General features: G+C 39.5%; 2 protein-coding genes across 3 annotated transcripts; one reads left to right on the forward strand and one right to left on the reverse strand.

Moving 5' to 3' along the window:
• Positions 1-3,069: 3,069 nt before the first annotated feature.
• Positions 3,070-19,753, reverse strand: mthfr (methylenetetrahydrofolate reductase (NAD(P)H)). Of its 2 annotated transcripts, none has more exons than XM_042492076.1 (12): positions 19,260-19,753; positions 16,802-17,063; positions 15,480-15,718; positions 13,470-13,580; positions 12,536-12,729; positions 11,146-11,396; positions 9,909-10,043; positions 9,509-9,689; positions 6,848-7,030; positions 6,669-6,770; positions 6,464-6,583; positions 3,070-4,274 (listed from the first exon to the last, which is right to left on the reverse strand). In XM_042492076.1, exons 2-12 carry the CDS (start codon positions 17,047-17,049, stop codon positions 4,053-4,055), a joined length of 1,986 nt encoding a protein of 661 aa, XP_042348010.1. In that variant the 5' UTR covers positions 17,050-17,063; positions 19,260-19,753; the 3' UTR covers positions 3,070-4,052. The 2 variants fall into 2 exon arrangements, with proteins under 2 accessions (XP_042348010.1, XP_042348011.1); XM_042492077.1 differs by lacking the exon at positions 19,260-19,753 and adding an exon at positions 18,918-19,002.
• A 587-nt stretch (positions 19,754-20,340) lies between these two features.
• clcn6 (chloride channel 6) lies at positions 20,341-49,479 on the forward strand. The gene is made up of 23 exons (XM_042492075.1): positions 20,341-20,428; positions 21,918-21,977; positions 22,120-22,185; positions 23,504-23,569; positions 23,664-23,730; positions 27,188-27,294; positions 28,212-28,338; positions 29,410-29,477; positions 29,971-30,029; positions 30,146-30,278; positions 31,421-31,534; positions 33,338-33,504; positions 33,668-33,779; positions 35,481-35,610; positions 36,143-36,296; positions 37,886-38,042; positions 38,241-38,347; positions 38,850-39,036; positions 40,226-40,386; positions 43,356-43,512; positions 43,746-43,853; positions 43,989-44,114; positions 45,311-49,479. The coding sequence occupies exons 1-23, from the start codon at positions 20,354-20,356 to the stop codon at positions 45,389-45,391; spliced, it is 2,589 nt and encodes an 862-aa protein (XP_042348009.1). The 5' UTR covers positions 20,341-20,353; the 3' UTR covers positions 45,392-49,479.
• The last annotated feature ends 17,390 nt before the right edge of the window (positions 49,480-66,869 follow it).

Consider the following 66,869-nt stretch of genomic DNA (forward strand, 5'->3'; position numbering starts at 1 on the left):
TAATAATGACTACAACAATAGTAATAGAAATATGATTATTAATGAAGTAGTAATCGGTTCATTCTTGAGTCCAAGTGAATCTTTTTGCTTAATTTGAAGTAATTCCCTTAGGCGTTAAGGTATCGCATTCACGAGAATGAAACGCACAGACAACTGGAAGACATACTGCTGCCCGGCGCTGACTGTCACTTGTGTGAAGGCATAAAAAATGTGTATTTAAAGCTCAGTACTCCTAAAATGGAGCTTCCAGATAAAATAATGCAAAATGTAATCTGTGTATGAGAGAGATGATGTTGAGGTGTTTTGTGTCTCAGCTCAAACATAAGCTGAAGGACCAGGGGCAGAGTGAGAACATCAAACTGAGCTGGAGGAAGCAGTTAGATGGAAAAATCTTCCCCAAGAAAGAGAAGAACACAAAGAAGACCAAAAAGGACGAGTCCTCATGTTATGGGTCAGAATACAGCTGCAATAATTAGCTGATTAATCAATTAGTCACAGCTATTTTGATAATCAATCTATCCTCCAAGCTGGTTCCACCTCCTCAGACAGGAAAATCAAATGATTTTATTTGTCATATATATTTATTTGTCACATAAATGGTGACCATGAGGGTCAAAACAACATTTCAGAAAACACTGCAACATTTCCAAAAACAAAAAAACATTTCAGAAAACACTACATTTCCCAAAACAAAACAAAACAAAACAAAACAAACAAAAAATAAAATTTCAGAAACACTTTTTTCATGACTGAGTTGAAGGACATTCCAATGAAAAAGACATCTTAAAAAAAGATGAGCTTCAATTTTTTTAAGAATCTTTAAAATCTGTTTTCATGATGACAGTGTCTTTATTTAAGAGTTATATTGCATCCAAAATAATATGTTGTCTCCCTGCCATGTAATGTGGCAGAATATTTTCAAATGACTCTTACAGAAAATAATATTCAATATTTCATAATATTTATTTTACTGCTGTCACTTTATTAGGGAGACAAACCTAAAACAATTTCCCTAAAATTATAAATGTGATTTTTATGTGACTGTTACATCCTCCACACAAATATTTTCTGGATCCAGCTTCTAAAATACATTTTTTTTGTCATTCATGATCATAAACTTCATATCTTTGGGCTTTAGACTGTTGGTTGATATAAACACTACATTTTATTTATATATTTTCTGACATTGTATAGAATAGATAAGTTTATATTCAATAGCAGCCCATTCTCAATTCCAAGTCGTACAAGACCGACGCTTTGTCAATGATTTCTGAATCAGACACCAACACAAAACGGTACCTTTCGCAGTGGTACGCCACAGATGGCATTTAGTCTGAAGTGCTGCCAGGAACAACATAACATCATCAATGACTTTCACCCGTGAGCCTGCTGTTCAGTTCCCTTGTGAATGTTGATAATGTTGATATGATGTTTTTCTAACCCTAACCTAGAGCTTTTGTTGTGCATGGAAATAAACGTAAATACAACTTTTTACCAACGCAAGTGTTCTGAAATGTTTGTATGCATCTAATGAGCAGAAACTGTACATTTTGTGTAAAAATTGAAATGTATTTTGAAAAGACACAATACATGTAACAAGTGTTATTTGACACAGCATCCTGCAGTGTCAACAACAGACGTGAAAGTCCTCTGACAAAACGGCGATATTTTACAAGTTGACATGAGAATGCATTGAAAATAAATTTCATTCAATTTGATTTTATTTTAAAATAATTTTACAGGCATGGTTCAATGTTGTTATTTAACATATCCTGCAAGTTTTGGAATGATAAAAAAACAATTTTTGATTTATAGTCTGATTTGTGTTATGCAATGACCATTGTTGTATTTATTGTACCTAATAGTGGTCAATTCAAATGAAACTTTCAGGGTGTGTTTTAGGTACTTTTGAAATATCCGATAAGTTAATATTATGTGTATTATGTTTAAAAAAAAAAAAAGAAAAGATGTCAACAAGATTTTGATAACTTTTGATAAGCTCAGTAATGATCCACAGAAAAAGTGGTATGAAACAGAAGGAGATGTTAAAAATGTGTTTTTCATAAAATTCAAAATGGTTTTATGGCCATTGACCCATTAAAAATAATTTTACACAAATGATTGAACATTACTATTCAAGATGTACTGCAAGTTTTGTAATGATTAGAACAACTACTTCTGATTTATAGCTGATTTTTGATGTGCCATGCATACTTTTTGCATGTTTAGTGCCACCTAGGAGCTACAAGAGGTGTTATTGCATCACATAACTCTCAAAAGCTGAGCAGATCATCTGGGAGTTTTGAATCCACAATTCCTCTGTGAAATCTCTGTGGACTATCACCTCCCAGAAATCCCTCATACATGGCCACTCCCACGTGTAACGGGCTTGCCTTTCCACTATCGCGCGCGAAACCCGCCACGTGGCCTTGCAGGGGGTTACAATTTTAAAAAATAATTTTAGACAAAATAAAACAATATTTACAACAAAAAACACTTGTGATACCTCTGTGGCTATTACATAGATGTTTTTTACTAAGGGGATAAAGGTGATAAACACAGTATCAGGTATGTCTTGTTTGATCTCTATAGTTACAAATTCCAGAGCATACGCTGTACATACATGACATTTAAAAGGAACCAGCAGCAGCTATTTCCAGAGGCAAAGCAGGCTGGGTTTCCTTGCTTTAGTACCACCTTTTCATCTGGGATTTAGGTCTCTGTGACACAGGTGACTGTTGTCTGTCTGATGTCGGTGATCTGGTCTACAGGGTCAAGGTAAGGCTCCCAGTGTGTATCTTATCTGTAACAGCTCACCCCATGTCTCTGTGAGTGATGATTTGTTGAGAGTTACTCAATTAGTGGAAACTCCCTGCTGTGTCACCTGGTGGGGGCAGGGTCCTGTACTTTCCTATGGCCTAGCCTTTGACTCATACTTATGTAGTGTGCTGGTTCTTTTCTCTAAATACCCTCCAATAAAATCACTATATCTCACTTTGATTAGCAACACATACCCGTGCTAGATGCTCCTGTATGTAAGTTAGTAACACACACTCACTGAGACGTACAGTACTGAAAAACTATTTAATGCTTCAGAAAGGAGGCAGAACAAATAAATATGATGTACATTTAAAACATGTTAAGGCATCCGGTTGATGGTGTAACAGTTATTTGTGGTTTGATACACGCCTGATGGGCTAACTCAGTGGTTCTCAACCAGAGGTCTGGGGACCCCAGGGATCATTGAGGGAGTTCCAGGGGGTCCCCAGAAATATGGGGAATCGTTTATTTTCATCATTCATTCACTTATTGACGAGTCTGATGTGAGTAAGAGTAAGAGTGTCTATTCTGATCATAGGTTGTATTTATAAGATTATCTCCTCCAACTGGCATTTGTAGAAACGTGGTTTTAATCATATTTAACTACCAAAATCTTTTCAGATGTGTGTTAACGAAGGGTGCCTGAACATGGAAAAGGTTGAGAACCGCTGACATAGCATCATCACATGATCATCTTCACTCAAACACATCTCACATCTCTGTACTGTTTTCACCCATAACATCATTAAAAAGCATTACAAATTTGACTTTAAATATAGCTGCTGAAGGATTGTCTTCCATGAAAATAACATTTAGTGAAAAGCACTTAAAAAAAAGTCCATTGCATGTTCACAATTCATTGTTTTTCAAGTTTTTTTTTCTCATTTGAGTGAGATCTGTAAGGAAGCTTTTAAAAAAGGTGAATGGGTCAAGCCCAAATTTTATGAGCACATGTGTAATAGATCAGCTGGGAGTGCTGCAGAGGATGAAGATACTGATCATGGAGCTAAAAAATATAATAGTCACTGTTCTGTGTTTAGCTGAGACAACGTGCTTTCATTTTCCATTCACTCAAATGTTAAAAACATTTATAAAGACTCTTTAAAAACACTGTCAAGTACACTCTGTACTCTCGAATATGCTCTGTATTGGAAGTAGCAGCATCTTAGACAATGCATGAAATATCAACAGTTCCATAGTGTTCTTTCTCTACCTAAAAAAAAGATTGGATTTTATTCAGACACTGCTCCATCGGTGAATGGCTCTGGGGGTGCGTCAAGCAGCTCAAACATGTCATCAATGACCTGCCACAGACAGTTCTCCAGAGGAAAGTCATTGTCCACCAGATTTACCAGGAAATAGTTGTCATGGATATACTTGATGATCATCCGCGAGGGAGACTCATCCTCATAGAGCTTGGCCCATTGCTCGATCCACAGGGCAAAGGCCTCATCCTGAGGAAAACATGAGCACAGGTTTGATGAAGGGAACATCTCATGGGCCAGTCAGAGGAGAGTGACTAACCCTTAAGACTGCTGTTAAACACTAGGTTGCCTCTCTCAAACATTTATTGATATTGGAATTTGCATTTGTTTGGAGCTGGACAGGAGTTTTGTTGGAATATGTATAAAAACACCAGTTATTCAGAGCTCCACACTCCCAGTGCAGAACATACTCTGGGCACAGCAACAACTGTCTTTATTCAAGTTTCTAACCCGAATTTGACCCATCATGATGTTTATTTTCACCCAATACCCATTTTTACTGACTAGAGCTTGAACGCATCATAATTAATCTCAATGCATCCTTCGTCAGCAGTTAGTTGCGGCCACCGGCTACGAACAGCTTGCAGGCGGTACATTAAGGCGAAGTTAGAAAAAGTGGAATTATTGTGTTAGTCCAACAAAAACTGGACTTTAAAAAATACATGTAAACATGTTCGACTGAAATTGTAGCAAGTCAAATATCTCGAAGTTGGACTAACACAACTAGATAATGCAGCTGGGGGTTGATTTACTCTTTTAGGTGTATGCAACAGTCGGACCTGAACTGGACTAGGTGTTCTTGCACATGCTTCATAACAGGGTTGCAACTACTGATTATTTTGATAATTGCTTAATCAGTCGAATAGTTTTTCTATTAATTGATGAATCAGATTTTTAAAAAATATAAATAATTATGAAGTAAGCATTTTTTTCCCCATTACTTTGTTAAAAAACAGATTATCATTGACAAAAGTGCCAATAGTGCAGTGCATAAACAGGCAGTTGCTTGAACATCCCTGAGCTGCCAAAATAATATTAAATTAGAAATAATAAATGACTACAAAATCAAACATGAACAATTCAAAAACTAAATGTTGATGGCTTTTACAACATACCATTATGTTTCCTCATTTTAAAACTGAACATACGTGTTTTTTTTATGATTATTTTTGGGGCATTTTAATGCCTTTATTTGATAAGACAGTGCAATTGAAAGAGGAAGAGATAGAGTGGGTGACATGCAGCAAAGGGCCGAGGATGGAATTGAACCTGCGACTGCTGCGGAGAGGACAAAGCCTCTGTACATGGAGTGTCCGCTCTACCCACTGAGCCACCAGTCACCCAATACGTCGTTTTACGTCGAGACTTAGCCTGCCATTAAGCTCTCCTCCTCCTCACTTTCGCTTTCGTTTTAGACGTGGCATCATAACCGTCGTGCTCGCGTGCCGTGACGTGACGTGTCACTTTCGCATATTTTGCAGCTAACACACTTCCTTGTTTTGCATTACGTGAATAGCTGCCAAACTTTTAAAGTTTTCGTATGAAACGTTCTCTCTGCCTCCGCCATGCCTCTTCTAAACACTGGCTTCTCCCGCCTGCATGTGCCGTAAACAGTCCTGCGACACAGTTGGTGACGTAGTAATCATGTGAAACAACAAATTGATAATTTTATTCATTGCCAACACATTTTCTAATCGATTTGATCGATTCTTTGTTGCAGCCCTACTTCATTCGACCCGGAAATCTAACAGCATAAATTCATAAAAGAAAGCCAGAAAAACAAAAGAAGAAGCAGAAGGGAAGAAAAGACAAGACGAAGGTAAAAAGTAAAGGGCAGAGTCCGCACAAATGTACAGCACTGAAAAGTGTTGTTGTTTTCACCTTCTGTCATGCAACCCGTTTGCTGCTTGCTACCTTGTTTGTGACCAAATAGGTCAACCGGAAGAAGGTCTAATTGCAACTAGCTGAAGGGGACATGTCTATACCTGCTGTGGTGGAGTCGGACATAATTCCATCAATAAATGGATTCTCCCCTGGTGCTGCCTAATTGAGCCTAATTGAGTTATAACCATAGCTCCACTTAACTGTGTATGGAAACATACTGACTGACTCTCCCCCTGCTGATGCCAACACGGGTTTGTTTTTCACAGTGTAGTAGTGTTAACTGACTACTTCTTCCTGAAGTCATCCTGGGGAAGACCTCTGTTCATCAACATGTGTTTACTACTGACCCCAGGACCATGTGCATCCCTAATAAATAGATATAACAATAGCAACAAAGTTCTGTTTCTAAAATCACTAACAGGCGTAACAAGCAACCAACACGAGACTGAACATTCTTGAATCCCTTCACGTCAGCAGGACAACCTCTGTCTTACCTTCCAGTACAGGAAGCTGTCTGGGTCCACTACAGTCGGCTGAACGATCTCCCTGCCAGGAAAGATCCCCCACGTCACAGCATTGGGCTGCATGTCAGGGGCGTTGGTCAGGTTACGGCCCTGCACACAAAATATTCATTTGGACACATGGTTAACACACTCACACATAAACAAGGAATGACAGCTGCTCTCTGTTCAAACTTACATGCACGTTAACAATGTGGTAGTTGACACGAGGCTCATACTTCTTCAGTACTTTGAGGAGAGCGTTCACATTTTCACTGGAGGTGAAGAACTCCAGATAGGCCTGTTGGATTTCAAACAAGAGGGTAAGGCCAGCATGTCAACATATATATGTAACAAACTGGACAAAAGTGTCTGTACCTTCTGAAAGACGTAGCCTCCTGCAGGTCCCCAGCCTGCTATAGGGTCTGTGGAGGGTTTGCCGTTGATGTTAGGCTGTGAGTTGATGGTGAGGACTCCTCGTCTGTTTACCTTCTCCAGCTCGTCCTTCAGCAGGTTGGTCTCCGGGGCCAGAGGGTCATCATTCCACGGCAAACAAATCACCTGGCACCAGAGGAAACCTTAGTCCAGAATCAACTTAGTATATTGTCTAATATCTGATGACATTAAATGCTACACACATGGGGCATTCAACATTTTGGGAAACAGGCTTATTTACTTTCTGAGAGCGAGATGTTCAGAGGGATATCACTCTCTTGTCTGTGTGTTCACTACACAGGTGAAGTCACAGTGTAGTTAGCCTAGCTTAACATAAAGACTGAAAGCAGGAGGAGACAACTGGGAACTGTCAGAGAGAATAAGGGGAGGTGGGATATGCTTCTACAAAATATAGTTTGGTGTAAAGAAATCAGTCTTGAGGAATTCATGCAGCTGACACTTAACCCTCATGTCCACTGCACAAAAAAATCTGCTAACATATGGCTTTTTAATGCAATGACAATGCGTGCAAACAGCATTCACACCCAGGTCAAATGACTCTGCAGTAGACACAGGTTTTTATTGCCTCCGACTATGATCGGCTTTGATGGGAACACAACACTCTGGTGAATGTGCTGATTTCTGCTCCTTAACCGGTGAGATGCAATAACGTGCTGTTACTAATTACCCCGTCTCCCCTTAAGCAGCGCTAAAACATTGTTCCATATTAGTCTGCACCGAGTTTGAAAGGGGGACTTAATAAGTAAGAGATAAATAAAGAGACAAAACCACTGAAAAGTTTTCAACGACCTCTGTTCCTGCTACTGTTTACATGTTCTACTGCCCGTTTGTGATGTTGCACACATGGACACACAAACAAGACAACTCGCACACACACACAGGCCAGCTGACAAGAGGCCAACTTGCTCTCCAGCTGTAAGTTCAGTGGCAGTGGGAATACAGCCAATCGCTCTCATTTAGCGGGTTTAGCCCTGTTTAAAAAAAGGTGGGAAAGGGGTTTTATAGAGCATTTCCACTGACTGTAAACAGTCTCACCGCAGGACCTTTCCTTGTTTATTCTGGTCATTGTTTACATCTGGCCTCAGGCCTGCATTAATAAGCTGTTTGAAACCTGGCTGACCTGATTACTAATGCGCGGCACAAACATCATCACTTCCTGCTCACTGCTCTTGAGGACATAGCCAACCTCAGCCACCACCTGCTACAATACAAGTCAAGTCAAGTCAATTTTATTTATAAAACCCATTATCACAAAACAAGGTTTGCCTCAGAGGGCTTTACAGCATATGACATACCTCAGCCTTAGACCCTCACATCACCCTCACTCCCAAAAAAGAACCCCTGTAACGGGGAAAAAAAGGAAAAAACCTCAGGAAGGGCGGCAGAGGATGATGAGGGATCCCTCTTCCAGGACGGAGATGTGCAATAGATGTCATAAATAATTACAATTATGACAAAAAGGACAGAGAAAGAGGTAGGGGAAGAGAGAGGGAGAAAGGGGGAGAGATGCACAGCAATAATGGAAACAAACGCATGTTATATTACATTAATGATAGGTGTAAAAATACTAAATGCACTCTATGGTAATATTGCTTGGTGTTTATATGAGTCCCATGTGTCTATTGATAGTGGAGGCGTGGCTCTTAATAATAGCAGTAACAAAACAGTAATAAAGGCATAACATGTCAATCACAATCATTTACCGTCTGTTATATGTGAGCTGATCTTGTCTTTGCTCGGAGGGTAAAGAGCTCCCGAACCTCATTGTTTTCCCAGTTTGCGGACATTTACAGCCACCGTTCTTCATCTTTGAATTAGCCACTACGCTAACAGCTGCTTTTTAAATCTCCATCAGTGGATCCCACACATAAACACATTGTAAAAATGTCACGCTCACGCTGCCCAAGATCACGGCTTTCTGGCTTTATGTTTTACACAGATCTTACTTCGGGGCTGTTACTACCTCTGTTCCCGCCTCAGAGGCGAAACCACTCTGCCCCCCCTTTTGATGATTGGGCAATTTATACAGAAAGGTGAGGGGGCATAATAGCGTGACATTCCTGCCTTGAACAGGCAGTGTGTGGCTTGTGAGGAGATGGACCTGTAAAGCTGCAGTTACTGCCTGTTCTGAATGTGATGACTGCAGTGTTTTTCAATCTGCTACAACAGATCTGGATGAACTCACCAACACTGTGACACCTCACATCTTTATTGTAAAGACATGTGCGCCGATAAAATCATTCTGCACACACAGCAAGAGTAAACCCTTAAAGCAAAATTCAGGCAGCTTCGCCAGGCCATCTGAGAGGTCTGAAAAACAAATTTTCAGCCAATGGCCCACTGCAGAGACGCCTGCAGGACATCACCTACCCCCACACTGTGGACAACCAGCAATTGTCAGCCTGTCAGAGCCTGTTGTTTCGAAAGAGCAACGGCCAATAGGGGAACAGCAACGCCCACATCATCAGTCACAACAGCAAGTGGGGAATCAGCAAAGCTCACAAAGGAAACAGGGGAACAACAGTCAACAGACACAGAGGCCACCAATAAAAAAAAAAGTACTCATCATTTAATGGTTTCTACCTTGTGTCCACTGCGGTTTGGTTGGCCTGTGATGTAGCAGGTAAAGACCTCGTAGACACTCTCTTCATTCAGCAGCTCCTCACCCCACATCTGCAGCAGTTTATCTTTGGATGACTTGCTCTTCAAGTAGAAAAGGTAGTAGTCGTTTAACTCGCCAAAAGCTGGGGATGATGAGTTTCCCCTGAAGACATTAACAACAAGGCAACTTAAAGTCATCTGGCAGAAGGTTTTCATCATTCTTCAACTTCAGCACTTATTCACAAAACACTCTTAATCGCCCTTTACTCTTAAAAAAAAGGGAGTAAATTATTGACATCAATCTAACATACCTAATAAAATGCAAACACAAGGACACTGACAGTGAAGTTTTGTCATTCAAAATCTTTTGAGCGAATCGTACCATCTGCCGTTGGGGAACTCATCCCAGTCCTGGGTTCTGTAGATGTAACTCTTGGGCCTGGATGCCCAGAAGATGGGTCGAACATCTTCAACCTTCCGTTTAGGATGAGCACTCACTGCCCAGGGAAGAGGACGCCTGGCAGCAGAAACAAGCTCTGAGACTCTGGACCATTTTGAAGTGACAATGCCTTGCAACCATAGAGCAGGGGCCTGTTCCTCTAAACAAAAATCTGCCCAGATTCTCTCTGCATATTTGCTTTCAGAAATCCAAAATTACTCACCAGTCTAACTGTGAGCCAGTGCATGTAAATGAATGGTAATGCTAGCTTTAACTCTTAAACTTAAACTTCAGAAATGTTTTTCAGATGCACTGTAATCTCTCATAGCTTCCTGTAGAGAAGAGATACAGTTCAGTCTGCTAAACTGCTACGGCCAGTTTAGGGTATCTATTACCACCAAGACTGAGGACAAATCTCCTCAAATCTCCTGTCATTTAGAGGATGGAACTTTTAACCAAACCATTTAAAGAAATACCAAACCCACTTTCAAAGAAAACATTAAAAGATGACTTAATGCAATTAACAGTATGATCAAAGAGTACATGAAATAAAATGATGCAATTTATGAAATCTTGCTAGTGGATTTTGTTTGAAGTGTCTCACATTTAATATGGGATTCTTTTTTTTTCCTCCCTTTTTATGTATCTATTTGAATTGATATTTGAATTTATATCATGAAGCGGGTTTGTAACGAAGAGCAAATCATAGCCAATCAAGAGCCATCATGTCAAAGTTTGCACTACTAGATTTGTATTCTCTTTTAAAGAAAAACCTTTAATAATACTTGATCAGAACATGTAACCCTTACCCTTAATGTTGTTTGTGCTGCTGATGTAAACTGTGGAACTACGAACATGTGTTTTCAATCATCCAGCTGCTGTAGAGGTCAGGTTTTACAACCAGAGCAGGACACTGACTGGACTGTAAACATTAACTATATTACCAGTCTAACAGATTGCCATGCTGAGTCTCCCTGCTGTTTTGTAGTGACATTAATCTGCTGTGTTGTACTGGTAGTATTTTGCCCACACTTGGGTCCTGCAGGACTTTTCCTGCTTTTTACGTTTTTTTTCAGCCAATAGAAGTAATTCTTTGCAACTTTTTCCCTAAAACTCCACAATTCCTCTGACCTCTGCTCAGAGCCCGGATAAGCTGTGTGCAGGCAGAGTGCTGACTGACCTGGGGTCCTCTATCCACAGGCCCAGCTGTCGAAGCACCTCCATGGTGGCAACCTCTCGGTTCAGTGTGTAGAAGTGGAGGCCTGGTACTTTGCCAGTGTCCAGCAGCACGCGGCACATCTCCACCGCCTGCTGGATTCCGTAGTTACGGATAGCAGCATCATTGTCTTTGATGGGCTCGATGACTTGGGTGATCTCCTCTGGCACCTCCAGCTTTGACAGCTTGACCAGCTGACGTAGAGACTGGTAACCCTGGAGTCGAACAGGTTAAAGTCCAGACATATCAAAGTCAAAGGTCTGTTTGAAATGATCTGATAATACTAACACATTTTCAACACCACATTTCTTTAAGGGTAGGGTGTGGATAAGGATTTGACCTCACTCCATCTTCAGTCTCTGGAATCTTTAAGGAGACATAAGCAAGACTTTTTCTACCATTTGTGATGAGCAGCATGTCTGGATCAACCTAAACCTAACTCTGACCTTTAAGGGATAGTTCATCCCCAAATTAAAACACACATTTTTCCTTTTAACTGTTATTTATCGAGTTAGAATGTTTTGGTGTGAGTTGCCGATTGTTGGAGATTTCGCAACTGACTAATTTCTGGAGTCCCTGAACCCACAGCTACTGACTAGATACAGGACTCCAAAACATTACATGTTAGCATCTCAGCATTTCACTGCCTAGATAGGGACGGAAGACAAAAACAAGAGAAAGGAGAGCTGCAAGATGACTTGGTTGGCAATGTTTTCTTCTACCTCCCCAGCAGTGGGAGAGATGTGCGAAACATGCAGCTGAGAGCGGTAATCATCATCTGCATGCTGCATCGCCATGTGCAAAAGACACACTGAGGGGCACAGCATGAGATGACAGATAAAGATGGAAGAGAAGAAGGAGAAGTGGTGCGAGGAAAAATACCAGCCCTTAGCTTGTAATACAGGTTTTAATATTAAAAAAAATTTATTGTATAATATATAAAATGTAATATAATATAGGCCTATTTTTACAGTACAGATGTGTTTTTTTGTTAATTCAGGTTGAAGGCCTAAAACAGAACAAAACAGTGTACAGTATGAATTTAAATTGTACTTTCTAATAATGATAAGCAACATTTAAGTGCATTCCTTATTTACACAAGAAGTTGGAGGCAGGTGTAGATTTTGTTAGTATCTATGAAAAGATTGGAGCTACCAACATATTTATGCCGACATATGTAATTTTTCCTTTGCGAACAGTTTCCACACAAATTAGTTCTGCTCATGTTTCATAAATAAGACCCAGTGGACATCATTTTCTCAGAGTCTCCCACTATGAACCCATTAGCACTCAACCTGTGCCTCCTTTATGATAGTGGCTGCAGTACTGGTGCTCCTGGAGCAGCAGGAGTTACCTGAATGGGGAAGATTCCGGGTAGTATGGGGCACGTGATCCCAATTGCCCTGCAGTCATCCAGGAACTTAAGGAACGTGTCTGCCCTGAAGAACAGCTGGGTGATGACGAAGTCTGCTCCAGCATCCACCTTCTCCTTTAGGTGTCGGAGATCCTCTTCATAGCTCTCTGCCTCAGGGTGGCCTGTGGGGTAGCCTGAACATACACACATACTGAATTCAAACTGTAAATGTAAGAAACAACAGTTTGTCAAGTTGGGTAATTTCTGTTAATCATGTTTGCACATTGCTTGGGGTGTCCCCCAGGGGTCAGTGTTGGGCCCAAAATTGTTAATTTTGTATATAAATGATTAATGCAAAGTATCAGCTGTACTGAAGTTAATATTGTTTGCTGATGATAAAAATAATTTCTTTTCTGGGGAGAATTCAGAACAACTATTGGAGGATATCACCAAAGAAATTAGCTAATTAAAAGTATGGTTTCATAGAAACAAATCATCATTAAACTTATACAAAACAAAAATAATGTTATTTGATAACTGTGAAATGAATACAAGTACAGATACAGACTAAAAAGTCGAGATGCATTTCAGTACAAAACAAAGCAAAGCAGGATCTGGATTGGAAATCACTCAGCACTCTCGACTCTTCAATAGTTTTACCATTTTTAAATTACTGGGCCAAGGTTTGGGAACAATGAGTTCCCTAAAAGAGTTCTTTACATTCACTTTCTAAAAAAAGAGCAAAAAGCAATACAAATCCTTCACAATGTCAGATATCTGGATCTCACTAACCCATTATTCTCACTGTCAAAACTGTCTGCTTGCTTGTCTTGATCATTTCTCTATTTTCTTTTTTTCCATGTTAAAAATAAATCAAATCAAAATAGAGTTTCACTTAAACTGCCTTCAGCTGATATGAAGGCTGAAAACATACCAGCGACGCAGAGGTCAAAGTAGTCATCAAACTCGGATCGAATGTGTTTAACAAGGTCGGTGGCGTAGTTGAAGCCTCCCTCCTCTTCCTCCCAGTCTGCTCCCACTGGGTCTGTGGAGATATCACAACATCATACCTTAGCTGGCAGCCGTAAGTAATGAGCTTCTCCAAGGTTTATTCTATTGCCTCATTTTCACTGCACGATTCATTTTTACTCGACTCACTTTTGGTACCAGATCTTTTTTCTTTATTTCCTTTTCCACTATGAACAGTACCCCGTAAATGTATTAGCAACTATTAGCTGATCACTATAGCTATGGTGCATGTAAATACTGTGACATCATCTTCAAACCAAACCAAACAGGTAAGCATCTGCACTTCACTATTGTATAGGGTTGTGTAAGGAATGTACAGCGTCGTTTTGCAGGCTGACATTATGTAAAATCAAGGTAAAGTAAATAAAAAAATTGCGGTCATTGTAGATGGTAGCTTGGTGATTTAAAAAAGGCAGGTTTATGCAGAATGTCGTTTGTTGCACTTGTGACAATTTTCTTTGGCCAATCAATGGTCTGCTGTGTTTTAACTCTACCTTCTTCAAGAAGCAACTAAGCTCACTTTGACTGTGGTAGCACCTAAAAAGCACCAGGTACCAGGTACTATCTGCAACTTCTGCGAATGAAAAATTAAAAAAAAAAAAGAAAGAAAAAAAAGTGGAACTGTACTGTAGTAAAAAAAAAGAGGAATAATTTGCCACTCCAATGAGGAGTCTTCACCATATCTGAAACTAACAATGTTAAACGGTTCAGCAGGATTGGTATACTGACAGCCTGATCCATTTCCGGTAGGGGTGGGTGTTGTATCGAATATGCTTGACGTATCGCAGGTTGTTCCATGTGCAATGTATAAAATGACTATCTTGTCAACAGAGTATAAATTGTCACGTTGTTTTCATGAGCCACCATTGATTGAGTTCTCTTGCCCTCTGTTACAGCTCTCGCCTCTCTCTCTCTCTCTCTCTCTCTCTCTCTCTCTCACACACTCACACACACACACACACACACACACACACACACACACACACACACACACACACACACACACACACACACACACACACACACACACACACACACACACCAGGGCTTTGCTTTTAGTCACATTTTGCGACCATGGAGCACCACCATGACTTACATAGACTATTAATATCTGAAGTGAAGAGCTGTTAGTTTGTTTCCAGCTTACAGAGAATAAATCATGTTTAATGGCACTGCAGTAACAGTCTAATTTCATGAGTGGTAGTGGCAGTACTGTGAGCAGGTGAGGCTTTGTGTTTTTCTGTCTTCAGAGCTCTGATCGTTACTATTCATTCACACTTTGCGATCACTGCGCACCAGTGTGACTTGGAATTCTTTGCAATCTACGAGGTGGAGAGCTGTTAGTTTGTTTTCAGCTTGCAGTGGATGAATCCTCCATTTAACTTTCTGCTAATGCTAACATCCAACTGTTGACCAGAAGCTTCAAGTCCACAGCAGACAAGCCAAGTCCTTCAAAATAAAAGCACCATGGGTCCCGCTCCATTTTATTTAATTATATCAACATTTTATTAAAGTTTATTACAGTTCATTATTTTAAAGCCACATCGGCCAGCCCTAATTTCCGGTACTTTGTTTGGTTATGTGATCTGCCAACAATGGTCCATTTAACACCGCTAAAACACTGGAGGCGTGAGTAAACCTGAAAAGTGTGAATAAGAAATCAAACAGCAGCCTGCTTTTTAACAGCAGGATTCTAATACAAACACTCCAGGCAAGGCTTGTGTAACTCTCCTCTTTGCTGAGAACAGCTGGCAGAAGATGGTCAGCTATTTTCTTGTGAAAGGAAACTTGAAAAGCTATGCCGCTAAGAATTCTCTTTTCATTTATAAAACTTCCAAGCACTGTGACCCACAAAGGACTACACGGTGCAACTACTTCTGTAATTTAGAATGCAAACAGACATCATGTGTCCTACCTCCTCTCAGTGCCATGATGTTCTTGAGGCCCAGGCGCTTTGCTTTGGCCAGGTGGCCTGTGATCTTCTCTTTGGTCTGGTTGCAGCAGGTCAGGTGGAGGATGCTCTCCAGGCCACAGTAGTTAACAGCTGTGCTGGCTATCATCATGGAGGAGGTTTCTTTGTCTGAGCCCGGGTCCCCGGCTGGGTGCCATGTAATGTCGATAAATAGAGGCCCTCCGGAGCCCATACGGTCAAATCTGAAGAAAATGGAGAGAAAAATAAGAACACTTATAATAATGTTTCAAAGACCAGCTGTTGTTTGAGTCTTGAGTTGTTAGCGATGATGCTATGTTGGTTAACTACAAGAGGGATCTTTGTACTTTCTATGACCCTCTTTTCAGATTCAAATGGGCCACTATGAGCAACAGAAAAGCAAAGCAAGCCGTGTGACGTTTCGCTGGGAGTATTATGAAAAGCCTCTTGGAGCTACATTTTTTAAACTAGGCGAGCAGAAGATGTGGCGTTTTTGTTAAGACCTAATTATTGTTTAAACAGCCTTTTCACAAAATTTTGACCATGTTCTTATGTCCAGCTTTTGTATGGGCTTTATTGATTCTGTGCAAATCATGTTTCCTTTAAGAAGATGCACAAAAACATTATTTTACAGAGGTATAAGAATAAGGAAAGACTTTGAAGACAGTCATGTCTGTCTATGACACAGTATGACATCCATGTGGTACGTACAACTTGAATTACTGTTACTAAACTGTATATTGTGTGCAGGTGCATACATGTATGTATGTAAGCATGTTATGTTTTAATATACATGAATATGCATGTATGTGTAAACATGTATGTATGTGTAAATTCAGTGGGACATATATATGTAAGTGTTTGTATATATTTTAGAAATGAAGATCACAAATTATTTAACTGATTAGCTGAGAAGGGGTAGAAAATAATAAGTTAATACTTCCTCCTACAACATTTTGAACATGTAAGTCACAATTTCTTGTTCCTTATTTGAATGTAATTATTGAATTTTTTTGTGTAGGTTAACGTCCATTTTTGTTATTGCCATTTTGTTGCATTTTTATCTTTTTCTGTTTGTTTGTTTTGTTTTACATGTTCGAAATATCCTTTTATTCATTCATTCATGTCTGCAATAGTCCGGTGACCTGTCCAGGGTGTACCCCGCCTTTCCCCAATGCCAGTTGGGATAGGCTCCATTCCCCCCACGACCCTTACAAGTACAACCGGTTACAGACAATGAATGAATGAATTCGAAATATCGTAATATCAATCTATAATATCACGTTCAAGAGACTGATTTGACATGCCTTGAGATGAGGTTGACAGCTCCACTGGCTGTGCGGGGAGGAAAGAATTCCAGGGAGAACCAGCGGTCTCCGGACTCCATCCTTCTCCGCATCTTGTCCCGCAGCCTGTCTGACCGGTCTGCATCCAGCACTGGTGTGGAGCACCGCGAGCTCTCCTTTGAGCTCTCCCCGCCACTGTTGCTGGCCCCGCTGGAGTCGCTCTTGCATGACTGCCAGCTACCGTCCCCTCTCTGAACCTGGTTCACCATGATGGCTAATTATACTGAGGAGGAAAGAATACACACAATACACCATTCTGACTCTGTTCCTGCAATAATATGAGATCTGGAGTTATGACATTACTTACAGTATGGTAAAAACCCCATTTAACCCTTTAAACCAGAGCAAATTGACTTGATTTCTTTAAAAAAGCCTGGGAAGAAGGCAATGAGTGATGAAAGAAGAAATTAACCCCCAAAACAGAAAGAAATTACAGGTTTCCCACATGTTTTCATGAGATAAATATTAAAACTATTTCATGACTTTAAGTCCAGACAATATTTTTGTCTTTTCCCACTTAGCCACTATTTTTCAAACATCAGATTCAAATTCTATTCAAACATAATTTCAGCTAGCTGGCGTACATGGAGGAACAGGCAGAAAGTGGGGAAAAAAAAAAAAAAAAAACGTAGGTAATGGTAAACAAAACGTCACACGCTGATGCATATTAGTTATTATACGTCAACAGCTACAGAAAATAAATCTGACATATGTTACATTTCATTGAAGGCCATCTATGGAAGATAGCTGTAACAATTTCACTAAACACACACAAAAAAAGTCATGACTTTTCCAAAACTTTCAATATTATTATTATTGGGGTTTTTTTTTTTTTTTTTTTTTTTTTTGGTTTTTTTTTTTTTTTTTTTTTTACAAATTTCATGACTTTCCATGCTTTGGAAATGTTACTGGGAAATTCCATGGCTTTTCCAAATTTTCCATGACCATGGGAGCCCTGAAATTACTATCAGTGACATCTTTGAAATCACATCTTAAAACCCATTTTTTTACAGACTTTTATGTGATGTCCCCTTTATTTTATTCATTTATCATGTCTCTTCCTCTACTTGTTTTGCTGCTCTTACTCTATTATTCCATTCCTTATCCTTCTGATGTCCTGCTCTTACCAGCTTTTCATGGTTTTATTCATTAACTTGTTTATCTCTCTCTTATTCTTTGTTTTATTCCCACTTTTGGGATGTCGTCGTCTTATATTATTTCTTATATATTATTTTATTGTCTTTTATTACATTTATTTTTATATTTTCTAAAACTTTACTCATTTTGTACTTTAACTTCCTTTTGAGATCTGTCTGTTTTATCACTTTCATTTGCTTTATTCTTGCTGCTCTTTTATGTTTGCATTTTGTTCTGGCCTTTCTGTTTGACTTTTCTAGACCTTTCTCTGTTTGGCATGTTTGTTGATGATATTTTATTATTCTCTGAGTTCCTGCCTTTGCTTAGTCTGTTAAAAACTTTGTTAACATCTGTTTTAAAAGGTGCTATATAAATAAAGTTTTATTATTATTATTATTACTATTAGTAGTAGTAGTAGTAAAAAGTATGAAAATTAAGTAAGTAAGAGAATTATCTGAACATTAGTTTAAAAAACAAAACAAAGGAAGTGATTCGGAAAGTGCATGAAAAATTATAATACTTCCATAACATAATTTAAAAATGTAATTGTGATAAGCTATAAACATAGTTTTTTCCTAGCTTTTTTCTTTTTTACCCCAGACATTTTTCCCTACCTTTTTAAAAATATTTTCATAAATCTAATATATTCTTGGAGCTCGTGGAACATTTTTACCAAGTTGCTTATTTCCTTTTTTCCTCATGTTTTTGAAGAAGAGGGTTCAAGTGTTTAAATGAAAGAAAAAGAAAAGTGATGCCGCTCCAGGTTTCAAAGGGTGTGTAAGTGTGTCATATTTTGTTGACTCTTTCGACTACGTACATCATCATAGAGAAGAAATAAAGTTAACTGTCTACAGAAATTCTCAATGCTTTATGGAGTAAAAGTTCTGCCTGGAGGTCCATGCAGAAAGCCCATGATGAGGGCCACCACACCGTATCCTACCTTCTTCCGTCGTAACGAGGATCTGTCACAGACGTTAGTAATAACGAAGCGTCCCTGACACAGCAACACGAGCCGCTGGTTTTATACTCTGCTATACGTTCACTCCTGCACACGCAGGTAACAGCGTGTTGTAAGCAAACATCTCTCAGAGCAGTGTGCTAGCATTAGCTCTGCTGGCAGCTAACGTTAGCTCCGTGCCCCAGCAGCGATGCTAGCTCTTTGGTTATAAGCTCCTTTAAAACACCGAGACAAACACCGCACTGTCTCACACCGAGCTCCGAGCTAGCCCCGGTTACGGTCGGTTTGAGCGGGTAAACAAAGCACAAACATAATTTCTCCCACCTCTCCCTCTTCTCCCAGCCGGTGGTTTCTCTGCTACCGGTGTTGTGTCGAAGTCTGTGCCCTCTGAATCCCATTCAGGACAGGGCAGCTGCTCTACCACAGCGTGAAACCCCCACGGTCACACTCAGGGCTCCCGGGCTCCCTAGTAATCAGCGCAGTGTGACGTTTACGGGACGGTGCTGCTTGCCGTTAAACCTGCCGTTTCTCCGTTACTACACGTCTGATGAAAACAGCGGGCGACGTTTGTTTACCACGTGTTTGGGCTCATGGAGACCTTGCATAGACGGGTTAATATATTTTTATATACCTAGCTCTAAAATGTCAACACTTGACTCGTGGCTATGACACACTGGGGTTAGTTTCGAATTCTCTCAAGATAACACATACGTAGGCTAATTAATACATTTCTTAAATAACTCCATCGTGCACTATAACGTGCTTGTTGATATTGTTAAATTTAGTTGAAATGGATACGCAGTTTTGTCAACCATATAGATTATAATGAAATGACAATTTAACATTTGAAAGTGGACTTTTCTTTGATAAAAAAGAAAAGTTTTCACGGGTTTCCCCACGGGCACCAAATGTAGCATGAACTACCGCTGTATTCAGTGGAATCACTATTGCGCAATAATATATGCAATACGCAGTATTTCATATATTTGTGTCAGTAGTTTAGGAGGCTAGAAGGCGTTTATTAACCATCTAAAAACCATGGTTTGATTTCTTTCAGAAATATGGACAGTAAAAGGTTTCAAAGGGTTAAAGAATAGTTGCATGTGCGTAAATTACAGGCACTTTTGATCATTTGGAACAACGATCCGCTTTTGGCGTCACGTGAGCTTGTAGGGAGCCGCTGATGCTGCGTTAAATGTCCTGGGAAATATAATATTCCAAACACAGCGACTGTGTTATGAAGATATATTTTAAAATGTAATTTTACAACACTGCTACAGCGTTTTAAAAATTTTTTTCCGATGTACTACTCTCTAAATATGTTGTTCAGGTTCTTCCAGTGATGTTGATCTTTTAGACTTTTCAAATCTTGACAGATTTACTATTGGCCCTGAAGGCAGCATGACACAACAACGAAGATGGCGTGTTGTGGAAACTGTTTTTGTTGCCAGTGTTGCTGCAGAGAAGGAGAGACACGGACACCCGAGGAACTGGTGAGGATAGACAGAACTATAAGTCAGCGCAGGGATCTTTGGATTATTATGTGATGAGATATTTTCCCTGATGATTCCTGCTGAGGTTTGCTCAGTGCCACAGTCAAGCTGCTCGCTCCACCCTGCTGATCACTCACTGTGATCTGCTGTTTGTTACATTCTGCAAATTAGTGACAATAACCTTATATTTATTCACTGTGCATTAACTGACACCAGAAACAGGCAGTAATCCTCCTTACAGGGGCCTCAGGGGACCGGCTTTGCTATTCTCACTGTGCTCATGAAGAGAAAATCCCTGGACCAAACTTGGCCAAAGTCCAATTCAAAAATCTTGCAAATAAGAGCTTCTTTTCTTTTTAACAAAATTACTTAACCTTCTTAACACCATTCAGGCGGTTAATGGCTGATCAGAATCCCTGCTTCAGTTCGGCATGAATGTATTTACATCATCAACTTCTGTGTTTCATTACCCCTTTATACAAGAAGTTATCCTCCATTCAGCTCATTTTAGGCTTTGTGAAATGTAAGTGCTGCTGTGGAGATTATCAATTTACTTAAATTAACTGAAGACCAAATCATGTCTTCAAGCTACATGAGCTCATGCTCTTTGTCAGGTGTTTGCAAAATAAGTCAACTTTAACGCTTTAGAACCTGGATCGACATCACTTATGTTGTGCTGCGTTCAGACGCTGTCACAAGCATTTAAACCATAGACCGTATGATTTAAACCCATGGAACCTGAGAAAATTGGTTTGATATTTTTTGGGAAAAAGGCAACGAGCTTTGCAAGAAAGAAGAAAAGAAAAAGGGAAAGAAATGCCTAAAAATCCTATAATTACATACTTAAAATCATGAGAAAAAAATTAAAATATATATTTTTTAATTTTATATTATATTATTACGGGGGCCCTTCTGTGTGGAGTCTGCATGTTCTCCCTGTGTCTGCGTGGGTTCTCTCCGGGGTCTCCAGCTTCCTCCCACAGTCCAAAGACATGCAGCTCAGGTTGACTGGTGACTCTAAATTGCCCTTAGGTGTGACTGTGTGTTGTCTGTCTATATGGGTCGGCCCTGCGATATACTGGTGACCTGTCCAGGGTGTACCCCGCCTTCCGCCCGATGACAGCCGGGATTGGCTCCAGCCCCCCCCACGACCCTTGCGAGGAAAAGGGGGTTACGGACAATAAATGAATGAATGAATATTATATTGTTAATATATTATTATATTTCATATTTATTTTTATTTTATATTTTTTGGGCCATTTGTTGTTACATTGCTCATTGACTTCTTACCATGTTTTCTGAATGAAATCAGAACGATTTGCAGCTGAATTCCCAAAAGAGTCCATGTTGTGCATTAGTTTGCATTCAGCTATGGATTTGTAGTTTGTTGCTGGCTTCTGCTCTTAAACTGTTTAAACTGTCCTGCTGTGCTGGATGTGCTGTGTAGTAACTACGTTGTATTTATAGTATCCCTCTTTTTTCCTTGAAGACAATCCTCGGGGAAATCCGAGATGAAGAAGATGAGATTTTACCCAGGAAAGACTACGAGGTGAGTTTCTTGTGGAAAAGTATCATTCAGAGAAAAAATGTTGATGGATTCATGCTGCCTCTGGTGCAGATAAGTGTCAGTAGATGTGTGTCTCTGGTCTGACCAGGTAATAGTTACACTGTATTTGTTTTGGCTTGAACAGAGCTTGGATTATGACCGCTGCATTAGTGAGCCCTATGTGGAGGTTCTGGAGGGGATGGACAACAAGGTGAGACAGAGTGTCTGTTGTTGAGTCATTGCTTGTGTGTGTACAGAGCATGCAGATGGGATTTGATTTGGGTGTCTTCCCCTTGTCAAAACTCCAACAGGAGGAATCTTAAGTAGCATGCTGAAAAAAAGTGGAAGATGCATGTCTGTTCCTTTGTGCTGTATTTGATTGCGGGTCTGCACAAGGCCTCTGATAATAATAGTGATGGTAAACGTGGCCTCATGGAGCTTTTTGGCCATCTCTCTATTCATGCTGGAAAAGATTTGAAGCTGTGGAGCTTCTAATATACCAAAGACAGTGACATCTGGTGGCCTGCCAAATGTAAAACAGTCCTTCAGGACAGGCCTTGTTTTTCATAATTTTATTCTCATTCACCAATATGTGTACAATAAAAGGTCTGTCAAGCATGTGCTTTTGATCAGAAAACTGACTTTTACTATCTGATCTGTGGGCAACATCAGTTTCTGTTAGTGTCATCATAATGCTGGAAATTGTAACTTCAAGATAATACCTTCAAAAATATCAATATTTGATATTGTTTTCAATACCACCAGAAAAATTGACATTGAAGGCATACAATTTTATTTTTTATTTTTTTTAAAGAGATAAATAAAGCAAGAGTATCACATGGCAACAGCAACTTTTTTTTCCTTCCTTAGTTGTGGGAAAAGCAGAATGACTATGACATTAACAACCAATGTCCTGTAACAATATATCTATACCCTCGAAAACAGTTTTAAGTGAGTGCTAATGAGTGCTGTTCTGAATGATGAACTAACCTAAATGGCTCAAGTAAAGTAACTTCCATTCAGTGTTACGGAAACTAAATTCATTTTGTTGGGCCCAAATCCAAAACATAAAGTTTAGTAAATGTTTATATAGATGATGTGAAAGAACCACTTAAACACAATGTCTTACAGTCGTGAAAACTATCATGAAAACTACTCAGGTAGTATGCTTACTTTAGTATGTTTCAGAAATATGGAATAATTTATGTTCCAAAAATATACAGAAAATAAACAGTATAAAAATATACAAAATTTATACATAATGCACTCTCTTCAGTCTCTGTGGAAACAATCATATCATATAGATGATGCTGAGAGCATATGAATGACATGCTGTCAGTGGGTGTAGACAAACATAAAATTAAATATTTCGACCAAAATCACCTCAGTGCTTTGACGAAATGTTTGAGAAATAAGAGTCATAGATTCAAATCCACGATGCAAACAGTATATATCTATTTTTAATTCGTAATTTGATATATATTTTGTCATTTTTGTTTTTTAGAAATCTTTTTTTCTCTTGTCAATAGAAAGCCAAAAAGCATGAAGCAGTGCGGTGGATAATGATGTTCGCTATCGGAGTCACAGTGGGTCTGGTAGGTGCATCTGGGATATTGCGGTTTTCTTTGCTGTGTTTGATTCCAACATGTTGCAGATGAGCAGAGAGTGTTGCCTTCATGTCTCTTTCAGGTGGGCCTGTTTGTGGATTTCTTTGTGCGCCTCTTCACCAAAATCAAATTTACCCTGGTTGGTGATTGTATCCTTCAGCATGCCTCTGCGAAATTTGAAACAGCTCAATTTCCTCACACATCAGTGTTCAGAGATCAACTTAAGCTTTTCTGTAAATGAATGCTCAAAGCACAGTCTGTTATGTTTCTGACAGTGTTAGGGGCTAATGTTAGGGAGCCCACTGCTGTAAAATTGTTAAAGAATAATGTTAGAATTAGAGAAAATAAGTCATAATAATACAAACATACAACTACAGTAATTCTCTGGGGAAAAGTCAGAATAATCCCTAAGAATGAATCATGATTTAACAAAAACTCTTAACAATTTGAAAAATACACATAACGTTACAACATAAGTGTAGTAATATTTCAAGAAAGTTGTGTAAAATTAGTACAACCTCTCCTCATAAAATGTGTTTTTATGACTTTTCCTTTTCCTTAAGGGTCTACTGTGTAGGATTTCGTGGCATCTAGTGGTGACATTGCAGAACTGAAACTTCCATATGCTAAGTGTGTAGGAGAACTACTGTGGCCAACACAAAGACATGAATGGACTTATCTAGAGCCAGTGTTTGGTTTGTCCATCCTGGGATACTGTAGAAACAACAAGGCAAACTCTGTGAAAGAGGACCACTCAAGCCCCCACGAAGTGCACCAGTCGGTAACTTGATGCACACTGGCCTAGAAAAACTTTTCCCCATTGACATACATCAAGAAAGAGTAATATGTAAATCGGTAAATAATTTTTTGTGAGCGTCAAAACCCCCGCGAAACGACTTCTATCACTATCTAGATTTTAACCATTCGGGTTGATAACATTTGGAAAGTCTAAAAAAGCTGCAAGATTAAATTTTTTAGACTGCCATTGAAGCTAGTGAGGTGCTAGTAGACTGGGTATTTTACACAAATCTAAACCCAGAAAAAACGCTTTTTCTGCCTGAACGAGGCCCTGCCCCCATGGCTGTATGCAGACTTCTCTCTAATACATTCATGGGACCAGGTCCCCAGGAAAGAAGCCGCTCAGACTTGCAGCGAATTTTTCCCAGTGGCCACTTGTAGTATTGCAGCAAAAAAAAAAAAATCCATGAAGCATTTTCCACAAAGACCACCATCATGAGACATCAGTAAAACTGTTGTCAGGACTCCTGCACCTGCAAACAAGGTCAATTATTACCCTTTGTATTTTTAATTTTTTGAGCCAAGGTGGTTTTATATTTGTAAAACTCTTCTAGAGCAGAGAAAAGTGATTTAAAAATTGTTGATGTCATCATAATGTGAAGTTTGTGAGCTGAGCGGGATCCTCAAAAATGACTTTGATCCTTTCAGCCTGATAACATTTAGAAAGTCCAGAGGAACTGCATGCCTAAATCACTTTATCCCAATTCAACTTAGTGGAGAGCTGACCCAGAAATTAGCCGCTCTGCTTGCGCAAGATTGTTGTCTGTATCCCTCTACTGGGTCACTGATGCAGAAGATCCAGTTAATTTTAAATTAAATTTTAGTTTTTAATTTTATACCTGTGTAGCAGTTATTAATAACTACGTCAGAATTTGGATTTTGCACCTGTCAAAGTAAAAGGGGCACCATTCTCCGTTTAAGAAAAAAAAAATTATAATAGTTTTGAAACATGTCATCACTTTAATCAATCTCATAATCTGTACCCTTTATCCTGTATACATTGATCTTGTTTCTCTCATGAAATAATATCCACAGACAATGACTTGGCGATAAATTAAATATTTTATTTAGGCTAATAAAATGATGAGTATATAGAGGAAGTAGTATGACATATAAAGAACAGTGAACACATGAAAGGGAACCTAAGTGATGTATGTTCAGGTGATGTAAATGATTATTTATGGATGATAATGGGTGGAAATTCGTGACTGTCTAAAGCGTGGATGCGCACTGAACAGTAAATTAGACTTTAAAATTCGGCATTAAAGCTTCGCTATACGACATCAACTCTGATCACTAGAAGATGTTATTCTGCCTACTTTTGCCGACCTGATTAGACTTCTCCGGGGAGGTCCAGGTCGTTGCTTCACTCCAGGGGAGAGCTGCGGCGCGTCTTCCAGATGAGGTGACCTGCTGAAAGGCGGCGGCGGCCGGGCAGGTGGAGTCGGTGTACGGCGGTCTTTAACTGGCCTCGGTGTCCGCCTCGGCGAACCGGTAAAAGTCTTTAAACAAAGTCTTTAAGGGCAGGCAACGGATGCTGATAGTTTGTGCAGCAGGTGTTGCTTCTATATCTGTGGCAGAGTTGATGGCGAATCGCAGAGTGTCCTTCTCAATTAAAACTTGCAGAAATAATCAAAAGTAGTCCCATTGGTCTAACAAAGTCACTTTGAATTATTCATTTTGAGTTTACTTAAAACGAAATGCAAGAGTGTCTTTACAGACCAAAAACTGGTATAAAGAAAAGTGTCAAAGAGATTTAAAAAGAAAATGGCTGTTGTGTCTCCAGTCCTCTTTACCAAACTTCAGTCCTTATGTCAAAGACAGGTGACAAACGATTGTTCTTGTAGGTCCGAATGACCTCAGGAGTTCATTTGGATTTCATAACACCCTGGTGTGAACTGGAAGAGACCCTACGAAACTGTTCTCTTTCATGGCACCTTGAGCAGGAAAGTGTCAAAAGCTGACACTTTTTGTGGCTTTAAAGCAGAACCTGTTTGCAGATGTTAACTGGGGATTCAACAAAGTTAATTTAGAACCCTCTGTTAACTCCTCTGGGTTCATAAAACAGTTTCTCTTGACGTGTCCCCCATTTGTACAGGAAAAGTTGAGCTCTGGAGTTCCCTAGAGGGAAAATGTAAAAACCACGCCAAGGCAGTCCGCTTCACCCATGAAGTTTAACTATTTGGCGTCATGCCCCACAGAGCAACTTCCATAGAAATGAAAGAGGCCTTGCCACCAACACTGTATCCGATTCTTTTTATACATCCATGGATTATGCACTAATGAATACATAGTTCTGAATATTATTTTTAATTTCTGCCAGTACATACACCCACTAAACCCTACACACTGGACCCTTAAGACTTAATTCTCATAACATTATCTCGATTAACATTTTTTTCAGCTCTATTCTTGAAACTCTCCTCTTTTTTCCCCCTCTCAGTAACTCTGTACATCTTTACTAGACAGTTAGATATAAACTGTCTACAACTGAACTTGCTTCTCTCTATCTTGTGGTCTGAATTCTTTCAGCACTTTTGTAATGTGCAGAATGTGAAGTTTTTGTACAGTTGTATGCACAGTAGTACCTGGTGGGACATGGAGGGGCAGCTATCATTCTCCATTCACTACAGTGGGTTCTGACTGAAAGCCACTAGAAAGCTGTGCGATTAAAGCAGTGTATAGCAGTGAAAGGTACGCTTTCATTGCGTGTGAATGCTGTTGTGTTGCTACAGTGACAGAAGTCCCTAAAGAGAAAGGGTTGTCCTCAGAGTTGGTGGTTATTCTGCTTGAGCCTAACACGTCCAGCTGTAGAGAAGTGCAGTGACAAAGGCTGTCTGTCTCTGTCTCTGCTGGAGCTCCTGGCTTTCAACATGACCTTCATCTTCATCGCCAGCGTGCTCATCCTCATTGAGGTAAGATTGCTGAGATACAATAGGTTTTCAAATCCCAATTTGAGCTCTTTACTAAAAGTGTTTAAAATCTGTGACTGGGACCTGAACCTGGTAATCACTGTTCCCTCCTTTAATGCTGAAAAAACTCAAGTAAGAAGGACTCCTCAAGAAGTCAAGAAGCAGAATTGGTACCATGAAATTGTAGCGTGAGGCCTCGCCACTGTAGAGACACAACCCCACCTGATCAAAGAACGAGACAAACACACACTGTCTCCTGGACAGGTGTTTATGTCCACACAGTATGTGCACTTAATGTCATCAGTTTAACTTTAAGTTTTAAAGCCTGAAAGTATTTGACCCCATTTCTTCCTCTTATCAATAGATTGTGATGTCAAAGTCAAAAGTCAAAGTCAACTTTATTGTCAATTCTGATATGTATGTTAGACATACAGGAATAGAAATTGCATTACTTCCCATGCCCATGATGAAAATAAGTACAAAGGGAAAAAATAAAATAGAAAAACAAAGAGAAATAATATATATAGTAGAAATTTCTTCAAATTTGGCATAAATGTTTACTTGGGTTCCAGGATAAAGTTCTTGGTGGTCAAAGGTAAATGCCATGGAGACCTTGAATTCTTGTGAAAGCAATATCGCAAGAACACCTAGTGGAAATTTCTTCAAATTTGGCACAAATGTTAGAGTGGACTTAATATGTTAGTTATATATATGTATATTTGTTTTGTGTGTGTCTGTGTGTGTGTGTGTGTGTGTGTGTGTGTAAAGTGCAACTTTACTGGTGCAGGGAGACATATAATGGCTTGGTGGTATTTGTAGTTTCATTTTTAACTCAAATCTGCTGTGACACTAGAGAATACACTAATCTGTACAATCATGTGTTGATGCTAAGATGTTATGTTCTGGTGTCCCATATCCAGCCAGTTGCTGCAGGTTCAGGGATCCCAGAAATCAAAAGTTACTTGAACGGAGTAAAGATTCCAGGAATCGTCCGGCTGCGAACTTTTCTCTGCAAAGCTACTGGAGTCCTGTTCAGTGTGGCTGGAGGTAAAGCCTGAGTCCAAAACTAAAAGTGTACATGTGATAAGCAGCGCAGTTCCTATCAATCAATAAATATTTAAAGGTACTGGAAACACTGAACAAAAATTGAAATGCAACACTTGTTTTTGCTTCCATTTTAAAGGTTAAAGTTAAAGATCAAAGACTTTTTATGCACTCTATCGATATTTCTCTCAAATTTTGTTCCCAGATGTGTTAAAATGCATGTAAGTGAGCACTACTACCTTGTAATTGTCACAATAAAAGGAAACACTAAATTGTGATGTTTGGTAACAACATACTGCCACAGATGGAGCGTGCCATTTGCTACTGACTGCAGGAATGTCCACCAGAGCGTTTGATGAGATTTGAATGTTAATTTCTCTCCCATACCCCATCTCCAGTGTTGTTTCTGAGAATTTGGCAGTTCATCCAACGGACCCCAAAACTGTACATGAACTGCACATTTAAATACAAGAAGCTGAGAATAAGTTTGTACTTTTACTCCCAATGTTTTAACTACACGAAGCTTATTATACTTATGTAGTCACACTAGGATTTCGAATGCAGGACTTTTACTTGTACTTTTTCATGTTGTAGTGGTACTTTTACTGAAGTAAAGATGTGGGTATTTCTTCCATTAAGACAAGTTTGCAAATGTGTATGAAAGATACACAGTCCTAGAAAAAAATGTCTAAATGTCTGAATAAATGTTATGGACAAATGACATCAATGATAAGGTTAAACAATTACTCACCCAGTCACAAGAAAGACTTTTGTGAAAATCTATGTCCAGTTGTGAAGCAGTAACCATTCGTGCCAAGTTAAGCACACAAGAAATGATAATGTAGAGCCACCATATCAGCTGTGACCTTTAGCTAACATTGGAGTACAGTGTCATTTATCAGGATATGTTACTGAAGAGTAAATAACAGTGAGTCATCAAACAGAACCATCACTGATATACTGCAGATGGATGGACACCTCTGACGCACTCTTTATGTGTGTGTGTGTGTGTGTGTGTGTGTGTGTGTGTGTGTGTGTGTGTGTGTCTGTCTGTCTGTCTGTCTGTCTACTCAGGTCTGTTTGTAGGGAAAGAGGGTCCGATGATACACAGCGGAGCTATTGTGGGAGCTGGTCTTCCTCAGGTACTCTCAACACCACATCAACAATCAGTGACAATAACAATGAGTATACTGCTTATATTGACATTACAATTTTTTTTATTCAATTCAATTTTATTTAGAAAGTGAATTATCACAAATCACAGTTTTTCTAAAAGGGCTTTACAGCATATGACATCCCTCTGTCCTTAGAACCTCACATCAATGAAAAACCCCCCCCAAAAAACCCTTAGAATGGGGGAAAAATGGTAGAAACCTCAGGAAGAGCGACTGAGGGGGGATCCCTCCTTCAGGAGGGGCAGATGTGCAATAGATGTCTAAAAAAAAAATTAAATTACAGTAATGTTTCTATTTTTTATATTCTTATATACAGTGATTATAGGATTCATATGTCTTATTTTATCTCTCTCTCTCTCTCTTTATATATATATTTATATATATAGATATAGATAGATAAATATATGTGACTCACATCATGGCTTCAGCTTGCTCTTCAGATGTTTTGTCCCTCTATTAGTTTCAGAGCATCACTTTCAAGAGGATCAAACTGGACTTTCCATACTTCCGCAGTGACCGGTATGGCTGCGTGCACACTCTGATTATCAAAGACTGTGCACTGTTTACTGCTTCTCTGACAGGGGGAGCAAATATTGTGAAGCGCAGCTCATGGTGTAGTTTTGACTGTTTTTCAGGGACAAGCGAGACTTTGTATCAGCGGGGGCTGCTGCTGGAGTGGCTGCTGCCTTTGGTGCTCCGATCGGTGGCATGCTCTTCAGTCTGGAGGAGGGCTCCTCCTTCTGGAACCAGGCCCTCACTTGGAAAGTGGTACGTTACTGTATTCAGTGAAAACTAAGACGGTTGAAACATTTGTGTTCTTTCCGCTGACTCTATCGTTTTTGTAGCCACACAAGCAGCGCTGGTCGGTCCAAGTGTCACTAAAGAAGTACTGTATTTATTCATTTATTCAATGAGCTGATGCCAGTAGCACCAGCTAGTCACATGCTGCACACAGGCTTGTGCGATGTACATCAGATTAATCACAAAGATGCTATATACAACAATCCCATCTGTACTATGCTATTTTCTTTTTCTTTTTTTTTTATTGATGCATAAAGACAGAACAAAAAGAGTGAAACATTAGCGGATTTACAGGTACAACCACGGTATGAACAGGGAAAAGTAATCAGAGAAAACAAAAAACCCAACAAAAAACTGACAAATATTTGCAATAATAATATCTGGCAAAAACAGTTAAATTTGGTAAAATCTGTCAAATATGGCAACCATATTTATGTGTGTAATTGTGTGTGTGTATGTGCAAGGAGAAAAAACTATGAACTACAATGAAATAAAATAATAAAATGACAATACTATTAATAATAACAAAAATCCAATTAATAATAACAATAGAACATATAGTGATAATAAAAAATGGTAATACATATTTCAGAAAAAAATAAAATGGCTTAGTGGTAATGGTATGACAGATGTGAGGTAAAAAAAAGACATGTCAGTAGTTGTAGATGTATGTAGTATAGAGGATACTTGCAGGGATGTTGAGGTGCTGACCTATTTTCATCACAAGTTGTTGCATGAAATGGTTGCTCAAGTTCTCTCAAGCATCCATACTGATGCACATTCACATTCAATTACGTTCTTTTTAATCAGTCAGTTGAAATGAGTCCATGTAAGGGCCATCACCAGGTGACAAGAACAAGTCAGCATATGTGGCCAACACTGAACCAATGATCAGCTGCTTTAGTAATGCATTCCTTAATCACATCTGAATAAGAATGTATTATTGGATTCACATTTGTAAAGAGGGAAGCTTTCCAGTGATTAGTAGCACAAGTAATGTCTGCCTCAGTATGTCAGTGAGAGGCTGTGTTTTACAGTTAGACCATACATAACATGATGTATGATTAACTCCTTCCCTTCCTCAGCTCTTCTGTTTCATTTTGTTTTAGCTCTTCTGCTCGATGTCAGCCACTTTCACTCTCAACTTCTTCCGTTCGGGGATCAACTTCAACAAGTGGGGCTCCTTCCAGCTGCCTGGTCTGCTCAACTTTGGAGAGTTCAAGGTAAAGAGTCCATAACTGAAGCAGTCTCTTCATTTGATACAGTATATGTGTTTAAATATTCTTAATGTTTTTACTGATAGCAAAAAAAACAGTTTTTTGAAAAATAAAATAAAGGCTATTGTCAACTCAACAATATTTAATTTTAAAAAACCCAGCCTAAAATATTAGAAAGTGTTGTTACCTCTTACCTCAAAGCCCCCCATCTCCAATGATCTATTTGAACTGTTTCAGTCTAGATTTCATTACAAGACACAGCACACGCCCTCCCCTCAGATTTTTAAACATTCATGTCACATTAATGCAGTGCAACAAAGTACAAAAAGGTGACAAATTAGGAAAGTTGTAACAGTTCACCTAAAAAAAGGTACTGTAGAAGCAGAGTGGAGGTTTTAGGCACACCTTCACCAACTTCCAAGGTGCACAGAGAATGAAAAGAGTCTAGAAGAGGTCAAAGACCCCCGCAACACTTGTAGTTTGAGACAACTTTATCAGACCAATCTGCTTTGGCTTGTGGCCTTCTTCAGGGTCATTGTGACGAAGATGATGACCCTGAGGAAGGCCACAAGCCAAAACACGTCAGTCTAATAAAGTTGTTCCACAAACTGCGTTGCTGGAGCTCTTTGACCTCTTAAAAAAAGGTATACATGCTACTAAGCAGGTTACAGGTGTTTTAGACAGTCGACTTGTTTCTTAAATCATACATTATTCTTAGTAATTCTTATTAAATGAGTCAAATTAAATCGCCCCTGCTGACAGGCGATGATAACAGGAAACCATAGCAGGTGCAGCTGCCGACACTTTAAACAAATTAAACAATTATCCAGCCCAATAATCCCCAAACCCAAAGTCCCTAATAGTCCCCAAAGTTTCCAAAATTGTCACTTGACAAAGTCCAATCCCCTTATCGTCCCAAAAGTAGTCAAAAGAAGGAAAAAGGAACCAAAAATGGAAAAAAAGCTCCTCTTGGCGAGGCCGGTTGAAGCGTGATGAGATGCTGTAGTTCAGACCATACGAAGCCACGCAATCTCACCACACGTCCTGTTGGCAGAATCAGTCCTGGTGTGCAGTAATCCACAACAGCTACTAATGAATAATCCACAATTCGCCATTGAATCCTTCAGCAAAAAAAGTATTTGGAACTTCTGTACTACCAGCCTCCACAATGCAGACTGCTGACACCACCTCCTCTTTTTTCCCCTTATTACTTTCTCTTATAATACATCAGCTGATTAAACATAAATAAACAAATATATACAAACTTAACAAACATAAATGATGTCAAGTCCATGTCCAACTGTGCCCTAATAAATCGGATAAATAAATAGTCAACTAAAGATACTTCTGAGTTCAGTATTCATTCCAGTGACAGTAGAAAAGAAAACCTTAAAACATGTCTCTGTCACATAATGCCCTCCTCTTAAAGGTAGACCCAGGTGACTTTTACAAAGTGTTCGCTAAGTTTTAACAAAGCATACAAACAAAGACCACAGAAAACAGTGAGACATAAACATATCAGAATTCACCTTCTGCCAGTTTGGTTTAACAGAGCCTTCCTCAAATATGTAATATAATGTATTTGAAGTAAATGAAAAGATACAAAGAAAGGGGAAGTTATGGATTTTGTATTTTTTTTACTTCTAAATGTGTCCCTTTTTATCATTCTGTGTCCCCCCTCTAAATTCAGAGGCTTTTGCAAGTCTGTGAACTTGTTATAACTTGTTATAATTGGTTGTCAGCCTGATCTTATATGTGAGCAAAGTCATTTATGCGTGTAACTCTACTGAGAACCTACGTGCTCGTCAGTGTTCAGAGGGAGACAAGAACTGCCACCTGTGGACAGCAGTGGACCTGGCCTTCTTTGTCCTGATGGGGGTGGTGGGCGGCCTGCTAGGGGCGCTCTTCAACTACATGAACAAGGGCCTGGCCAAGTATCGCATCAGACATATCCACCCCAAGGCCAAGTTTATCAGGTGACTGCTACATCATGTGTCCACACAGGGAACAGTCCAACATCATGCCTGTCAGCCACACATACTATCTGTCCTAAATATTGCTTTAATGTCAAAAGGTGACACGAATTTCCTTTCAAGCACGTAATGACAGAAGTTGATCTGATGTCTGCACTCTTACCAGAGTTCTAGAGAGTCTGCTGGTTGCCATGGTGACAACAGTGGTGATATTTGCAGCTTCCATACTGTTGGGCGAATGTCGTGACCTGTCCTCCCCTACAACCCATAACACCACGGTAAGTATCAGCTCTTTGCTCCATCGTTAACAGAACTGTGCACAAGGACACTGGCTGACTCTTCAGAGGCTGACTCCAGTCCTCCTCAAGTCCTCAATTGCACTGAATTCTTTTGCCTCCATAAAAAGGCCTTATAGGGTAAATAGTCTTACGTTTCATTTGCAAAAATCTCATCTTCTGCCTCCTCTAGTTAGTAATGTAAGTACTACATGTCTTATCTCACAATGGACAAGTGCTAATTTTAGCAAAAAGATATTTTTAGGAACTCCTTTAAGGATGTTTTTTGTAGGATCTTAGGACATTTCTAGGATTTAAGGACTTGGATTGTAAGATGTTTTGAGGATCCTAGGATGCCCTGTTTTAGGGCATTTCCAGGATTTAGGAAATTCATAGGAATTTAGGATATTTCTGGAATTTTAGGATGTTTCTGGGATTTTAGGACATTTCTAGGATTTTAAGACACATCTAGGAATTTAGGACATTACTAGGACATTAGGACATTTTTAGGACTCTCCCCCTCTCTTCCTCTCTCTTTCTCTTCTGTCTCTTTCTCTTTACTATATGTCATTTTGTCATCTACTGTAATCTAATTGTTCTTTATTACATCTATTGCATGTCTGTCAAGTCAAGTCAAGTCAAGTCAGTTTTATTAATAGAGCCCATTATCACAAAACATGGTTTGCCTCAGAGGGCTTTACAGTGTACGACATCCCTCTGCCCTTAGACCCTCACATCACCCAAGGAAAAACTCCTGAAAAAAAAAACCTGTAACGGGGAAAAAAAAGGAAGAAACCTCAGGAAGAGCAGTAGAGGATGATGAGGGATCCCTCTTCCAGGACGGACAGACGTGCAGTTTCAGAGTTTCTTTACAGTTGTGCTAGAAGCCAAGGTAATGCCATCTAGAGAAATTACATCGTTAGAAAAAGAGCTTCTGAGGTGTTTGGGGCCAAGAACAATAACTTCAGTTTTGTCTGAATTCAGCATCAGGAAATTATGGCTCATCCAGGCTTTTATGTCCTTAAGACATGTTTGAAGTCTAGATAGCTGATCAGTTTCATCTGGTTTCATAGATAGATATAATTGCGTATTGTCAGCACAACTATGGAAATTTATAGAGTGTTTTCTAATTATGTTGCCTAGAGGAAGCATATATAAAGTAAAAAGGATTGGTCCAAGCACAGAACCCTGTGGCACTCCGAAGCAGACCTTAGTATGTGTGGAGGGTTGATCATTGATGTGAACAAATTGGGAACGATCTGATATGTATGACTTAAAGCAGGCTAGTGCCATTCCTTTAGGGCAAATTAAGTGTTCCAGTCTGTGCAGTAAGATCTGAAATGTCTGTAGGTCCTGAAAAAGGGATCCCTCCTCAGTTGCTCCTCCTGAGGTTTCTACCATTTTTTCCCCGTTAAAGGTTTTTTTGGGTTTTTTTTTCATTAGTCAATGTGAGGGTTTAAGGTCAGAGGGATGTTGTACTCTGTAAAGCCCTCTGAGGCAAATTGTGCTTTATGATAATGGGCTTTATAAATAAAATTGACTTGACTTGACTTTGGGACATTTGAAGGCGGAATTCAGTGTGGTCTAAATTTGGTCTTGAATAGTATGAAATTGAACTTGGTGAGCGTTGCAGAAACACAGTCCCAGCAGACTCTCGGCATCATGTATTTATGACATCATATTAATGTGTAAGTCTGTTTGCAGCTGTCCGGCAGTGAGGACATCAACTCAACCATCCGCCAGTTCTTCTGCACTAACAAGACCTACAATGACATGGCCACGCTTTTCTTCAACCCACAGGAGGCAGCCATCCACCAGCTCTTCCACCAGGAGGGTGAGACAACACACACGCACACATGCACACGCGTGCGTACTCGTTAGTTAATTCATTTTGAAATCCCCCCCCTTAAATCTCCTTTCACGTAAAGACTGTTTAATTTTCATTTGTGTGTTTTTTATTTTGCCAGTAGGTTTTTTGGGTGGGGTCCAAGCATAAATGGTGTTTAGTTTGAATTATTAGATTACATTTTGAAGACACTTCAATAAAATCAAATACATTTTAGTTCATATCTTGCAAACTGTTTATCGCATCTTCAGATGTTATGTGTTCACAATAGAGCTTGTCTAGTGGTAAAGCCAAGTAACAGTAATTGAAAGGATTACAAAAGTGCATATTTCTAAAGGGAAATTGCGAAGCCTGTAAAATATAAAGATTTCATTAAGTTAATAAAAAACATAAATTCAATTTGCAACATTACTGGTGTTTCCCTGGTGTCCTCTGTTCTAGTCTCTCTCTGAGTGTTGGTTCTAAGAGGCTTGTAGAGAACATTCTGTAATGACCAGCTACCTCCTGTTCTTCCTGTCAGGCACCTTCAGCCCTGTGACTCTGTCCGTCTTCTTCCTGCTCTACTTTCTGTTGGCGTGCTGGACCTACGGTGTGTCTGTACCCAGTGGCCTCTTCGTCCCCTCACTGCTCTGTGGGGCAGCTTTTGGACGTCTGGTTGCCAACATCCTCAAAGTGTAAGAACAATGTTCTCCTAATGTTCAAATGACCGAGGTTTGGCTGTCCCCCTTGGGTGGCTATGGAATGTCATGAATATCAAAATGATTTAGATTTGTATTTTGTATTTGTATTTTGAAAACAGAGCCCAGAAAAAAAAGAAAAAGTCATCACAATCTGACCAACAACTGATTCAATCTTTGATGGGTAACATCAAAGTTATAGCAGAGTCAAGTGGATGTCAGAGGTTATATGTGGAGAGAGAGAAAATTAAAAAAAGAAACAAGCAGGAGAGCCAGTTAACATCAGCTCTAAGCAGCTGGTGGCCACAACTAACATCTAATGGAGGTTACAATGCGTTACTTTATGATGCGTCAAGCTCTGTTAAAAAATATGAGTATTGGGTGTAGATAAATTATAATGTTCTCATGATGTGTTCAATGTAATCTTATAAAAAAAAATTTTTGGAGACAAAGTTGTGTAGATGTGTACTATAGTGTATTTTTTTTCATGGCACAAAATAAGAATAAATAAAAACAAAATAAACAAAAACAGAAAAATCAGTATAGGCTATTGTCCAAATAGTTATTTTAAACCTTGGTATGGGCCCAGAATTACAAAATTGGTGCATCCCTAGTTCAATAAGAAAGTGAATTTGTACATTTTGTTTTGAGATTATTTATTGATTGTTCATTGATAATTGATTGATTTGGTTATTATAACACATGTAGGCTCCAACATGTTGCTAGTACTGAAAGCAAATTTGCACATATTAAAATGTGCACGAATATTTGGGAGTGTAGGCTTGCCTTGAGCATCAAATGTGCTGGCAGCAGCACTGCTCGTAAACACAGTGCAGCATTTAGCAGCTGCAGAGAAATGAATGCTGTTGCTTTGTGTCTGCTGGATATGTGTTAGCTGACACGTTAGCTTGTGAGGCCAAAAAAATATTCTTGCATTAAATGAAGAGTTTTCAACTCATTTTAAAGGTTAGATTGCAAGCAGTGTGAACTCCTGCTTCCTCCTGCATCCTCCTGCGTCCTCCTGGGTCCTTATGCTAAGCTAGGCTAACCATATCCTGACTCCAGCTTCATACTTAACACACGAAAATAAAGAACCCGAATACACACTTCTCAAGCTGTTAAACTTCTACTTTAACCCTTTAACTGGATTAATATCAGTTTTGTTTTGCTGGTACACACATACACACACACACACACACACACACACACACACGTGTATATAGAAATGCATATGTATGGTCATTTTCTTGTTTATGTTTTAACTTTTTTTTGTTGCTTCTTATTTTGAGTAAGTTTTCTTGTAAGTTTTTACTAATTTCTTGTTAAGTTGCATATTGCCTACTGCCCATGCTTTTGAAAGAACTCAAGCCAATTTGCTCAGGTTTTAAAGTGTTGAGGAGAAAGTTAACAGAAGCCCATAAAGACTCAGGGAAGTAACATCTCTGCTGGTGGTACAGATCCACAGTCCACATGGTGGAATCTGCTGACTGGATTTTTTTTTTCTCTCTTAGTCTTTTTCACTTCCTGTGCTGTCACACACAGACTGGAGTGATCCTGCTTCTCACTGTGTGTCTGTCCTCTGTTAGGAAAATGGGAATGGACATCTACTCAGGGACCTTCGCTCTCATTGGAGCAGCGGCCTTCCTGGGAGGCGTGGTCAGAATGACCATCAGCCTGACTGTCATCCTCATTGAGTCCACCAATGAAATCACATACGGGCTGCCCATCATGATCACTCTCATGGTATACTGTCACAGTCTATATCTTCTACCATTATTACATCAGCCATGGGCTGTTACGGAATGAATAGGATTCTGTGAAATGACTTCCTGTTTGTCCTGAGAGGTGAAGAGACGTGTTGATGAGTCCAGTCGTGTGTATGATCCTGTCATGTATTTCCTGATCGGTTCATGTGGTACTTAGTTTCGTGTTGTTTATCAGGTTGCCAAGTGGACTGGAGACTTCTTCAACAAGGGCATCTATGATATCCACATCCAGCTGAGAGGAGTGCCGCTGCTGGAGTGGGAGACTGAGGTGGAAATGGACAAGTAAGATTTGTAGTTATACTCTGGTGACTCTCGTTACAGCATCTGAAGGCAGCAGGTATCTGTTCCATCTGCACTCTTTAAGTAGACTGATGGTGTCCCTATGCTGCAATATTATTGAAATGTCGATAAATCACAATTGCGAGATGACTGCATTTCCACTGAGTGATATTATTAGTCTGTCAGTAGTAGCTTTTTCATCACATAAAACAGACAAATCAAAATTTATTTAGCACCACTGGATGCTTAATAAACTTGTGCAGTATACATGATGACTTCTGGATCTTTATAGACAAATGAATACAACTTTGGGAGTCATCATCTACTCTGTGCAGGATATTTGAGCTGCTGTGTTTAGTCATGAATTCTCTGTGATCTCAGTCTGTGAACCTCGCCACCAAATCACCAAACAAGCATCACAGTGTCTCCTTTAAAGACCCATCCTGGGTGACCTCTGACAGTGCTCCTCCTTTGTGTGTTTCTGTCACTTGTGTGTGTCATCAAGGCTGACAGCCAGTGACATCATGGAGCCCAACTTGACCTATGTGTACCCCCACACCCGGATCCAGTCTCTGGTCAGCATCCTGCGCACCACCGTATACCACGCCTTCCCTGTGGTTACTGAAAACCGGCAGAACGAGCGGGACTTCATGAAGGGCAACATCCTGGTCAGCAACAACATCCGCTTCAAGGTACATCCTGAGCCACTTCACATTTATAACCCACAATGCCTTGTATCCAGAAGAGGGGGAGTGTCCCACATCAAGACATGTCAGCAGACAGGAGTGACCTTGTGGATTTGCAGCATGTCTCTGTTGATGCTGCCAGCTGAGCAACAATGTACACTATACGGCCACAGCAGGAGCATAAAACATCTGCCTATGTGTGTTCTCGCTGTTATCAAACTTCTGTCCTGTTACTAACCTTCTCTCCTTGTCTTTTCATCTTTCTTTTTTCCTTTTTTTTACCTGAACTAGTTTCATAGCTCATACTTGTAGAGGCGTGTTCAGCCGGGTAACCAGTGGATACAGGTAGAGGACTGTGTGTAGTGCCAGCAGCAGTGGACCGACCCCAGTTTATTTAGCTCTGTCTATTACAGGGACAATCACCTGCCTCCGTCCTCCCCTTAGCTTAGTATGTCCCAGCTACACAAGCAGCACTGCATTTCACTCCAAATGTAGCATGTCACTCACTCTGTGGAGAAGAAACAGCACAATCATCTGCTGAATTCTAAAACACAATTAGATTTTTTCCCCCCATAAGTTTCAGAGTGATAAGAGGCAACATGATAACATATAACGTGGTGACATGTGACAACAGACATTTTCTGGTTTTCTCAGATTTTGCTATACCATTCTCTTATATATATACATATATTTATATTTTTATTTATATCAATATATATAAAGAGAGAGAGAGAGGGAGATAGGCATTTCTTCCTGACTGCTTCGTGGCTTTATCACAAGAGCAGTTACATTTCCAGAGAATATATTTGATCAAGATATATATTGATGTTGTAATATAAAATCACATGTAGCCTAGCCTGATAGATGATTATATCCTTTTGATTCAAAGCCTTTTGATACACAAACAATTTACTTACTTTCCTATTGAAATCAGTCAATGAATTTACCACCTAACACCCTCTAGGGTTCATAATAAGAGCAGCCTTTTGGATTTCTTTGCTAATATGTGAATGTGCCTCAGCAGGTGATGAAGCACAGCAGGGATTTTGTCTCAGGATGAATATTAAATGTGCGGATGTTTCTGTAAGAGATTCCTCTCAGTGTGTGTGAGTGTTAGAATGGAGCTGGGCCTCAAAAACCAGATATGTGTGCACCACCACAAACTGATTAATCAGTGTAAACTTGCTGCATGTAGAAATCCAGTGTTGTGTCCCGTGCCGGGGAACAGCGGCGGCGCTGCCAGTCCATGAAGTCGTACCCATCCAGCGAGCTGAGGAATGTTTGTGATGAACAGAACGCTGTGGTGGAGCCGGCAGAGGAGGGAGAGGACCTGCTGCAGCAGATGCTGGAGAGGAGGTATGACACACACACACACACACACACACACACAAACACACACACACACACACACACACAAACACACAGGTAATACACTGTATAGTACAGTAGTACTGTATACTGTAGTGCTGTACAGTCCACACTAAAATTGAGACTTTGCTCTTTAAATTATTGTGCCATCACTATAGTGTTATTATTCAACATAAAGGCAACACATACAACACACAACACTGAGGAAATGTTTCATGTTCATATTCATGCAATTCATACTTTTGGCCTTTTCATGTCCATCTTCAACACTCCTACGCACATAATCAGTGGTAATATTACTTCCCAAAATGTACTAATTAATTTGGCATATACCTCCCACTTTGGCATTTACAATTTAAAAAAAAGAGCACAAGAAATATACAAGTATGAAAAAACAGTAACAACAACAACAACAACAACAACAACAACAACAACAATAATAATAATAATATATTAAGCTAAAGTTAAAAACAAAACAGAAAGAGAAACAAACAATAAAAAAACAAACAAAGCCAAAGCAAGGAAACAAAAAAAGCAATAACTAAATTTCTGGCATTGCCCGTAGTAACGGGACCATTTTTTATTTAACTTGTACATTTACAGCTATAACCTTGCTATGAAAAGGACATTGATTAACTTTTTATCTTTTATAATGATGAAAGTGTTTTTCGTAGTGACATTCTTTTTTGTGATACATTTTCATCAAATCCCAAGGGAAAGCACAGTGAGGAGGTGTTTTCATGTTGTCCAGCAGAGAGCAACAGAGATCTCTAAAAAACAATTCACTTATTAAAGTTAAGATGCTAAAGAATTTTTATTAAATGTTTTTCATTCAGTTGTCCGTTAAGTATTGCACAAATAAAAAGCAAATATAAGAATGTGCATTGCATTTTACTTTAAGTTTTTTTCTGATATGTTGAAAACAGCACAAAAATGTATAAACTAGCACTTATAGTGATCACAAATGATCAGTCTGAGCAGATGGTTATTAGAAAATTTTTTTTTCTTTTTCTTTATTTCTGATGAAGATGTATCAGAATCAGAATCAGAAATACTTTAATGATCACAATGGGGAAATTGCCTTTTTAGATTATCATCTAATTGTCATTTGTATATTTATTACATGAATCCTTTTAAAAATAATGTGCTGTTTCATTATGCCACATGAGGGTGGCTTTAGTCACAGTGCACATCACAGTTTCCCTGTGCACGTTTGTTTTCTGTCTCCATCACCAGCAGCCATGACTGTTTGTCGTTGTCTGTTTGTCGACGGCTCAGGGCCTGCCTGGGGAACGTCAGGTTTTACCACTGCATCTTTTTGGCTCCTTTTTGGCAGTTTGTGGTCAGGTTTGAGGAGACTACATTGTCATGATTTCAGTGTGCATGCAGTGGCAGCCTCAGGTAGCTGGCTGGAAGGAGACAGTTTACCACAAAGCAAAGGATCATGGAAATAAAGTAACAAAACATACAATGACTGTAGTTTGACAGTTTTTCCATATGTCATGTATGAACCAAACCTAAATGAAGTTTATCATTGCAGTTGTGATCATTATGAGCACTGTTCTATAATACAGCCTCATTTCCAATAAGTTTGGACGTGGGACGCAGTGTGTAACATGAATAAAAAAGAATCCAATAATTTTCTAATCCCTTTTGATATATATCCAACTGAATATGGTATAATGTTAAGATATTTAATGTTCAACTGAAAAACTTCATTTTTAGGCATTATGTTTTCAGGTTGCCCATGCATACATACATATATACTGCAGATCTTGCATTCTTCTCGTTTTTGTGAAAGCAATATCCCAAGAACACCATGAGGGAACTGCTTCAAGACTCGATGATGAGCTGATTAGATTTTTGGTGTTCAAAGGTCAAGGTTACTGTGACCTTGCATCTGTTGCATTCTCGTGAACACAATATCTGTAGAACTCCGAGAGGGAATTTCCCTCATAAAACATGTTTTTGGCCAAAAGTCGCATGCTCAAAAATTTACACAAATATCTAAAAGGATATAATGATAAAGTTCTGACATTTTATATCCAAAAGGTCAATTGTGACATCATTGCGTTCTGCAAAAACACTTTTCTGTCCATTACTCAGCTTCATATTTCAGGAACAGAAGGGGAGATATTTGGTCAGAGAGTAGGTGACACTGATCTTTAAACTGTGCTGATTGTAGAGATCTTCTGTGAGTAAAGCGTCCATGTTTTCACAGACATGGATGTAAACTGTAAGTGCAACTTGACCGGTGCATGGAGGCGTACAACTGCGTGGCAGTATTCCCGGTTTTTAATCTAAATTTTATAATGTGCAAGTTACCAATGATGTCATGGGCACTGACACCTCTTCCCTTTACCATCACAGATGCTTTGAACTTATAGCTGGTAACAGTCAGGATGGTCCTTTTTTCTCTTTTGGTGGGAGGATAAGACATCCATGGTGTCCAAAAACAGTTTGAAATGTGGACTCTTCAGACAGCAGCACACTTTAGATGGTCCATTGTGTCCTCCTTAGCCAGAGGACACAATGTGGTATCTGTAACCAGGTACCGTGTTTACCTGTGTAAGGTTCCAAACAGGAGTTTTTGATTCTGCAACTTTTCTAGTCTTTTGTTTGTCTTGTCCCAACTGCTTTGGAATGTGTTGCAGGTTGAAATTTAATATTTATATTTAACTTTAAATATCTTGTTTTTGGACTGTATTCAATTGATTAGGTCAAAAAGAATTTGTAAATAATTGCAATCTGTTTTTATTTATGTTTTACATGTGAGTGTCCCAAATTTTTTGGAGTTGTAAATTTAAAAAGTAAATATATACTAAGCTGAATATGGTTGTTGTTTTGTCAGAGACTTTTCAAACATGACAGCGTGCTTGAAGCATCTGGCTTCTGTCAGAGTCATCGTACTGACACAGGTTTCCTGTGTTCGTTGTGTTGTTGCTGTCCACATGCAGGCACGCTCCCTACCCCAACCTGTACCCAGATCAGTCTCCCAGTGAGGAGTGGACCATGGAAGAGCGCTTCAGACCACTCACCTTCCACGGCCTCATCCTGCGCTCCCAGCTGGTCAACCTGCTCATCAGAGGGGTCTGCTACGCTGAAAACCAGTCGGTCAGTCACACACACACACACATACGCACACACAAACACACACACACACACACACACACACACACACACACACACACACACACACACATATTTACTGTATTACAGTTAATGTGTCTGAATAATCCCATGCGGGACAATCGGACACATAAATAAAATATTTATTAATTCATTCATTCATTCAGACAGATACACACACATGTATTTTTGTAACCAATTTTTCTGTATCAATCCAGAGTGCCACTCAGCCCAGGCTGTCCTACGCAGAGATGACTGAAGATTACCCACGTTACCCTGACATCCATGACTTGGACCTTGCCCTGCTCAACCCCCGCATGATAGTGGTACGACCAGTTAAACACATAGTCAGAAGAGAACATTCAGATTGGAATAAAACTTTTCAGTTTCATTTGAATAAGATTTTTTTGATATTAAATTAAAAATTGTGTCAGTAAAGGATGATGTTCTTGTGTTCCCAGGATGTCACCCCCTACATGAACCCAAGCCCCTACACCGTATCACCCAACACCCACATCTCCCAGGTGTTCAACCTGTTCAGGACCATGGGCCTGCGACACTTACCAGTGGTTAACGCTGTTGGAGAAGTAAGTAGTCATCCCAAAGAGTTCTGTTCCAAAATGTTTGAGGGTTTAGTTCACCCACTGTGGGTTTTTACACACTGATAAGTTCTGTAAAGCCTCATTCCCACTGCACAAAAAACCTGCTAACCACTGCTTACGTTTAGAAGGTAGAAGGTAGAAGGTAGATTTATTAGGCTTTTTTTAAACAAACTTTAAAGAACAAAATTTAATTTGTTCTTGATCCTGCTACATCTTTGGAGTTGAAGGATGAGTTCATTAAAATCAGCAGCTACTATGAAAATTTCATCTGGTTTGTTGCTGCTGATGGCATCATTCAATTCCTGCAGTGCATTTTTTTAATTTGTATCAGAGTCTTGTGTCCTTATGGCTCCCAACAAGGTCCACCCATCGAGTGCAACAGCTTGATCCAGGATATTGGGGGTTAACCATGTCAACCATGTCTCTGTGAAGATGTGTGCAGAGCAGTCTCTGATTTCCTGCTGCTTAGTGAGCCTCAATCACATCTCATCCACTTTATTATCCTGCGACTGGACATTAGCCAGAAGAAGGTTTGGAAGAGGTACAGCTCTCGGTCCAAGCCGGGTTAGCCTAATCCTGATGCTAGCTCTCCTCCTTCTCTTCGTCCATCGCTTTTCGGTTTCATTTCTCCCCTCTGGTCTGACTGGCCGCTTGGCGTATGCCATTGATGGGGATCCTCTCGGAGTCTGCTGCATTCAGTCCAAACCTCACACAACTTCCCTGATATTAATGAGTAATAAATATTAATAATAATACAATAATAATGATAAGTACTTCTCTATCGTAGAAAAGTTGTGCTTCAGCAGAAGGGGCAATGGAGTTGAAAAATTGAAAAATATAGCAAAATATAGCAAAAAACTTGTAAGGATTTGAGGAGCTACAGGCTGCTGCATCTACATGCACTGCCATTTGTCTTTTTAATGCAACAGAAACACGTACGATTGTCATTCACACTCAGGTCAAATGACATGCAGTAGTCACAGATTTTATCACCTCCGGAAGTGGGAATGCAGTTTATCGCCTTTATTTAGTGGGTTTTCCTGTGTTTGAGAAACCTGCCGCGCAAATTTTGGTGGGAAAGGAATAAATCAATGTTGGATCTGGACATAGGAGAGAAATTATGGTTGTGGTTTTTGTTGTGTCTGGCTAAACTCCTGTTTATTGTCTGCTGTCTCTTTCAGATTGTTGGAATAATCACAAGACATAATTTAACCCACGAGTTCCTTGTGGCCAAACTGCGACAGCACTGCATCACTATTTGACCCGACTCTGGACATTTTGCTGTCCCTGTGATCTGGACTCTGTTCAGCCTTGTCCTGAGCCTTTGTCTCTGTCCATTCCTAACAGCATGCACACTCTATCTGTGGTACAGTAGGGAACATGGTTTTCCAGTAAGTCAAGCCGCTTGCTCTCATTTCACTCAAGTCTCACATGGATTGTCAGCCGTCCTCCAGCCGAGCTTCGCTGGCAGGACAAAAAACAGGCACTGGGTGTCCTGCAGCACAACCATATTTGACCTTATCATGTTGATCTGCACAGAAAAGGTTTTACTTTTCACAAATATTTCCCACACTATCCATACTAAAAGCTGAGAATTAATTGCTGTGCACTCAGAGGAGTGGGGGAGAATCCATTTATTGATAGAAGTATTTCCGACTCTTTTTGGACCATCTGGTTGACCTATGACCTCACATTCCAAACAAGTTATCAAGCGACAAACAGGTTGCATATCGAACAGTATTCATCCCTGCACATTTCCTACATACTCTATACTTTACCTGGTACCTTAATCTTGTTTTGTTTTCTTTCCTTCTTCTTTCTCTTTGTTTTTTTTTTCTAGCTGTCTTCTATGAATTTATGCTGTTTGACTTCCGGGTTAAAGCTTGGCGTGTGGACTATGGAGCATGTGCAGACCGCCTAGGCCAATTCAGGTCCAGTTGAGGCGTATACATGAAAAAGTAATTTGACCCCCAACTGCATTATCTCATTGTGTTAGTCAGACTCTGAGAAATTCAGTTTCAGTCGAACTAAAATTTTCACATGTATTTTAAAAGTCCAGTTTTAGTCGGACTAACACAATAATTTGACTTTTTCTAACATCACTAAATGTAAGCAGAGACTGTAGGACCAGATTGGTTCGGTGGACACTGGGTGTTGCTGGTGTGTGTTGTGCTTTCATTACTGTCATCGTAAGCTTGTTGTTCACTGTATAATCAGCCCTCTGTTAACGTAGTGACACATGAGCTTACTAGCTAATGTTGATGTGTAGATATCATTGTCAAAGAAACAAAACCCACATGCAGCACATCATTAAAAAAAGCCTCCTCAGTGCCCTGCCACGGCTTTTTTCCGAAGAAAAACACTAATGTAGCTTTTATCAGTTGTTAAAATAATTATCCATGTTTTTTATCCCTTAGCTCATCCAGAGAAAACATGACGCCAGCTGGAAAGATGTATTCAGTGATTTAAACAGGCCTGGTGCTGAGCTCAGTGACCACTGTCTCTGCTGGTTGGAGACACAGATGACAAATTACAGCTTTGTAGGAAGAATTTAGAATGAAGGAGTCCTAGCCTCAGTTATAGTTAGCGAGCTACCTGATTTCATCCATGAAAAATTTGCGACAGAAAAACAGCTACAAATGGCTGTAAGTTTGGACGAGACGAGTGCAGCTGTACAGGTCGCTGCACAGTTGTGGTCTAAAATTCACATACACTTGTAAAGAACATGTATGTCAGGACAGTTCTGAGTTTCGAGTAATTTCTCTTAATTTTTCTTATGGGAAGATAAGAGCACATACTGCTTTATCACAAAACATTCATCAATTTTGGGTCTTTTATGAATTTATCATAGGTCTCCTAAAAAATGTCACTATATCTGCTGGGTAAGAAACATACATTCAGTAATGCTAATATCTGCTCAGATGCCCCCTAGGCTTTTTCATCTCAGCTAGGTGCTTTTGGTTGCCATCCATGTTCTGGATGGAGTTTAAGTCAGGACTTTGGGACAGTCATTCCAATCCCTGTATCCTAGCCTGATTTAGCCAGTCCATTACCATTTTTGATGTGTTTTTGTGCTCATTATGCTGCTGGAACGCTCTACTCCGTTCAAGTCCTCCTAGCTGATGACCTAATGTTTTCCTGAAGAATTTCCATTTTCCTTTCAGTTTCTGTAAAGCACCAGTTCCACTGTCAGCAAAACAACATAGTATGTGCACTAATCATCCCATTGTTGAAAAATTGGAGAAATGATTTGACTGCTATGACATACATTTTCTTTACAAGCGTGTGTAAACTTTTGACCACAGCTGTGAGTTGGCTTCACTCTGAAATCTTCACTTCACTATTACAGTTTCTGTAAATTCACTTTACTGCAAATGAGGCTGGCAGGGCGGATGCTTTACGGATTAGATATTAAGTGTGTAATTATAACAGTTCATATTCAAAATTTTGTTTTAATTGCCCGCTGTGCTCACACACTGTGGTCTCACACAGTGGATGTCCTGATGTCCTGTCAGCTTTTCTCTTTGCTAACACAAAATGGAGAAAGCTAGCAAACTGCAGAACAAATGCTTACCATGAACCTCCTGAGAAGAAATCTAAAGATGCATCTGAGTTGCGACACAACAAATAGAAAAATCTTAGATGCATCTGTATTAATTAAGACATTTCATTCTGAATTTGTTTAAATTGTTAAAATGTGAAAGAAAACTACCTGAGTGAAACATCACCTGCAAAGGTTTCCTTGCTACCTGTATGAACAGAATATTTTTGTTTTTTGACCTTATGATTATGCTTTATCATCATTGTCACTTTAGCACTTTTATTTTGGACTGATGTCTGTACATTTTAATTTTCTGTGTAACTAACTGGAATATATGCACTAAAGCAGGCCAACATGCAGTCACAGCCTGCAGCTGAACTAAACCTCAGTGGTTCTTTGAAAAGTTATCTTAGTGACCTTTCCACGTCATTCCAAGTTGGACATACAGTAACATTTGTAACCACTGTAACCACAGTAAATACACACTGGTAAATCTGACAAGTTAAAAAAAAAGTCTAGGAAAGAAATTGCCTTGAAAAATGTAAGTAAATATAATAATCTTAACTTACGTGTACTTGATATCTAATTGTTATTAAATCAGTCTTTCTAGTTTTATAAACTTCAGTAAACCAAGTTTGTTGTGCTGTATATCTATCTAGTAATATTTGTATTTTCTTCAACATGTTAAGAAAACAGAACTCGCAGATCTCCACACTCATTAGCAAAATCCTCACTGAGATGAACACGTTAAGTCAGACTGACTTTAAATAAATACAGCTAAATTTAAAGTAAATCTAACAAATAGATGTTAAGTAAACATAAGATTACTTAAGATTAATAGTTAGTTTAAGTTATATTTACTTTCATATTCCAGGCAATCAGTTTCCAAGATTATTTAAGGTTAGATCAACCTGTCAGACTATACAGTGCATTAGCTTTTAGTTTTGCACTCATGATATGTTACATTATTTTCACTGTCATTCAGTTGGTTCTAACAGGACTGAATGTTTGACAGGCTCGGCTGATGTAGACCAACAGTTTGTCATGTCGTAGGGGAATTTTTGAACTGCAAAAATTCTGTTTTAGTTAAACTAATGTGTAAATATTTCATGTTAGTCCTCTGCTATTAGACGTTCAGCAGTATAGAACGTTTCTGGTCCTCGTACATGGTTTTATTTCCCTAAAAGGGACTGAAAATGTGAGCAAAGACAAGTTAAAGGGAAATGTACCTTCACTGATGGACATGAAGTCCACTGTTTGTCAGGTTGATGGACTGTCAGCAACCATGATTGCACATGGTACATCAAACATTCCTTTATTTGTTTCTTGTCTCCGCTTTATGTTTTATTTATGAGATTATTTTTATACAATTTTCTTTTTATGATTTACTGCCTGTGCTGTTAACGTTTCACTCTCATGTAATTGATGTTCTAAATGTATAATATTGTTTACAGTCAAGGCATTGCTCCCTTGTTGTTTTAAAACCATTATTATGTTTCCAGTCCATTTTAAATACATATGGCATGGCAGGTGGTGTGCACAATATGAGATTAAGAGAAACAGTGACAGTTCATGTCCTACTGTGAAGCCAGACCTGAGGGACTATTTGCCAAATACTTTGAATTTCATGTGACCTGTGAGGAGATTTAGGCAGTGCTCTGTGCTTGTTCAGGAATTTGTAGCTTTCACAAATGAAGGGAAGTGGCACAGGGAAAAAACGCTGCAGTGGTGGAACAAAAAAGCAGAGAGACCTCTGTCTTGTGCCTTTATGATTATTTAAATAAAGGTCTTTATGTTTTGTCAAGCAAACAAAGTGTGTCTGAGTGTTTTTTGATTTAAAAAAAAAGACAGGGACGAGGCTGTACAAATGACTCCTTGATTAAGTGATCTTTTGATGTAAAGAAAACTAATCAGCAGATATTTTGTCAGTATAATAGCTGATGAATAGAAAAACTTAATCAGGAGATTAATAATGAAAATAGTTGTTAGCTGCCATCTTCACTGCAACTGATAACTAAGTGTTCACATACTAACAGTGTTAACAATGGAAAAGTGACAAAGTAAAGTACACTGAAAGGGCACAGTGTGCTGTTTATGGTACCCTTACTACCATACTATTGAATGTGCCAGAAATAGATTTAATAGCAGTGCACTGATATACTATACCAAAGCAGAATGCCAAAAATACTGAATCTGGTAGCATTTTGCAGTATGGAAGCCAGCATGCTTTTGGGGTTATTCTGACCCACAATCCTCTGTACAGCAGAAAACGTGTCACATCGACTACATTTATAGATGACAGCTTGTTAACAGCTGACAGAAGCTGCAACAGCTGCAGCATCTGACAGATGACAGCGCATTTAAGTGACCAGTCAAATAGATAGTAATAATAAGAGTAGGAATTGTGTTAGTAAATGATAAAATAACCAATAACAGCAGATAACTATGAAAATAATGACAGAGAAAGGCATATGTGATTTTACTGTTGTTATTCTAAGATGTTAGAATCTACAATGTATGCTGTTATGGTTATAAAGGAAGACTTCGCCCACAAAATAACCAGGCCCAACATCAGCCCAAACTCGGCATGCGAGAAGAAGTCACTCAGGTCGCATCCCAACTCAGCTGACACTCGGATGAATGACGATCCATTTGTTTTGGGGGTAAGAGTAATATTATTACAGATTTTTTTTTAGTAGGTAATTTTTTACACTATTCATTATTGGATAAAGTAATATTGTTACTAACAGTATAATGACAGATCCCTTTAGTTCAGGTGTCCCAGTAAACCATAACAGAGACAGTGAGCTAGCAAAAAAACAAGACCAGGACCCTGAACTGGCGGAGCTAAGTGGAATCCAGCCATCATTCATTTAATTTTTTACACCTGTACTTTTCCTATTATGAAGTCAAAATGTCTTCTGTAACATTTACCCCCAAAACTACTGACCACTTTGCCATAATGTGACAACAAAACTCAAGTTAAATTAACTTTTTTTTTTCCTCAGGGCTTGATATTTCATATATTATTTACTGAGCTCTGTGGACCCAGTCAGTAACTGATTACAGCCCTGTGAATCTTATGAAAGGCTGTTGACAGAGCTGAAACCAAAAGATACCCTGAACAGCTCAGGTGCAGCTCAGCACTGATCAGTTCTGACACAACCACTGCAGAGGTGTAAAAAAAAGAATTTGGCCTGGAAATGTTTCAGCAACAGAAAAAAAACCTGTGGAGCTGAACTTTCATCATTTCAATCAGTGCTGTACCTTGCTTTCTTTGCAGTAAATATAGCAGCAGTAGCATGGCTGCAGACTTTTTGGCCTCTAGTTTGATGGCCGTGTTGGACAGTGGTATGTACTGACAGCAGATTGAAAAGTGTGGGGGGCATGCCCCCACATTCCCCAGAGAAATGACACCCATGGGTCACACCCTCAAAGAAAACCTACCTAATTCCAGGTGGTAGAGCGGGTCGTTCAGTAATCAGAGGGTTGGCAGTTTGATCCCAGACTCCTCCATTCAACAGGTCAAAGTATCCTTGAGTGAGATACTGAACACCAAGCTGCTGCCGATGGCTGTCTGTCAGTGTATGATTGTGTATGAATGTTAAAAATTGGGCTGTCAGCATATCATATAAAAGTAGAAGACTCAAGGAACCAGTGATACCAATCATTTCATGCTAGTTTGTCAGAAAGGGGGCAAAAGAATGAGTAACCCAAAGTAAGGCTAGATTTTGGCAATGGAAAAACAGCATGGCCATTTCACAGGGGTCCCTTCACCTCTGACCTTCCGATGTCTGATTGAAAGTGGGTTCTCTGGGTACCCATGAGTCTCCCCAACTACCGAAATGCCCACTTCATGCTATTCACATGCGGTTTATGGCAAAAAACAAGCCTTTTTTTGTATGCAGTATAAATGTGTTATTTTGGCCGATTGCATTTGAGTATTTCTGCATATTGGGTTCCCTAAACAGTCTGAAAATTGCTCCCACCTACAAGCTGAGCACACAGCTGCAGCTAATCACACTGGTGTCAGCGGACAACCGCATCACCAGTGCCTTCATAGCGATGTTTTAGAGTGTGTGAATCACCACAGACCCGATGATGAAACTAAATAAAACTGCAGCACTGCTTCATGGGTGGAAACCTACTACAGACCAACCAACATCAGTCAACAAATGCTAATAAATAATGGAAATGTAAACATGCAATAAAATCGTGATTCATCACTAAATTTCATTAGTTAATCACATTTTTTTCATTGCATGTTTACAATTCCATTCTTTAGCATTTCAAAAATGCTTTTATGGTTAAAAAAATTGGTTTGAGAGCCCTGGTTAAGAGAGTAGCAGGTGACACCTTGTATGGAGGCCTCAGCCACCAATGTGTTACTATGTATGTAAATGGGTGAATATGTGTAGTGGTCGTTGTGTGAAAGTGCTTTGAGAGGTCAAAAGACTAGAAAAGTGCCAGACAGTGCAGGTCCAGGTCCATGTTACTGATCATGCCAAATACACAATATCTCACAAAGGCAGCAGGGGATGCTTTGTGTTCTTGATGCAGGACTGCAACTTTGATTATCACAAATCCAAACGATTTATCTCGTCAGCAGCACTGAGCCTGAAGGATGCATTTATGGCACTTTCTCTTCCAGCTGCTGTAACTGACCCAAAAGCTTCAAACATCGCATGGAGAGATGATGACATCGACAAGAGGCTCTTCTCTTGGAAGCAGGGCTCAGTGAATTCCATGCTGTCATTTACCTCTGTTTCATCCAGCCAGTAACAAAGCCTCACCTTTAACCTGTGGGCTCATTTAACAATGGCTGAGTAGAAGCATGTAGAGGTCAAACACAAGTCTCTGTCATTATGCTACATTAGCTAGATACAAGTAGAGGAAACATTAGTGTACTATGTGTAATTGTGGACAATCTGTCAGCAGTGATGACAAATAACTGTCTCCAGGCTGCTGCTGTATTTATTATTTTATTTATAAAGCCCATTATCACAAATCATGGTTTTTCCTCAGAGGGTTTTACAGCATACAACATCCCTCTGCCCTTAGACCCTCACATCGCCTCAGGAAAAACTCCCCAAAAAGAACCCCTGAAATGTGGGAAGTGATGCACAGCAATAATGGCATGTCATATTACAATAATGATAGTTGTAAAATTACTAAATTCACTCTATGATAATATTGTGGGTGTTGATAAGAGTCCCATGCGTATATTGATAGTGGAGGCGTGACTCATAATAATGGCAGTAGAAGGTCGCATCAAGCAGGTTCACAGCATTTGCGCAACCAGGACCCAGAACACAGGCGTAGTTTCAGACAGAACACCAGCAACAGCAAAACTAAGACTAGAATTAAGGCGAGACGGGGGTATAGTATCAGTGCAGCCACAGCACAAGCACGGCCAAAGGCAAGGTCACAGCACCAGCATAGCAATCACAGCAATCAGGTGCAGCCAAGATTGCAGCCAGGATCCAGAAAAACTAGTAAACAAGGAAGAAGGAATGCTCCGGAGCGGCAACAGAGTTAGCATGATTGAAGTAAACAGACATGAGCATTTGCAGATTGAGGGAGCAAGAGAAGGAAAAAGGAGCTCAGTGTATCATAGGAAGTCCCCCGGCAGATTAAACCTATGTCAGCCTAACTAGGGGCTGGTCCAGGCAACCTGAGCCAGCCCTAATTATAAGCTTTATCAAAGAGGAAGGTTTTAGGTCTACCCTCAAAAGTGGAAATGGTGTCTGCCTCCCTGACAGAAAGGGCTGGTAGGGAACTATGAGCTGTGACAGACAGGTTGGAGTCTGATCATTTAGAGCTTTGTAAGTAAGAAGGAGGATTTTATATTAAATTCTGGACTTTACAGGGAGCCAGTGCAAGGAAGCTAAAACAGGAAAAATATGATCGCTTTTCTTGGTTCCCATTAAAACACGTGCAGCAGTGTTCTGCACCAGTTGGAGAGACCTAGAAGATTTACAGTAGAGTTACAGTAAGCCAGCCTTGAAGTAACAAATGCGTTTACAAATTTTTCGGCGTCTGTTTGGGACGGGATATGTCTAATTTATGCAATGTTACGCAATCGAAAGAAGGCAGTCCTAGAGGTTTGTTTTATATGGGAGGCAAAAGATAGATCTTAATCGAATAGAACTCTGAGGTTCCTTACAGTTGTGCTAGAGGCCAAGATAATGCCATCTAGAGAAATTATATCTGTAGAAAAGGAGTTTCCGAGGTGACTGGGGCCAATAACAATAGCTTCAGTTTTGTATGAATTTAACATCAAGAAATTATGGCTCATCCACACTTTTATGTCCTTAAGACATGTTTGAAGTCTAGATAGCTGATCAAGTCAAGTCAGTTTCATCTGATTTCATAGATAGATACAGTTGCGTATCATCAGCATAGTAATGGAAATTTACAGAGTGATTTCTAATTATGTTGCCTTGGGGAAGCATATATAAAGAAAAAAGGACTGGTTCTAGCACGGAACCTTGTGGCACTCCGAAGCAGACCTTAGTATGCATGGAGCATTGATCATTGATGTGAACAAACTGGGAACTATCCGATAAGTATTATTTAAACCACCTTAGTGCCATTCCTTTAAGGCCAATTAAGTGTTCCATTCTGTGCAGTAAGATTTGATGGTCAATGGTGTCAAATGTGGCACTGAGATCTAATGGGATTAAAACAGAGATCAGACCTTTATCAGATGCAATCAATATGTAATTAGAAATGTTTACTAGTGCCTCTGTAACTGTGATGAACTGTGAAACCTGACTGAAAGTCCTTGAATAAATTGTTATCTTGGAGAAAGTCACAAAGTTGATTAGCAACCACTTTCTCAAGGATTTTAGAAATAAAGGGGGGATTAAATATTGGTCTATAGTTAGCTAAAACCTCTGTATTGAGAGTGGGGTGCTTTAGAAGGGGTTTAATGACAGCTACTTTAAAGGACTGTGATACATAGCCCGTTACTAAAACTTAGTAGCCTAGTTGTGATGGGGTCTAAAAGGCATGTTGATGGCTTGGATGCAGAAATCAAAGTAAGAGTCGGTGAAGGTCAATTAAGGGTGGTTAAGGGCAAGAGGTGATGGATTTTTATCTCTAATAATTATAATTTCATCATTAAAGAAACTATCATCACTGCTAAGGGCCAAAGGAATACAAGGCTCCTGACTCTGAGTCAGCCTAGCTATGGTGTTGAAAGGAAACCGGGGATTGTTTTTATTTTCCTCAATTAATGATGAGCAATAGTTTGCTCTGGCATGGTGGAGGGCCTTTCTATATGTTTTAAGATTGTCCTGCCAGACTAAACAGGACTCTTCCAGGTTGGTTGAACACCAGTTTCTTTAAAATTTTCATGATGTTTGTCAATTTGAGGATCTGGGGGTTAAACCATGGAGCTAATTCTCTTTGTTTCATTATTTTCTTCTTGAGAGGTACAACGGAGTCAAGAACTGATTGCAGTGAGCCAGTACCACTATCAATGGGACAATCAATTTGAGAATGGCTTAAATTAGTAACAGCATTCTCAGTCACTGTGAGACATGGTTATGAGGTTAATGCAGAGGGAATCAATTCCTTAAATTTAGCTACTGCACCTTCAGACAGAAATCCAGAATAGTAACTCTTGCTGAGAGGCGTGTAATCGAGTAATGAAAAATCGAAAGTTATTAAATAATGGTCTGATGCCATATGCAAGGACAAGATCAAGGGTGTGGTAGTAGCCGTGGGTGGGTCTGTGAAAACACTGACTGAAGCCAATTGAATTCAAAAGTGTGGAGAATGCAGCACTAAAGCTATCAATATTAAAATCAATGAGAATGTTAAAATCCCCTACGATAATTACTTTGTCTGATTTAATAAACTTGATATAAACTCAGAGAATTCAGATTAAATTAAAAATTCAGAGTATGGGCCGGGGGCACGGTAAACTATAATAAATAGAATGGGCTGTAGAGTAGTAAAACAAGAAATCTGATCCAATTATGTCATTTCTATGTTTTATAATTACAGCCAGAAGTGACCTAATGAGTGCTGGTTAGTGAGTCAGACCTGATGGAGTGAAGTGCCAGAGTTCAGATGCGTTACTGGTATGCTACCCCCCTACCATCTGTTCCTGATGAGTCCCTCTGATATCACTCTTTATTTTTTTTTTATTTTCAGCTTCTTTGTTTTATCCCCTTCACAAGTCAGATCATAAGCAGAACTGTTTTCCGCAAATCATCAGTCGCATAACGGTGATTACCTGCTCTCACTTTTAGGGCCTCACTTTGAAACTTAATTAACCGTTAGGGTCTGCTTAACATTACACACACTCGTATCACTCTGCACGCAAAATGTGCACTGACATCAGTGCTAATCATAAATATCAACTATTTAGTAGGTTTCAGAATTTTTATCTTTTAAATGCCAGGATTTTCTCATGATGCCACTCTCTTCCCCATTTCATGCTATTGATCTGTCCTATCTAATAGAGGCTAAAATGCCAAAAAATAATCTTTAAAAAAAATAAAAAACAAAACAAATTAATTATTTTCAGTATACTTTATGCAAAGTAGATTTTTTTTGATTATCACAGCCTGGGATATGTCAATGATTGGCAGCAATATTAATTTTTATACGTTATTATTTTTTGTACAGTGTCAAATACTCTCACTTATGGTAAATAGACTATACTTGTATAGCGCTTTTCTAGTCTTATTGACCACTCAAAGCGCTTTAAAACTACATGTCACATTCACCGATTCACACACACATTCACACACTAGTGGCCGAGGCCACTGTACAAGGTGCCACCTGCTACTCAGAAATCATTCACACACACTCACACTCGATGACGCAGCATCAGGAGCAAATCGGGGTTCAGTATCTTGCCCAAGGATACTTTGCCCGGCATGTTGCCTGGAAGAGCTGGGGATCGAATCCCTGACCTTCCGATTAGAGGACGACCCACTCTGCCTTTGCACTTTGCACACAAAATGCACATTTCAAAATCAAGCTTTTAGAATATTTCTAAGATTTTCTACTTTCATTGAGTAATTTTTTTAAGCCAACATCAGTCCTTATCATAAATACTGAATATGTGTGCTTTATGCAAAGTAGATTTTTTATGATGACAGTCTGGGATATGTTAATGATTTGCAGTAACATTGATTGTGACAGTGCACCTAGAGGAAATAGCATGCCAAATATGGTAAAAATTACATCATCAAGTTAAAAATAGTCAAAATGCCAAGTTCTAAGTCAAAAGCCCAGAATAACACACAGAAATAATACAATGTTTTTATGCTTTGATGGCTGTGGGATCAAAATGTCAGTTTGAATGGGTTTCAATGGAGCACTTTTTGACCTTAACAGTCTGAATGTAACATTAGTTTCCACAGTGTATTTTAGACTTATGTAGGAGCTGAGCTGGACATTCCAAGATTAAACAAAACACACAATCTTGCCAAAATGAATGCCATATGTGTAAACACAGTGCAGGTAAGAGTACATTTGATCTATGCTTGATTGTTGGCATTACCCCCGGTGTAGTTTTTTATTAGAAAATGAAGCAACACCTGCTTACATTTTTGACCCTGCCCTCGTCCTAGTACAGATACAGATAATAGCTAAGCTAATAGTGCACTTGAAACAAACAGTTGAATCTTGAGACAAACAGAATAAAAATTGAGAACCACACTCAGTTAACGGTTCACTCTGTAGGGCTTAGGGGGATACATTGGCAGAAATGTAATATATTATGATAATTTTGTTTTTTTTAGTATATCATCACCTGAAACTCGGAATTGCTGAGTTATTGTTATCTTGGGGTGTTTTCACACAGGCATTGCGAGTGTAGTGCGTCTGGGCCAGTGTGCACACAGCGGTTGCACTCTGGTGTGGACCAAAATGGCCGTACTGAGACCTCCCTGAAGAGGTGGTTTCAGTACTGCTACCAGCGAAACTCTGGTGCGGTGCATTTGTAGTGTGAAAGTGCCCGACCTCAAAGCGCCCCAACTATCTGGTGTTCTCCACAAGTTTGAGCTAAAAAGGCTCCTGTAGTTCACTTCGCTTCACTTTCAGACTGTATTGTTTGTCAAGAGTGGTACATACAAACGATAACGAATGCAACAACCAGGCCCAGGAACAACACGCGTAGTTGTTGTGGCTAAATTGTGCACATTTATTTCTCTTACTTCTCATCACTTCTTTGTCTGGTCAGGACTCGGGAGTCATGGAAATATGATGCTCCGCCAGTGGTGCGGCCTTTGGACCAGAGTAAAAACAAAGGTGTGTGAAAGCGAGCCGTACTAGCTGAAAAATGAAACAATGTATAATTCTCGCATCTGGTGCGCACCAAGGGACCACTCTAACATGTGAAAACTACCTTAGAATGTATATCTACATTAGGGAGCAGGTCATCCTTTGTGGAAATCACCATGTTGTAATGCCATGTTTCTACAGTAGCCCTGAACAGACAAACCAAACACTGGCTCCAGATATTGATGTTTTTGTATTTTTGTATTTTTGCATGAGTCACGGTAGTAAGAAGCTCAACAAGCAGCATAAAACAAATAATAATAAAATATATAAAGAAAATAAAAAATACTGATTTTTAAAATGTGAAACTGCTTTATAGTCAATTTTGCTGGAAAATTGCAGCAAATAGACAAAATTGCAAGGCTGTGCTATTGGCTAAATTTGCGTTAATTGTTGCAATTGTAACATGGTGAAATTCTGGTTGGACTGACTACCCACACTGTTATGAAACAAAGCTGGTTGAAAATCTGCAAAGTATTCCTAAGACCAACAGACAGTGTTCTTACTTTTAAACAACATCATATGTGAACGTAAAAAAAAATCTATTACCCTAATTACCATAACCATTGCTGTTAACGTTTTCTCTGACAGATTGGCAGTATCTTTCAGTTCAGTCTTATACATTGCTGCTTTCCCCTCTTTTATTCTTTCCTTCCTATATTTATAATCTTTCTCCACAGTCCCCCCTTCCTCTCTCCCTCTCCTTCCCCCTGTCCACTCATGTCAGTCACACTTACTTGTCTTGATGTGTAGAAGGCGGCTGAGATCATTAGGGGAAATTACTCTTGTGTTGCATACCAGCTCTGATAATGAAACTGTCACAAGGGGGGACAGCGTGATGACTGCAGCGCTGCAGGGATAAGGGAGAACATGCTTTGTTTGTTGGACTCACTTGTTGTCCTTCTCCTCAGTCCTTTTGTTTTATTTCCTGGGTTAGTAATATTTTAATGATGCTAAATGAATAACTACTAAATGTTTGACCATGTTAGGAAGTCTGGCTTTTTGGACTATATACAGTAGCTGTAATTTGTTTAACATGTCAACAAATTTGAGCAGAACGGCTTCAAAGATCAGTCCAGTAAATCATTTCCTTTTTTCGAGGAATATAGGCTGTATAGTAAAAGAATGAAAAGAGAGGGTAAAGCTACCATGAGGGGTCAATATTCTGATTTATTTTTTGCAATATTTTGATTTATTCAAATGGCCATTTCCCAAAGTTACAGGCTTTTTCAGGATGTATTTCCCTGTCTGTATTACTATTCCTTCTCTGCAGGCAACCTCAGTCTGAGAAAACTTATGCATGTCTTCTCTGCAATTAATGCTTAGTTGGTTAAAAAAATGTTGATCATATTTTACACTGAAAAGACCAAGAAACTTTGCATCGAACCTATCCTGGTGTTTCCATAGCAGGTCACATGGTAAACACATCACAAACAGGTGAATAAGATATAAATATGAGAGCCGGTCAGTTATCTCATCACGACATCTGGTTTGTTGGAATTGTGCACACATACATATATATTCTACATATAGTGAGAGAGAAATGGGAAAGATATTCACCATAAACCTGCAGATGTAGGCAACAGTTGTGCACCGTGTTGAAGAGGAAACACAAACTCAGAAGTTTCTGACTTAAGAGGGTTTTCTGAGTTGATGAGGAGCACCTGAATGCACCATTAACTTGAACTTCTCTATGATGCCTGGGGCAGGAACACTGGGGTCGTGTAATTTATGGAGGAGGTGCAGTCAGTCCAAAGGAGTTCAGCCCTCTGCAGGCCAAATCTTTGCAGGAGGGACTGCCTGGGCTGTCAGGACAGCAACCTGCTGTGGAGCTCCAATGAGAAAATAGGCCTCTGTTAACCCACCTGTGCAGTATACAGTTTTTCTTTGCTAGAATACTACCTGGTCCCTGGTGATTTGTGGTGTGCTGATTTTGGTAAAACATTTTACCCTATATATACATCATATTGTTTAGAAGGTGATGAGGGATCAAAAGACATCAATAATGTTACACGTGAAGAGGTCATATGATGAAAGGAGGTAGGTGGGGCTTGAATGGCACTCTGGTTACAGTCATTTGGTTAACAAATGGATCCCCACTGCTAACCTGACATAGCAGATGGTCTGTACAGTCCTACAAGACTTACCTTGATGCAATTATCATGTCCATTTAATACGTTCTCACCCCAAGTCGTCATATGTTGCCATGTACAGTAGACTTCTGTGTTTACACATCAAGCTCTAGGTATCCTTCTGCATTTGTTGTTGACGTTCCGGGATGCCACTCATGGTAAATGGTAAATGGACTGTACTTGTATAGCGCTTTTCTAGTCTTATTGACCACTCAAAGCGCTTTCACATTACATTGTCACATTCAACCATTCATACACACATTCACACACTGGCGGCTGAAGCTACCGTACAAGGTGGGGATCTTATGCTGAAAGCACTATAAAAGTGGTGATATTTGACGACTTCGAAATGCAAACAGGCTTGTCTGTTAATGATTTGGAAGTGTGAATTATATAACTGCAGCACATGCCAGCTGACACATAATTAATCTCAATGAAGTGGTATCTGCATATGTATGCAGAATTCATAGGCAAGGAAACACGATTTGGTATCAGAATTGTTATGGTTTTTGTTTGTAGTCCCTTTGTAGACCTAGTAATATTGAATCAGTCAGTCTTAGTGGCAGTCCGTGTGGATGGGCAGAACCCATTGGACAAATTGCAATCTTAGAAGACATCAGCTGTCATCTGACGACAAGTTGGCTTTATATTAGATTCATATTTTTAAAAAAGTATCTACATACATAGCTAATACTATACAAAGATTAGCCAAAATGAGCAGCACACAGAAAAAGGTTGTCTTGTCCCAGATATCTGCTCGCTATACTCAAACTCCTGAAATACTGACCATCGCCACCAGTGACTTAATTGTTGTCACACTGAAAGCTGATGGGGTCCAAGATTGACAAACAGTAAGCATGAAGCTTTTGGGGCCCCTGAGGGCAGTCGCTCATTTTTTCTAGTAAGTAATCCCAACATACTTTCATCCAAAGTCATCACATATTGCCATTTAGTCAGTGGACTTCTGCATCTACTTACAGTATTATGCTGTAGGTATCTTTCTGCATGTGCTGTTCTGGGATGACTGCCGTTCTGATGATGAACTGACACTGGGACGTCAACAAAAGCACATGGTGGGATTGTACTACAAAAGTGTGTGGTTATGTTTTGGCAACAAAAGCACACGTCAACCAACACTGAACTTTGACAAACGAACAAGCAAAGGATTAGGCAACAAGGGCAAATATTAAGGTGAATAAAAACACATTTTCAGATGGGAAGAGAACTCCTGCATGAAAATCTGCGGTTTGTTGGACCCATCCACCATCCCTCCCACCTGCCCTATTGGGACTGTTGAGCTCCTTATAATGTGGCGTTACTGCCAGAATTTCCACTTGACACCATTCAGCGGCATATGATAGTGCTGCGGCTGTGAGGCTGTATGGCTGTCTGGCGATTACATAACACTAAGAACAATTCTGGTCGGCTGTGTTGTCAGCCGTATCTGCCCAATGGTGTATTAATCAGCCCCGAAAGGGAGCGTTTGGCGTCAGCGTTTTACACCAAAATTACTGCAAAAGCGAAGATGTTTGATGATTTTGTAAGAGAGCCAGCTGATAATCCAGTTGACAACATGGCTATGGCTAACTTGAAACTTTGCATGTTTTGGTCTTCTCTCATTCTCTTCCTTACAAAACACTATTATAAAACACAACAATCATATCCAGTATAAAGGTGTAACCATGAATCTTTCAATTACATAAATATCCACAGTTCCATCTTTGGCACATTGTTAAGTTTAATGGCAAAGAAGTGATAAGAAATCCTCTGTGCTTTAATAATTAGCAGATAATTATTCACATGTGGACTGTGGGTGGCGTTATGCCATCATCAAGTTTCTATGTGGAAACTCAAAATGGCTTCAGATTAGTGTTTCACCTTTATAAATGCGGGGTGTTTGTGAGTGTGAATGGCTATTCATGTAGACACTGGGATCCTGTTTGTTCACTGGGTGTTGTTGCCAGGGCATTAGTGACCGTGGGGGTCCTGGCAGCCTGAGGTAATGCCATAGATATCTGTCAGGAGGCAGTGGGAGGCCAGTGGTGGGGGTAGGGGGGTGCTAAAGAGGTTTTAATGACATTGTAAGCAGCTCTTTGCATCTGTGTAAGTCCTGGAGGCATATGTAGAGCTACACACTGGAACACACTGTAGTCTGATGTTATTTTGCTGCTTCGGAGAAACACTTAGAATTAAAAATGAAAATAAGGATCTAAACTGATTTCAGTCTGTCATTGTTTTTCATCAGTCGAGTTGACCTTTTTATTTACATTACAAAGTTCTCACATTGGTTTGAGACATTGGAACCTCCACAAGATGCTGTCTTCAGAAAGTTCATACTATGGAGACTCAAAGGTATAAAAAATATAGGATATAAAAAATATAATACATAAATTTAAAATATACATATATATATGTGTATATATAGGGTTAGTTGGATCCATCCACTTCCCTTTCAAGAAAAGCATGTGGTTAGGTTCAGAAAAATGTAATGGTTTGGCTTTATATTCATACCTGAAGTGAACACTAGGCTCCCAGGTGAAAGTCTAGGGTTAGTTGGATCCATCCACTTCCCTTTCAAGAAAAGCATGTGGTTAGGTTCAGAAAAATGTAATGGTTTGGCTTTATATTCATACCTGAAGTGAACACTAGGCTCCCAGGTGAAAGTCTAGGGTTAGTTGGATCCATCCACTTCCCTTTCAAGAAAAGCATGTGGTTAGGTTCAGAAAAATGTAATGGTTTGGCTTTATATTCATACCTGAAGTGAACACTAGGCTCCCAGGTGAAAGTCTAGGGTTAGTTGGATCCATCCACTTCCCTTTCAAGAAAAGCATGTGGTTAGGTTCAGAAAAATGTAATGGTTTGGCTTTATATTCATACCTGAAGTGAACACTAGGCTCCCAGGTGAAAGTCTAGGGTTAGTTGGATCCATCCACTTCCCTTTCAAGAAAAGCATGTGGTTAGGTTCAGAAAAATGTAATGGTTTGGCTTTATATTCATACCTGAAGTGAACACCAGGCTCCCAGGTGAAAGTCTAGGGTTAGTTGGATCCATCCACTTCCCTTTCAGCTCGCCTTGTAGGGACCTTCCAGCTCCTTATATTATGTTGGTACTAGCAGTGTCTCAACCTGATGTTGTCCAGAGGTGTGTCATACTGCTGCAACAGGTGTCATCTGTCTGGCAGCATATCATTAACACAATGAAAGGCTCTGTATGCATTACAAACTGACGTTGCCAAGGGATGTATCTTGCTGCCATGAAAGTTGGCTTTTGGCTTGGGTGTCTGACAAAGCGATGGTATTTAACAACATATAAGAACAGGCTGAAACATGTCATAATGACAAATGTTTGTAAATTTTTTAAAATCAAACTGGTCAAACTTGTACACTGGACCCGTCAAACATGTAATCACTCCAACACTAGTCACTAGTCATCCTTACTTCCATCACACCTCTAAAAAAACTGTAATGTATTGATTCAGTATATTTTGCTGCATTTATTCTCAGAATATTACAGCTTCAATGTTTTGTCATTTTTGTTAGTCTACGTGAAAGCAAAACACAGTTTAGTTCAATCACTCCAGCTGAACCTGTAACAGAGAAAAAGAAGAAATGACACTAATTAACTGTCACAAAGGAAAGTGTGAAATGAGTTAAGGGCACTTTATTCCCTGTGCACTGGACTGGAGGCACAGCGAATGAGAAGAACAGCATCAGACACCTATTAAAGGCACCACTTAACAGAAGCCCACAGATAATTAGAGGCCATAATAAAGATGCTAACTGACAGTGCAATATGACTCATTTTAATAACCTGAAAGTGGATACAGCTACAGAATGAACTGTGCACACCAACAAGCTGTGACCCAGTGAAGTGGAGCTTGTCAGGATTAAATAGGTTTCATTATGCTGCTGTGTTACTCTGTTTCTTATAGTGAAAAATAAATGTCACACCTGACTAACAGAGCATTGTGACTAAAAGAGCACTTCCTTGGTTTATTTAGGTGCTGCGTGTTAAAAATAGCATGTACCAATGCTAAATATATGCGACACCATCCGTGTTGTGCTAAAATAGCCTTATCTGCGTGAAGGTGGCATTAGAGGGGTCACATTTACAACATATGCATGCTTTCCACTGCTGGCGGGAAGGGGAAGGCATGATGTAATGGTGTGGGAGTCTGGGATCAGTCTAGGACAGAAATAGACAGCAGGACTGATGGACGCCATGAAGGTTAAAATGGTGTTTTGCTGTAGATTTGCCGTGAGCAAGGTGGACTGCAGTGACACTGAAGTATCATCACAAACACCAACAACTGGGATTCTCTGTAAACTGTTTGGTTGACTGTTTAAAAGGACTGTTGGGAGGTTACAGGACTGAATAGGACTGAGAGTACAATGACATGCTAAAATGTAGAGTAACACGAGCACATAGATTAAGGTTTTTGGACCCTAATTCAATCATGTGATCTTTTCCTGGATATCTGTATCAGGAAAGCCCCACAACGGGCAGCATGGTGGCGTCGTGGTTAGCACTGTTGCCTCGAAACCCAGTTGGAACGGGGGCCACGGACTGAACCTGTGCGGAATTTGCATGTTCTCCCCGTGTGTGTGTGGAGAACAGTCCAAAGACATGCAGGTCTGGTTGATTGGTGACTCTAAATTGCCCTTAGGTGTGACTGTGAGTGTGAAAGGTTGTCTGTCTATATGTGTCTTGACGACCTGGGGTACCCCGCCTTCTGCCCGATGACAGTAGGAATTGGCCCCCCCGCGACCCTTAAGAGGACAAGGGGTTACGGAAAATGAATGAATGAAAACCCCTCAACACTCTGATAACACGTGCAACTTTAAAATACAAATTCTGCAAATTGAATAAATACAACAAATACAGAACACAACACAAATTAGTTAGGAACCTGTTTAACCCTTTCAAACTTGGAATAATATCAGTTTTGTTGTAATGCTTTCAGAAGGGTTTAAACATTGATATCTAAGCAAGTTTATTAAGAAAAAGACATGGCTGAAAGGGCAACAACCAACTTGGCCAAACAAACTGCAAAATTAAGGAATAGGTAATTAGAAAATGACCTGAAAATTACTGAAAATTAAAAAAGAAAGAGCGAGAGAGAGAGAGAGAGAGAGAGAGAGAGAGAGGGTGAAATTATTAGAAATTATTATTAAAAACAATTTCAAGAATGGGGAAAACTATATTTCAAATTATTATTAATGATTTATCTGTATATATTTATATTTTTTAGTTTTTTCCCTTTAAAGTGATTTTCTTATATTCTCACAGTTGAAGTTTTGCTAGAGTTTGAACATTATGATCACATGGCGCAGATTCGAATTGGTAAGCTAGTAATTAGCAAAAGGCTAATTGTAGGTTAAAAGCACACTAGAGCAAGAGGGGATGGGGAAGGGGGAGTAATTATTGTTAATGTTAACCCCATGTGAATGTGGGTTTCCACCCACACGTGAAATGAAAAATTACCTGCAATGTGTTGTGTGTTGGTACTTTGGCAATGCTGGGCTTTAGAGCCTTGAGCCTCCGTGGGATAAATGAATAGATCCACTGACAAAACAGAAGAGGAGAGGTGCAAATGCGGACAGAGGAAGGCCATGAGTCATCATTTCTACACTGATCCTTCCAAATATCACTTCAGTGTAAGCTGAGACAAGCCTCAGTGTCTGCGCCGTTCTCTGATCTCCTCATGACCATGGGAAAATTATTAAATCTACATGGAGGGCCCTCAGTCGGTGCAATCCAGAAATATCACAAGCTCGTTATGTTGTGAAATTTCCTCTCTAGCGAAAAGTTAACAAGTAAATGGAATCCGCCCTTTTGTTTACAGAGGCAAGCTCTGATGGCTATTTTTGGCAGTGTGGTCAATAATTACCGGGAGGTGTAAATGAGTAAGATGTGGACAGGAGGAGGGTAAGAAAGAAAGGAGAAAGTAAGAATAAAAACTAAAAAGATTCATCTGTTTCTTATATCCAATATTTAAAACACATATAAAAACAGTGGCTTATCCTTTGCAATGTGAGCAAATTGGCTTAATTTCTTTCAAAAACACGAAAAGAAGCAATGTGTAACGAAAGACAAAAATGACCCAAAAATGAATATCAGTAAAAGGTACAAAAAATAACTGGAAAATTAGTTAAAATAAATAAACTAATGTCTTTTAAACTAGACATTTTTCTTGCCCAGGTTTCAAAGGGTTAATAATATACAGAAAAAAAGTCATCATTATGATCAGGGTGTGACTACAGGGGAGCCAGGGGGAGCTCGGGTCTTCTCAAAAATGCCCTTTTCCAAGCATGTGTATTTGGATATTTTAAACATGGGAATACTCATTAAAAAAATTATTTTTGGTGGGTCACATTCAACAGCGCAGAGAAGGAAAATGTTTTCATTTTTAAATCTTTTACTTATTCAGCCTTCCTTTCAAACTTTGTGCTGACTACACTTAGAATGATGTTTGAGAACTGCTTGGGTACAGCACATCATATTTTACTGGCGGCCCATCATTGCATCATGCTGGAAAAGGGACGAAAATCAGCTCAACCACATGGTGATGTATTTCCATCAGTGCCACTGAAAGTCAAAAGGAGCTGGAGCCGATAAATACCTGCGGTCAGTTGACCCGAGAATAAATGCTAATTGTAACCTTTCCAATTAAATGAAATAAATCAAATTTAAAACGCCAGATGTTAGCAGTGTTTTTTGTGCCTTGAAAAAGGGGCTTAAGACATAAGCTCACCTGAAAAT

Source organism: Plectropomus leopardus, chromosome 8 (assembly GCF_008729295.1).
Source record: "Plectropomus leopardus isolate mb chromosome 8, YSFRI_Pleo_2.0, whole genome shotgun sequence".
Lineage (NCBI taxonomy): Eukaryota > Metazoa > Chordata > Actinopteri > Perciformes > Serranidae > Plectropomus > Plectropomus leopardus.

Excerpts from the sequence above, each read along its gene's own strand:
- mthfr (XM_042492076.1), bottom strand. The coding sequence starts at position 17,049 with ATGGTGAACCAGGTTCAGAGAGGGGACGGTAGCTGGCAGTCATGCAAG. Across the intron at positions 15,719-16,801 it reads GCTGTCAACCTCATCTCAAG|ATTTGACCGTATGGGCTCCG; the intron begins GCATGTCAAATC and ends CATTTTCTTCAG. Across the intron at positions 7,031-9,508 it reads CAAACCGCAGTGGACACAAG|GTGATTTGTTTGCCGTGGAA; the intron begins GTAGAAACCATT and ends CTCTGGTGCCAG.
- clcn6 (XM_042492075.1), top strand. The coding sequence starts at position 20,354 with ATGGCGTGTTGTGGAAACTGTTTTTGTTGCCAGTGTTGCTGCAGAGAA. Across the intron at positions 20,429-21,917 it reads CACGGACACCCGAGGAACTG|ACAATCCTCGGGGAAATCCG; the intron begins GTGAGGATAGAC and ends TTTTCCTTGAAG. Across the intron at positions 43,513-43,745 it reads GCTACGCTGAAAACCAGTCG|AGTGCCACTCAGCCCAGGCT; the intron begins GTCAGTCACACA and ends GTATCAATCCAG.